At 42.6% G+C, this 72089-nt stretch overlaps 1 protein-coding gene across 1 annotated transcript; it reads right to left on the reverse strand.

Moving 5' to 3' along the window:
- Positions 1-1101: 1101 nt before the first annotated feature.
- On the reverse strand, positions 1102-52487 carry PRR5 (proline rich 5). The gene is made up of 8 exons (XM_070946744.1): positions 52357-52487; positions 32277-32357; positions 21882-21930; positions 19474-19531; positions 13721-13812; positions 10296-10436; positions 4891-5029; positions 1102-2294 (listed from the first exon to the last, which is right to left on the reverse strand). The coding sequence occupies exons 1-8, from the start codon at positions 52485-52487 to the stop codon at positions 1756-1758; spliced, it is 1230 nt and encodes a 409-aa protein (XP_070802845.1). The 3' UTR covers positions 1102-1755.
- Positions 52488-72089: the final 19602 nt, after the last annotated feature.

The following is a 72089-nucleotide window of genomic DNA, read 5'->3' on the forward strand; positions in this document are numbered from 1 at the left end:
AGAAAGAGCGTGTTTAAATGACACTTTTCCCCAACGTGAACGCTAGGGACTTTTTCACACATGCATGTATGCTGGCTGAAACACCGATTTGCAAATATGAATGATTGCTGATTAAGCACCACATAGACTATTTTCAAGTCCTCAAATACCCACTTTCAAGCTTAAAGTTGTACACTTTAAGTACAATGGAGATCCATAAATAACATTTCAACCAGCAAGACTCTAGTTTATCATGCTTCATTTATCTCATTGCTTTCACTGTGTCGTGAGGTAACTCATTTTATCTGCATCCTTCATGGTAGCTTGCTGTGAAGTCAGTTCATATGATCAACTGTCTGAGGCCTAGTAATATCCCAGAATTTGCTTTTCCAAGTGTTCAAGCCGAGATTCCCTCCGCCTTTGTAGTGGTTGGAGCCCAAAAGAAATTATTTACCTTAAAAGTGGCAGTATCTTGTGCTCCCAAATCCTGCTCTTTCTGAAATAGGTCAGATCCAACTTGCCAAGGTTCAGCTCTTTTTGTACATTCAATCTCTGGCTAGGATACCATGAGATAAGAGTAAAAACACCCTTACTTTATGTCCTTACTTAATTCCTGGAAAGGGGAACCATGTAAGACAACTGTCAATTAGTTCTTGAGTAAATGAAAGGAGAAGTTCAGAAGTTAACCCAGGAAGCTATGAAACCCCTCACGCTCTCTTGCAATACCATCCAAGCAAGAGGAGAATTGGGTTTCCTCTTATTTCTAGTCCGCTTGGTCCTCACGGATGTTTGACATCCTTTGCATTCCTGCTCAACCATTTCGATAAAGGTAAACTAGAATCTTCCAGCCACCGAGACATGACAGAGGGGACTCCATGACTACTGTGACTCTTCTACATGACCCAACAAGAACAGCTGCCTTCTCCTTTGAGAGAAGTGTAACATGGCAAGGGCGGCACAACAAGACAGCCATTCTGAAAAATGGCCAAGGCCAAGCACAGGCAAACGAGAGGACTTCAATTTCTTTTTCCAGCAAAGTTGATGATGCCACCCTTACTTGCACGTGAGTGACTAAGACACATACATGTGCGTACATATAGGTATGTACCATACCTGACCTAATCCAAATTCATCACTCACCAACACCTGTGCTGCACTTGAGTGCCAAAAGCTGCCTATTTCTGTCCTAAATTATCACACTGGGATTTTGGGGGGAGTTATCCACGTTCTACTCTACACGAAGAGAGCATCCTTTGAAAGAATAACTGACAACTGATCTCCTGCTCCTTCTACTTGGCTCTGGTTGGCTGACTCCTGCAGGAAAGGAGAATTCTGAGGAAGGAGATACTAGGCAGTGAGCCGAACGTACAAACTGGAAAAACACTGGGAAAGAAGATGACGATGGGGGGCAAATCACATTCCCTAGGAGGAGGAGGGGGACACCTATGAAGGACATTAAGGGAGGTTGAATGTCAAGACAGTATTTCAGACTTGTTATCCTTTGTGGTTCAGTTCAACCTGGATGCACAACCTAAGCTCCATCGTTACCCATAGCTCAGCCTGGTCATGGGTGGACCTCAGTGTGACTTTATGAACTTAGCCTAAACAGATGCAACCTGACCACAAAGATTCAGTGGCCACCACCACCATTTTCTCAAGCCAGGATTATCCACATTTCTCTGGGGTGAGGTCATCCCCTTTATCTGACTTGGAAGAGTAGGCAAAGCTCTTACTCCAACCCACACAAAGCTGGTGGACTTGCAAAGCACAACTCCTTCAGACCACGCTTTGTCTGCTCACATCCATATTGTATCCCGGGGAGCCGGAGCAGTTTTGGCCAAAATCAATGAAAATCCCCTCTGAATCGGAATCAATCGATTCTAAAATCTGGTCCACTATGTTCTCAGGGCTGGCTGTGGGAGCAATGGCGAGCAAGTCCGAATCCTGGCCTAACTCAAATCCCCTGGTCAGGTTCTCTGTGGGATAGAAGAGTCCTTTGGATTGATCAGACACGCATTGCATCGAACTGGCCGAAATCCTCTCCTGTTCTCCTGCCGGCGGGATCTTCATGGTGAGCATGGAGCTCTTGGATCCATTGTCTGTGATGGTTGTGAGATTGGAGTAGCCCGGCATCTCACCGCAGGAGGTCATTTCCGAAACCGAGTGTCGTCGGATGCTTGAGCTGTTGGCAGTGGCGCCTTCTGTCTCATACTCGGCTACGGGAGTCAACAAAGGATTGTTGTAACTTTTGGATCTCACCACCGGATTCTTAGCAAGAATATCCCCCGATTTAGAGCGCCGAAAGAAGCGTTTTTCTGTTAACAAACACAGAGAACAATTAAAATCTTCACACTGTCCCTACCGTGAGAACCAACCCACCGCAGAAGGTCTGTGCCCAGGTATCTTCATTCTTTTGTATATTTTATACAAAGTCAGCTTATTGCCCCCACAATCTGGGTCCTCATTTTACCTACCTTTGAAAGGATGGAAGGCTGAGTCAACCTTGAGCCTGGTGGGATTTGAACTTGCAGTAATTGCAAGCAGCAGATGTTAATAACAGTGCATTAGAGTCCACTGTGCTACCAAGGCTCAGTGCTACCAAGGCTAAGAAAACTTCCTTTTCTTACATTTGTCTCTTATTTTTTTTTCCTGATCATTCAACTCCCCTGTGTTTGTACGACTGTCTTCCTTGGACATGAATCAAAAGAGCCTAATTGAAAGGATGTGCCCTCTTATCTTTGCTTCCCAGAACCTCTGTAGATCAGTACTGTCTACATTCCAAACTTCATAAGTTTTGGCCTCTTCAAATAGAAGCTCGGTGTTGCTGTCTATTAGAGCAGGAATAATTGAATTCACTTTCTTACTGTGTTTCCTCGAAAATAAGACCGGGTCTTATATTAATTTTTGCTCCAAAAGATGCATTAGGGCTTATTTTCTGGTGAGGTCTTATTTTGGGGGAAATACGGTATTAAATGCATCCATCTAGCTGACAATCTTAACTGGGGCTTATTTTGGGGGTAGGGCTTATATTACGAGCATCCTGAAAAATCATGCTAGGACTTATTTTCCGGTTGGGTCTTATTTTCGGGGAAACAGGGTATTAGTTCACTTGTATATTTTATCCTATTCTTCCATGAAGGAACACATCGTTTTGGGTAACTTCCAATCTAGAAACTGGTGGTGTGCAACCACACCGTGTCAGGAATTCTTTCAGGTTGGCCACGAGATGGCACTAGCTTAATACTGTACTTTTCCTGGAACAAAGTTAGAGCTTTGGCAGCTGAGATGTTTGCAAAAGGATGTAACAACAGACCATGCAGCTAAAGATTTAATGGAGAGGCATTTTGGCTTTCTTCTCTTTTATGTTCTCCCTTGTAGCCGCCTTTTTCTCCCTACCTCATGCAAACTACATAAGAAGTTTATATAAATGTGTAGATTTGTATTTGTCTATTTGTCTATCTCCTTTGAGAATCCCTGAGAAAGAAGATAAAATTACCCCAGGAAAGAGATGGGTATTCATTTATTAATTTTTTTTGCCCCTTCTTTTATTCCATACTCTCTCTTCCTGTCTTTTTCTTAAACAACAGTTCTGTGAGACAGGTTGATCTAAAAGAGAGTGACTAACCGAAAATCGTACAGGGATTTTTTGTGGCTGCTGCTGCTGATTAGAATCTGAGTTTCCCTATTTCTAGTCCATACTTTCTCTGCCCCACTCTGATTCTTGGACTGAGAGGGAAAGATTAACCCAAAATCACCAGGGAGCAGGGGTGGGCTGCTAGGGGTTTGCATGGGTTCAGGAGAACCTCTAGCTAAGATTCTGTGCAGTTTGGAGAACCCCCAAATCCCACTCCTGGCTGGCCCCGCCCACCTCACCCCTCCCAGGAGTCCCCACACAGCCCGTTTTGGATGCAAGTAAGTGCAGGGTGTGCTTGGAGGCTTGGGGAGGGCAAAAAATGAGCCTACTGGGAGTTCGGGCCTCCAGAGGGCCTCTGGAGCCTGGGGAGGCCGTTTTCGCCTCCTGGAGCCTCAGGGAAAGCCTCTGGAGCCCGGGGAGGGCAAAAATGGCCCTTCCACCGAGGTGAGGAGGCCGACTAGGCCACGTCCACCATGGCCATGTCCACCCAGCAATTGGGCAGAGAATCCCTTGCTAAAATTTTTGAAGCCCACCCCTGCCAGGGAACAGTGCCTAAGTAGGAATGAGAACCTGGGTATTCCTGCTCCTAGTTCAGTAGCTTTACCACTGGATCTTGGGCTGGGAGAGAGAGAGAGAGACCCTGGATTAAAGCCACACAGAAATTTTACAGGGCTGAAAAGAGGATTGGAGCAAGGAGATCTAGGTTCAATCCTCCTTCAGCCATGTAAAATTTCTATGTGACTTTGATCTCCTTGCTCGTAATCCAACTTTCACCACTATGGAGTATCCCTCTTCCACTTGGAAAGCCTGCTTGGTCAATTCTACAGTCCACAGCCCTTCCTGGACAGAACTTCTACACTCCAGGCACTGCAGAGTGATTTTCACACGCTTCACAACTTTGAAATGTAAAGAAGAAGCAAGAGTATGGAATCAGGAAGTAGATTTCAGGATATTTTCTGATATATGTTAAATATATATGATTTCGTTTGGGGTGTTTCTTGGAACCCTGACAAAAGCTACTAACTCTAAAGCCAGTTGACCTATTAATTCCGTAACAAGCCTTGGGAGACGACCCTAGTTAAGAATTGGGTGTCATATATACAGGCTGTCAGATTACTATTACACAGAATTCATAAATTATTTTCTGTACGTTTATCACTGTGCTGTTTAATTTTGATGGTCCTTATTTTCAGCTGTAGAGGAATCTACCACTGGTGGCGAGGAGTCACACAGATAAAGAGGATATGCTACCATTGGCCAAGCTCTGGAAGTATTACCTAAAATGCAGGAAGAGTGAGTGAGAGCGCCATCACTGGAGTACAAACCGTATGTCCCCAAGTAAGGGGAAACAACCTTCTGTAAGAGAGTTTCCAACTTCAAGTAATCTTCAGTAACTCCTTTTGATTCATGAACACCCTGAAAAACCAAAAGGAGAACACGGCTTCAATTTTTTTTAAACCGCAATCAGTATAACCTGTTGGATTAACATGAATGAGAAGTGCAGGGTTGGAGTTAGATTAGATTAGATTAGATTGATTGATAGATACATAGATAGATAGATAGATGATAGATGATAGATAGATAGATAGATAAATAGATACATAGATAGATACATAGATAGATAGATAGATAGATAGATAGATAGATAGATAGATGATAGATAGATAGATAGATAGATAGATAGATAGATAGATAGATAGAATTCTTTATTGGCCAAGTGTGATTGGACACACAAGGAATTTGTCTTTGGTGCATATGCTTTCAGTGTACATAAAAAAACAAGATACATTTGTCAAGAATCATAAGGTACAACACTTAATGATAGTCATAGAGTACAAATAAATAATCAAATCATACTAGGAAACAATCAATATAAATCGTAAGGATACAGCAACAAGTTAGAGTCATACAGTCGTAAGTGGGAGGAGATGGGTGATAGGAATGATTAATAGTAATAGTTATGCAGCCTTAGTGAATAGCTTGACAATGTTGAGGGAATTATTTGTTTAGCAGAGTGATGGCGTTCGGGAAAAAACTGTCCTTGTGTCTAGTTGTTCTGGTGTACAGATTTGTGAGTGATTAACAAGCTGCAATGGGGACTAATTGAGCAGCAAATTAAAATAGCAACTTCACGAATGATACAACACATGTTTGGGGGAAAAAAGGGAGGGGGTTTCATGCTGCTGGCATCTTGATTTTTTTCTCCCCTACTAGGATGTCCCTGTTAGTAGAGAGTCTCCTGAACAGAAAAGCAGGAAATTGTCAAGCTGCTTGAAAAGGAGCCAAGAATTCCGAAAGCCAGAAATTTAACAGAATGGTGCTTTCATTTTCAGACTGTCCCCTTCTTCTGCCGTTTCCTTTTTTGTAACCTCTGATCAGAACAGGGGAGGACAAAATCATTAAAGAAGAAAAAGACAGGGGGGGCGGGCAGGAAGGGTGGGATTAAAGCAGCCCAAACTGAGCCAATTTGAAGAGGACTGAGATGGAAAGAGGTAACCCTGAAAAGAAGAAACAGGAGAAGGAAATGGCACCGGCCCAGTTAAAAAACAATCCAGTGAGGCGAATTCTTTGCTCATCTATCCAGAGGGACTGCTGTCAGAGAAAGCAATTTAAGTATAAGTACGACAAGTTACAGGTCAGAAATATTCCCTGCACGATGCTGCCCCAAGCTTAAGAGTTCATTACTATTTGTGAGCAGCACAAAGCAGAGAGGGGGGTCTGGCTCGGAATGACTCCCACGTTCTGCAGCGAGAGCTTTTTCCTTCTTGCATCTCAAGCAGAAACCAGCATGGGGACTCTTGTTCTCCTGCGTCCCCAGGACATGCCCTGCATCCCTCCCCACTCCCCAAATGGAGAGGCCCTCAAATCAACCTCCCCCGGGGGTGTGGATGCGGGTGTCCTCGGAGGGATTAAAAAAGGCCCAATGGCAGCTGTGATCATGTGATGGAAGCTCCCTTCCCCTTGTTGTGGCCCACCAGCGGCCAGCGGATCTGGCAGCAGATTTGGACAGTGATGAGGTTGGGGAGGAACATGGGCCAGTCCCGGAGACAGCTCTGACGAGGGCTCTGCGTCGGAGGCAGAGAGGGGGCCAGGGCCATCTGACAGTTATCAGCTGCCTTTGGAGTTGGACATCAGTGAGGCAGACGAACAGCTGGAGCCTGTTCCCAGTATGCGCATGTGCAGAGTTGCCAGATGAAGGGAACAGCTAAAGAACAAGGGTCGACTTGGGAGTAAGGCCACAGGTGGACCATGAAGGGCCCCTCCCAGAAGGAATAAAAGAGGAGCGAAAGGGGAGTGGAGTTTGCAGGAGACAATTAGTTCATTTCTGCATTCTTGACAAGTATTATGGTGTCTGAAAGATATTGGCCTGGCCACTCTCCAAGCCTGATAAAGGTCTTTAATTTTGAACTATCCTGAAAGACTGAGGGAGAGGAAAGGCTTTGCTGGAGAGGAATTCACTGTAAATTAATTAAAAGGGGTTTATTGGGACGAGGACTCGTCTTCGTTCTGCTGGGGAAGTCTAGGTCCAAACATCCATTTTTAACATACATTTTGACCTCTGAACTTCCCTCATGTGCTTTGGCCCTCTTTGCCTTAGGGAGCACAAAAGAGAGGAATTTTAAAAACCTTTTTTTCTAATTGTCCCATGACGCCCCGTGAATTTTTAAAAATATATATTTTTGGTGCTATGATTTGCTTTCTTCTAACTCTATATTGATCACTACTGGCAATTTTTATAGGATTGTGGAAAACTCAGGCTGAAGAGGCCAAATTTAAGCGACACTTTTAAAGAAACAATCTTGAAGGAGCGAGTTGAAAGACACACTATCAAAAAATAAAACCTCTCCACATACTTTGCTCTCTTATGTCAGATATTTTAGGTGAGTTTTTCAGCCTAAGCTTTCAATCTATTTCAATAATGAAAAGGAGGATTAGGGGAGACATGATAGCCGTGTTCCAATATCTCAGGGGCTGCCCCAAAGAAGAGGGAGTCAAGCTATTCACCAAAGCACCTGAGGGCAGGACAAGAAGCAATGGGTGGAAACAAAGCAAAGAGAGAAGCAACTTAGAACCAAGGAGAAATTTCCTGACAGAACAATTAATCAGTGGAATAACTTGCCTCCAGAAGTTGTGAATGCTCCAACACTGGAAGTTTTTAAGAAGATGTTGGATAACCATTTGTCTGAAGTGGTGTAGGGTTGGACTAGAAGACCTCCAAGGTCCCTTCCGATGCTGTTATTCTATTCATTCATCACTATATGGAGCCTTGGTGGAGCAGCAGACTAAAGTGCTGTTAAAATAGCACTTAACTGCCAGCTGCCTGCAATTACTGTGAGTTCAAATCTCACCAGGCTCAAGGTTGATTCAGCCTTCCATCCTTCCGAGGTAGGTAAAATGAGGACCCGGATTGTGGGGGCAATAAACTGACTTTGTATAAAAAAGAACACTGCTTGGGGGGGGGGGGGCGAAAGCCCTACTAAGCAGGTATATACAAAAGTATGAAGGCTATTGCTTAACGCATTGTAAACTGCCCTGAGTCTCCGGAGAGGGGCGGCATATAAATCGAACCAATAAATAAATAAATATATTCAGGAATTTGTCATAGTTTTGTTTCATCGGGAAAAGTTCTATCAAATATTCTGGGAATTTTTGACTGCTATAAAATGTGATACAAATTTTAAATTGCAATAAAGATAATAAATACCATACATTTATTTCTTTGCATACAAACAAATTTGTTTGGGCTTCCCAGCAATGTTTAACAGCCATGGCTTATAGAGAAGCATCATCTTACATCATGTTGTCTCAAATGCTGTGTAATCTACTTTGGATGCCTCACCCACTTCCTACAAGATAATTGAAAAGCTTCCCCAGCCAGGCTGGTGCCTGTAAATCTGAATTTATGAACAACTCAAAAGTTCTCCACCTGGGAATGCCATTCCTTGGGGTAGGCGTTAATAGGCAGATGGCGGAAGGACTGAAAACCATGAATCTGATCAGCTCTGCTATTTAAGAGGACAAAGACCAAGTGGAATGGAGGCCCACGTTCAGGTGCCTTTTGTGTCATCCGTGCAAAAAAAAAAAGAAAAGAAAAATGGTTTGGAAAGCAAGGCCCTTTTGATGTCTCTGCGGAGATTCTCAGTCATCCAGGTTATGGTTGTCCCAAAGGTGCTTTTTCAAAATGCAAATGAACTTTGATTTTCCTTAAAGATTTTTTGCTTCTCATCAGGGGTGAAATGTAAAATTCGTTACTACCAGTTCTGTGGGCGTGGCTTGGTGGTGGTGGGGTAATGTGACTGGGTGGGCGTGGCCAACTTTATTTTAAAAAAACTTTTCAAAGCATTTTTTTCTAATGCTTTGAAAAGCCTCTACTGATCAGGCAACTCAGCTGGGATCGTCAGAGACTTTTAGATTAGATTAGATTAGATTTATTAGATTTCTATACTGCCCTTCTCTCAAAGGACTCAGGGCGGTGTACAGCCATATTAAAACACATATAAATTTACAAAATTTAAAAACAATATAAAACCGAATATATAAAAATTTGGCCCACAAAATTAAAAAACTAACATACACCCCTTATAAAATTCATATTAGGCTAGCCCGGCTTGTTGGAACAAACAAGGGCGCGGCAAAAGGTACGCAAAGCATTTTCAAAGCATTTTTTTTAACCACCTCTTCGGCCAATAGGTTGCAGAAAAAATGCTTTGAAAAGCCACTGACGATCCCAGAGCCGCGCGATCATCAGAGGCTTTTTTTTACTTTTAAAAGAATTTTTTCGTCAGAAGAGGTTGTAGAAAAAATGCTTTTAAAAGTAAAAAAAAAAAAGCCTCTGATGATCGTGCAGCTCAGCTGGGCATGGTGGTGGTGGTGGTGGTGGGGCCGCAGGGATTTTTGCTACCGGTTGTCCGAACCACCCACCACCATCGCTACCAGATCGGTTGATCCGGTCTGAACCAGGAGCATTTCATCCCTGCTACTCATCCAAGAAGCTTCTTCAGTTCTGACTGAATGGTGGAGGATGGAAGGATTTATATGATTTATATTATTTGCGGTCATCTGGTCATTAGCATTCTTTCTTAGAGTCTTTGAGATTTATCTATGCCCCCAGGGTCACCTGAATAGTGCAAATGGATGTGGAACCATCTGTTGTGGCCCGCCAGCAGATCTGGCAGCAGATTCGGACAGTGAGGAGGTTGGGGAGGAACATGGGCCAGTCCTGGTGTCTGGGGAAAGCTCTGACGAAGGCTCTGCATTGGAGACAGAGAGGGGGCCAGGGCCGTCTGGCAGTTCTCAGCTGCCTTCGGCATCAGACATTAGTGAGGCAGAGCTGGATCCTGTTCCCAATGTGCACATGCGCAGAGCTGCCAGGAGAAGGGAACAGCTAAGGAAAGCGTCCAAAATGCTGTCACATGACTGCGGTGTGTGTGTGTAAATTCCCATCGGAACTTCAAATCTGGATCATAAGTACCATTTTTGGGATATGTTGTAGCTTCAAATGGTCACTAAGTGAACAATCATAAGTCAAGGATTTCCTGTACCCTGGATTGCATGTAAAAGAGAGGCCACAATTTGCATCCGTGGGGGCCATCTTAATTTTCCAGCCCGCCTAGTGCATCTACCACTCGAAAGCTTACAATTCAGTAAGTGCGCACTTAGGGTGCGCCAGAAAAATCCATACCTGTAGGATGAGTAACATTTGGACAATTGAAGGCGGAATCCTCGCGCGGGAACGGGACAAAGAGTCTTCTAGTTTTATATTGAGAGTTATAATATTTCTGAAGTGCAACAGGGCCAGCTGACGGACAGGGGGCTCCTTCCCCTGCAGGAAACAAAACATATGTTTTTAATTATTTGTAGACTCTTGTAGATTTGAAATTCAAGAAGCCTATTCCTTGATTGCCACGGAGTGAACTACAGCAGGGGTCTCCAACCTTGGCAACTTTAAGCCTAAAAGTAAAGGTACCCTCGCAAAGGTGTGCTAGTCGTTCCTGACTCTAGGGGGCGGTGCTCATCTCCGTTTCAAAGCCGAAGAGCCAGCGCTGTCCAAAGACGTCTCCGTGGTCATTTGGCTGGTATGACTTAACGCCAAAGGCGCATGGAATGCTGTTACCTTCCCACCAAAGGTGGTCCCTATTTTTGTACTTCATTTTTTACGTGCTTTCAAACTGCTAGGTTGGCAGAAGCTGGGACAAGTAATGGGAACTCACCCCATTATGCGGCACTTAGGGATTCGAACCACTGAACTGCCGACCTTTTGATTGACAAGTTCAGCGTCTTAGCCACTGAGCCACCACATCCTCTACAGCTTTGCTGGCTGGGGAATTCTGGGAGTTGAAGTCCACCAGGCTTAAAGTTGCCAAGGTTGGAGACCCCTGATCTAGAGGCTGTTCCGTGAACATTTAAATAAAAATACAGGTTAGCCTTCGCCTTGCAACAGTTCATTTAGTGACCGTTCAAAGTTACAACGGCACTGAAAACATTAGAAAAACCCGTATTAATATTAATTGATCTTTTTGAGAAGATCAACTTATGACCGTTTTTCACACTTACGACCTTCGTAGCAACCCCTGGTCACGTGATCAAAACTCAGACGCTTGGCAATTGGTTCATACTTATGACCATTGCTTGCAAGGTCATATCACCTTTTGCGACCTTCCGACAAACAAAAGCAATGGGGGGAAGCCAGATTCACTTAACCGTGTTGCTAATTTATCAGCTGCAAAGATTCACTTAACGACTGTGGCAAGAAAGGTCGTAAAATGGGGCAAAACTCACTTAACAAATGTCCCCACTTAGCAACAGAAATTTGGGGCTCAATTGTGGTCGTAAGTCGAGGACTACCTGTATTGGGATTCAGTCAGGGGTGAAATGTAAAATTTGTTACTACCGGTTCTGTGGGCGTGGCTTGGTGTGTGTGGGGGTTAATGTGACTGGGTGGGCGTGGCCAATTTTTTTTTTTAAAAAAAAACTTTTCAAAGCATTTTTTCTAATGCTTTGAAAAGCCTCTGCCAATCAGGCAACTCAGCTGGGATCGTCAGAGACTTTTCAAAGCATTTTTTTTACCACCTCTTTGGCCAAGAGGTTGCAGGAAAAAATGCTTTGAAAAGCCTCTGACGATCCCAGCTGAGCCATGCAATCATCAGAGGCTTTTTAAAATTATTTTTAAAAGCATTTTTTCATCGGAAGAGGTTGTAGAAAAAATGCTTTTAAAAGTAAAAAAAAAAAAGCCTCTGATGATCGTGCGGCTCAGCTGCGCATGGGGGGGGGCAGAGATTTTTGCTACCAGTTCTCCAAACCACCCGCCACCATCGCTACCGGATCGGGCGATCCGGTCCGGGAGCATTTCACCCCTGGATTCAGGACTGGTGAATTCTCTATGGCAGTGATGGCGAACCTTTTCGGCACAGAGTGCCCAAACCAGAATGCATGTTCCCGTGCCGGAGTGCTGGAAACCCAAAGGTGCTCCAAAAATGGCCTGAAAAAACAGCCTGAAAACGGCCCGGAATTTTTTTTTTATAGATTTGCTGCAAAGTTTTTGCTGAAAAGTTTTTATAGATTTGAAGTGTACGGATACTGTAATAAATTGTATTGGTTTATTATCGCCTCTTAAGGGAATTTCTTAGTATTCTATCTGCTGTCCTTGTTACCAATACATTGGATTCTTACAAAATGGACAGCCAAAAATCCTGAATATAATGTAAAAGCCTGAACAACACATTCTTGAACAAAAGTAACAGCGTTTAATCTGATGGGTGACTCGTGTCAGTGTTTCTAAACCTCAGCAATTTTAAGGGTATGGACTTCAACTCTCAGCATGCTGGCTGAGGAATTCTGGGAGTTGAAGTCCTCACAGCTTAAAAGTTGCTGAGTTTGAAAAACAATGTCCTTCATCATACATAGCACCTTAAAGTGAAACTAGCGTTTTTCAGAATATAGAGAGATTAACAGAGTTGGAATATGTTTCTGAAATAGGATCGGATGGGAAACCATTGAGAAATCCCAGCACTGGAGAATGACGGACTGGGAAGTTGAAAAAAAAACAACATACTAGGCAATGTGTATTGTTGCCAAAAAAATGCACAAATGCGTCCACGAAGTTAATAAGTCAGACTCAACTCAAGATTGTCCTTTGCACCTTCTAATAGCAGTTCTAATTATGAATTCCATGACAAGGGCAGGGTGAAATTGGAGGTTAATGTTATGGAAGTACAAAGTTCTATGAAATTTAAGTCAAAATCAAGAGTTTCAGGTTGGGGTGGGGGTGGGGAATCAGAATTTACTTTGAGAATACACATTACAGAAGAGCTTATTCTGTAGAGAAATAGGAAAAAGAGTTAGTTAAGAACTCTAGTAATTTTAATTTATTTTTCCAAGAGCCTTGGTAGTACAGTGGTCTAAAGCACCCTATTATTAAGACCAGCTGCCTGCAATTACTGCAGGTTCGAATCTCGCCAGGCTCAAGGTTGACTCAGCCTTCCATCCTTTCTAAGGTAGGTAAATTGAGGACCCAGATTGTGGGGGCAATAAGCTGACTTTGTATAAAAATATACAAAAGGATGAAGGCTATTGCTTAGCGCATTGTAAACCGCCCTGAGTCTCCGGAGAAGGGCGGCATATAAATCAAAATTATATATATATATATATATATATATATATATATATATATATATATATATATATATATATATGTTTTTAACTCTTCTGTCTCTACCTTGGATCTATTTCCACAAGGAGCAGAGAGATTCCAAATGGACGAAACACCAAATAAGCCTTTCTTGAAATACACTGGAGCTGCAAAAGCCAGCTGTGGGGCACTGGAAAAAGATTGGGCTCTTTAAAAAAAAAAAAAAATTCAGACAGAGAGTATGTTTGCACCAAAGGCTTTTTTGCCTTCCTATCTGAAATGCTGTTCAACTTAAGGGGCAGCCGAGGGAAATAACCCGAATAGTACAGCAGAGAAAAAAACAAGTTTTATTTTAAATGTTTTTCCTGCATGGTGTTTTGCTAGACTGACAAGCGAATGACCTGCAGCTCTCTTCATCAATCACTGGAATTCCATTTACTGGTTTATCCGGATTCTAAAGCACCACAATTGCATTTTACCTGCACAGGATAGAATATGGCCTGAAGCATGGGCAGGACATCGCTGAAAAAGAAATCCCAGGTTTCAGCCAACGTATCCAAAAGCTTCTGTCCTGTAAGTTAAAAACAACAAGTGAAATTAAAACGATGAACGTCTACAATGTAATTGTGTGGAAGGACAGGAAATTCTCGACCTAGGACCGTAATGGAGGCTGTCCATTATGGCCGTCAAGCAGTCACCATGTGACTAGAATTGTATTTGCACAGAATTGGAAAGGTGAAGAGATTCCTGCAGATGAATATGTGATTTAAGAAACTATTGGAATGTGCAGAAATGCCTTGGTGGCGCAGCAGACTAAAGCACTGTTAAGTAACACCAGCTGCCTGCAATTATTGCAAGTTCAAATCTCACCAGACTCAAGGTTGACTCAGCCTTCCATCCTTCCGAGGTAGGTAAAATGAGGACCCGGTTTGTGGGGGCAATAAGCTGACTTTGTATAAAAAAGAACACCGCTTAGGGCCCCCCCCGAAAACCCTACTAAGCAGGTATATACAAAAGTATGAAGGCTATTGCTTAACGCATTGTAAGCCGCCCCGAGTCTCCGGAAAAGGGCAGCATATAAATTGAACCAATAAATAAATAAATAAAATAAATAAATAAAATAGATTAACATTTGCAATTAGAGAGAAGGAAGAATCTGATTATTATAATATATGGGATTTATTTTATAAAGGGTTAGAGAATAAATATGAAAGTAATGTATAGTAAAGTAAAATAAGTTGACAGAAATGTTATGATAATAGATATGTTAAATATTAATATTAATAATGAATATGGTGGTAAGCTTTAACTGTTTTGATACAAAAAATTTGTACCCAGACGATACACTGTGTAACGAATGACGGAATGTTTTGTATTAAAAGAAAATAAAAAAATTATTTAAAGAAAAACCATGTAACCAGATCCGCTTTAATGAACATTTTCGTGGCGGTCGTTAAATGATAACTGTGGTTGTTAAGCAAAGTCGAATCCATTGTGCACTATGGTCCGTTTTTGCTGAAAATTAGAAGTAAACACCGGTTTTCGGCAAAAACAATATAAATCATAGTCACATGACTGTGGGTTGCTGCAAATGGTTATATATGGTTGCTGAGTGCTTGAAAGTCATGTGACCATGCTGGGGGGGGAGGGCTGTTGGATCATAAGTACCGTTGGGGCGGGGGGGGAGTACTGAAAGCCCCCTACAGATATTCCTTGATTTAAGACCACAATTGAGCCCCAAATTCCTGTTGCTAAATGAGACATTTGCCAAGTGAATTTTGCTCTGTTTTATGACCTTTCTTGCCACAGTTGTTAAGTGAATCACACTGCAGTTGTTAAATTAGCAACACGGTGGTCAAGAGAATCTGGCTTCTCCATTGACTTGGATTGTCAGAAGGTCGCAAAAGGAGATCACGTGACCCTCCCCGGGACATTGCGGCAGTCATAAATATGGGTCAGTTGCCAAATGCCTGAATTTTGATCACATGAACATGGGGACGTTGCAGTGGTCATAAGTGTGAAAAACGATCATAAGTCACATGACAAAGTTACAGTTGCTGTAACTTTGAATCAGAGGTTGTATTCAGCAGGTTCTGACCAGTTCCGGAGAACAGGTAGCGGAAATTTTGAGTAGTTCGGAGAACCGGTAAATGCCACCTCTGACTGGCCCCACCCCCATCTATTCTCTGCCTCCCGAGTCCCAGTTGATTGGGAGGAAATGGGGATTTTGCAGTAACCTTCCCCTGGACTGGGGAAGGAATGGAGATTTTACAGTATCCTTCCTCTGCCACGCCCACCAAGCCACGCCCACCAAGCCACACCACGCCCACCAAGCCATGACACGCCCACCAAGCCACACCCACAGAACCGGTAATAAATTTTTTTGAAACCCACCACTGCTTTGAATGGTTACTTAAGCGAACTGTTGCAAGTCAAGGACTACCTGTATTTCATAAAATCCAGGAAGGAAAGGAAATTCTTTATTTTGTTCCCTTTCAAAAGATAGATGGAAGGTAGAAGTTCTCTTCCACAGATCTCTAGAACTGCATTTTCTACTTGAGACCCATAAGTGGTTCCTAAACAATTATAGGGTAGATAATAAGCCACACAGTGTCTTCAGGTGTGAGCCTGACATTTTCTTGCTATCTGTTAAAGCAGCCTGTGTTTTTTTTTTTTTCCAGGCATCTGTTATCTTGTCTTTAACGAGTAGCTTCCTTAAACCTGCTCTAAGGATTCCTCAGAATTTTACAGAAGCTCAGAAAACAAGTTTAATGAATAATTGACAAATGAATAACTTTAGTGAATAACAGAAAAAAATGCCAGATTCACATTTGGGCAAAGTCCAAAGTAATTACTTTCTAAGCCTGCACAGCTTAATGCATAAACAACGACTTAATGTGTAGAATTAGAAACGTGTATTTTTCAGATAATAGCTTATTGCATGCTTTCACAGAGCTGCAAACTGAAGCATGCAAAACATTTTCGGATCAAACATCCCATTCCCAACTTCTTGGGAATAACATTGCTTGGAAACGGAAGCCAGAACAAACTGTTTTAGAAGTGTTGGGAGTTACACAGTGGTGCTATTCAGCTGGTTCTATCCAGTTTGGGTGAAACGGCAGTAGGAGGCTCCACCCACCTGCCCAGATGTCATCACGTCCCATTTTTGATGCTCTGCACATGCACGAAGGTGGTGCGTGTGGTCCCGTTTGCGAACTGGTAGTGATGGTACCGTATTTTTCGGAGTATAAGATGCACCTTTTTCCCCCAAAAAAGAGGGTGAAAATCTAGATGTGTCTTATACTCTGAATGTAGCTCCGCCCAGCCTGTTAAACGGAGGTTTCAGCGGCTGAAAAAAGCCTCAGAAATGAAGCTTCAGAAAAAAAGCCTCCAAACAGAGCTTCAGAAAAAAAGCCTCCAAACAGAGCTTCAGAAAAAAAAGCCTCAGAAATGAAGCTTCAGAAAAAAAGCCTCAGAAACGAAGCTTCAGAAAAAAAGCCTCCAAACAGAGCTTCAGGAAAAGAGCCTCAGAAATGAAGCTTCAGAAAAAAAGCCTCTGAAGCTCTGTTTCGGAGGCTTTCAGAGGCAGAAAAAAAGAGTTTTTTCTGAAATGGAGTTTCAGAAGTTTCAGAGGCTGAAAAAAAAGCAAGGCACAGAGCTCACAACCAACCTGTTGCTAAAATTCACCTCTGGGAACAGCTGATTGGGGGTATTCCGGGAGGTCGATCCACCCACCAATCAGCTTTTTTCTTATTTTTTCTCCCCAAAAACTAAGGTGCGTCTTATACTCCGAAAAAGTGAATACCACCCCTGGAGTTACAGCTTTTGCCTACCTCTCGAGAACAGTGTTTTTCAACCATGGCAACTTTAAGATGGGTGGACTGCCATGCTGACTGAGGAATCCTGGGAGTTGAAGTCCACCCAAAGTTGCCATGGTTGAGGAACGGTGCTCTAGAATGTTTTTGTCAAACGTTTCTGGATGTCGGGCTTCAGGTTTAACCCCTTTTCATATGTGTATACATGACGCAACCAACTTTTTCATCGTCTTGAGTCCTGCCAGGGTCTGGGCTGTGTGTGACATTGTGTGTTTTTAATTGCTTTACTTGTTTTTTGCATTGATAAGTCACTTACGTCTACAGGAATAGGAAGCTGTAATGAATCCATCCTCTTCCTCATCATAGCAATAACACAATAAAGGTGGCAATGCTGTGTTGCACAGCCCATAGAAAAATGGACACTCCAACCAGGGTGCAAAGTTTACAGTCAAGTAAAATCAAGGCCTTGAAGAAGCAGCATGCTTCTCCTGCCAACTGGGGGGGGGGGCTTCTTTAAAGAGCCAGAAAATAGTCTCACCTGCTCCTAAGGGGGAACCAAATCTCATCCAGACCCTATTTTCAGCAATTTAGCTGGGGACTCTTCAACAGGGCTCTTTAGAATAGAATAACAGAGTTGGAAGGGACCTTGGAGGTCTTCTAGTCCAACCCCCTGCTTAGGCAGGAAACCTTACACCACTTCAGACAGATCGTTATCCAACATCTTCTTAAAAACTTCCAGTATTGGAGCATTCACAACTTCTGGTGGCAAGTTGTTCCACCGGTTAATTGTTCTAACTGTCAGGAAATTTCTCCTTAGTTCTAGGTTGCTTCTCTCCCTGATTAGTTTCTACCCATTGTTTCTTGTCCTGCCCTCAGGGGCTTTGGAGAATAGCTTGACTCCCTCTTCTTTGGGGCAGCCCCTGAGATAGCGGAACACTGCTATCATGTCACCCCTAGTCCTTCTTTTCATTTATGTTTCAAGAGGCTGATAATTTGAAAGAAAAAAAAAGAAAAGGAAAGATAAAGTGCCTTTCTGAGGCTACTGTTTGCTAAGCCGATTTGTTAGGCAAATTTCATTTCCTTGTTGGCCAGGCAAATCACTGGTTTGTGGTCGGGCTGGAAGGAAAGGCAGGAGGGTTGACGTGTGAAGGAGACCAACAGGATGTTTAGTGAGGGCTGTTCAAGCATGAAAAGGAGTTGGAAAGGGGTGCTTCAGAGGACATATGCAGGAGCACCAATTGTGGTGTGGGAGGGCGAGTATGAATAGGAGTGAAGCCCCTGCCTTGCCTCCCTAGCACAGAGCTATCGGGTGAATGCAAGGCAGTTTTAGATACAAGCTTAATTGCAAAGCATATTATAATATTTCAACGATAGATGTTTATGTTTGGGTAGAGGGACCAAGCATATTAGCAAGTACGCAGACTAATAAAACCTGCAAGTATACTTAGAAACAGGGGTGAAATGCTCCCGGTTCGGACCGGACGGTCCGATCCAGTAGCGATAGCGGCGGGTGGTTAAGAGAACCGGTAGCAAAAATCCCTGCGCCTGCGCCCCCCATGCCCAACTGAACCGCACGATCATCAGAGGCTTTTTTTTTTTTTACTTTTAAAAGCATTTTTTCTACAACCTTTTCCGACGAAAAAATGCTTTTAAAAGTAAAAAAAAAAAAGCCTCTGATGATCACGCGGCTCAGCTGGGATCCTCAGAGGCTTTTCAAAGCATTTTTTTTCTGCAACCTCTTGGCCGAAGAGGTGGTAAAAAAATTGCTTTGAAAAGTCTCTGACAATCCCAGCTGAGTTGCCTGATTGGCAGAGGCTTTTCAAAGCATTAGAAAAAATGCTTTGAAAAGTTAAAAAAAAAAAAGTTGGCCATGCCTACCCAGTCACATTAACCCCCACACACACCAAGCCACGCCCACAGAACCGGTAGTAACAGATTTTACATTTCACTCCTGCCTGAATCCCAATACAGGTAGTCCTCGACTTACGACAACAATTGAGCCCCAATTACAGGAGTACAGGAGTCTGAAAAAAAATGATACTGCTGCTTTAAAGAAATATAGTGCTTGCATTCCTATGTCTTCTTAGCACCTCTCTGGAATCATTTTTTTTTTAATTTTTGATTTATATGCCGCCCTTCTCTGGAGACTAAGGGCGGCTTACAATGTGCTCAGCAATAGCATTCATCCTTTTGTGTATTTATACAAAGTCAGCTTATTGCCCCCACAACTGGGTCCTCAATTTACCTACCTTAGAAAGGATGGAAAGCTGAGTCAACCTTGAGCCTTGGCGAGATTCGAACCTGCAGTAATTGCAGGCAGCTGGTCTTAATAACCAGCTTAATAACAGGGTGCCTTAGACCACTGTACTACCAAGGCTCTTGGTAGTATTTTGAAACATACACAGCCCTTTAATCACCTTCGTAAAATCGGATCTTATCCCTCAGGATCACCATGCCTTTTGTGAGCAGCTGATTCTGAAAAAAGAACACAAAATAGTGTCAATTTTCATTACACACTGTATTTTAACTACAGAGGGTTTTTTTTTAATGACAGCTCACTAGAAAAAGAATTGTTCACAGCCTTTAATTGTTTGGCCCCATACATAATATTACACTGTGTGGGATTTCCCATCTTATCATATCATGGCAGAAAAATGATAAAACCTTCAAAAGGTCTTCATCAGAAGTGGTATTCAGCAGGTTCTGACCAGTTCTGGAGAACCGGTAGCGGAAATTTTGAGTAGTTCGGAGAACCGGTAAATGCCACCTCTGACTGGCCCCGCCCCCATCTATTCTCTGCCTCCCGAGTCCCAGCTGATCGGGAGGAAATGGGAATTTTGCAGTAACCTTCCCCTGGAGTGGGGTGGGAATGGAGATTTTACAGTATCCTTCCCCTGTCATGCCCACCAAGCCATGCCATGCCAAGCCACGCCCACAGAACCGGTAGTAAAAATTTTTGAATCCTACCACTAGTCTTCATCCCTTTGAAATGGGACAGAGAGGGTAGAATTATACAGCCTAACAGTGTTTGCATGTAGTTTTTAGATGAGGCCAAGGAAAGGCAGGGATTTAATATGTCCTTTAAATCTTGGTATTTAAAACTTGGCATTTGTCTTTCAATTATTTTGCATTCTAGGAAGACCTACCAGCTTGTAATTCTTGCTGAAAATATGGACTGCTTTCTTTAGTCCAGCTATCAAGATGTGCTAAATAACCCATTCAAAAGATGTCCTATTATCAGAAGTATTTATTATTGGTTAATCTTTAGTGAGATTCACAGCCTTTTGAGGCTGGTTAATAGCTCAGCAGCTCGAGTCCTAACCAAGGACCTAGGAACTGTTAAGGTGTCGTCGGAGGATGTAAACTGTTCCGAGTAAGGTGGTTTTTTGTAGAGTCAAAATGTTCAAGTCCGGTAAATTTAGAATTTCTAAATAGCGGGGTAGCCCTTTGGGTATTGCTCCAAGGGCTCCAATTACAATCGGGACAACACACCATTTCTTTTTCCACAGTTCCTCAACTTCAATTTGCAAGTCCCGGTACTTTGTGATTTTTTCTTGCTGCTTATCTTCAATCTGTGCATCACCAGGTATTGCAATGTCAATGAACCATACTTTTTTCTTTTCAACTATTGTTATGTCAGGGGTGTTGTTGTTGTTGTTGTTGTTATTATCATTATCATCATCATCATTATCATCATCTGATATTTTGGGAATTTTAGCACCTACATTAGCCCTATGCCCTGTATGCACTTCCTTGGGGGTTGTGTTTGACCCCACTCTCTCAGCTTTTAGAAAATCAATAAGGATGCATCTGTGCCAACAATTGCATTAACTTTAGGATTTAAGTATCTGTAGATTTTGTTAACTCCTTTTCGTTCTCATCTGAGTAGGGGGGGGGGAAGAGTAGAAATCTATTAAACAAGCAAATAATTTGGAGGTTGCTTTAGAGCAAAGGTTCTAATTGGCCAGACGTACTTCATACCAAACATAGTACTTATCAAGGAGAACAAATTTATATCCAGTGCACCATATCAAGATTGTGATTAAAACCATACAATCAAAGCTGTACCATCCCTTATATGTGTTTCAATGCACATGAAAAGAGGCAGGGCTTTGATCCCACAGTTACAGCTGCCATCTTGATTTTTACTCTCGGACAGTTGATATTTTACCTCAGGTGTGTCAAACTGGCGGCTCGCGGGCTGGATGCGTCACACGCAGGCCATGGCCACCCCAAGTCCGTGAAGGGAAAAAACGTCGCGATATGTCACGTGACAGCAACGTGACGAGGCGAGTTTAACACCCGTGTCTTACATGAACCACTTGCACTGATTATGTTAACAGTATTTTGGAAAGCTAGCATCTTTAAAAGATCCTTCTTGAAAGTATATATACTCTTTTCAAATATGATATACAAGTTTTATATGCTAATCCATACATGCCAATTTTTTGTACCCACATAGGACCGTTTTGCAAATTACCATGACACCAAATCACCTTCTTACTGGACTAACTGGCTTACAATGGAAGGAATCTTTGCTGCCTGAGAACACTTATATGCACTTCTAGTGGGATCCAGACACGAAGCAAGCATTGTGTTTTTGGTCCAAGTTACAGTACTCTTTCTGGATATGGTTCTTTGAACCTGAAGCATCTTAAGATGAAGCACAGTGCAAATAACTAAACAGAAAATTTTGGTGTTTAAATTTCTTAGAAGGGCAAAAGCAGCTATCAGTAATTTATTTGGTAACTTGCTTCAGCTAATAATAAAACTTTCACTAAAACAGTGAAAGAGAAATCACAACAAAACAGAAGATTATACAAACCTGTAAATATTCAGTAAAAAAAGATCCCAACTCAGTTTTCAGAAGCTGCCTGTTCCAAAAAGAAAAAAAAAATCATAATAAATGAAAAAGGTCATCGTATTTTAGTATACATTTATTGAATTTGATGTTACTCATGGTTGTTGCAGTACAAATGCACAGATTGTCAGAAAACATGATGAGAGAAGACTATGCTTTACTGGAATTCTCTAATTTGAGTCCTGACAACTACACAAATAAGCCACATTCTTTGTATGTACTTTTGTTTCCTACCTAAATAGCAATCAAACCTAATTCTACTAATAGGTGCTGAGCAGAGGTGGTATTCAGCAGGTTCTGACCAGTTCTGGAGAACTGGTAGCTGGTAGTTCCACGAGCTGCACTGGTTGCCAGTTTGCTTCCGGATCCAATTCAAGGTATCAGTCCTTACCTTTAATGCCCTGCATGCCATGGGTCCTGGTTATCTGAAGAATCACCTCACCTCATTGGGATTGGCCCACCCCACTCACGCCGGCAGAAGGGGCATGCTGCAGACCCCATCTTTTAAGGAAATTCAGCTGGTGGAGCCCCTTTTCTCCCGTGGCTCCCATCCTTGGGCACATCATGCCCTCCAAATTGAAATCCACACCCACATTTTTGGCCTTCCAAAAGGGTGTGAAGGTCTTGGGGGTTCGCAGGGGTTTGGGAGAACCTCTAGCTAAAATTCTGTGTAGTTCGGAGAACCCCCAAATCCCACTCCTGGCTGGCCCCGCCCCTCCCAGAAGTCCCCACGTGGCCCGTTTTGGATGTGGGTAATTGCAGGGCATGCACGGAGGCTCACAAGGGATAAAAACAGGCCTACTGGAAGTTCAGAAAGGGCCTCTGGAGCCTGAGGAGGCTGTTTTCGCCCTCCCAGAGGCTCAAGGGATGGCTCCGGAGCCTGGGGAGGGCAAACCCTCCTGGCCGTGGTGCAAGAGGCCGACTAGGCCACAACCACCCAGCAACCAGGCAGAGAACCCCTTGCTAAAATTGCTACCAACCTGCCTTCCATTTGAGGACCTGTATACTGCACGAGTCAAAAAGAGGGCTGTGAAAATATTTATAGACCCCTCACATAAACTGTTTCAACTCCTACCCTCAAAACGACGCTATAGAGCACTGCACACCAGAACAACTAGACACAAGAACAGTTTTTTCCCTGAACAGCATCACTCTCCTAAACAAATAATTCTCTCAACACTGTCAAACTAAATCTGCACTACTATTAATCTTCTCATTGTTCCCATCACCCATCTCCACCCACTTATGACTGTATGGCTGTAACTTTGTTGCTTGGATCCTTACGATTTATATTGATATTGTTTCCTAGTAGGATTCAATTGCTTATTTGTACCCTATGACTGTCATTAAGTGTTGTACCTTATGATTCTTGATGAACGTATCTTTTCCTTTATGTACACTGAGAGCTTATGCACCAAGACAAATTTCTTGTGTGTCCAATCACACTTGGCCAATAAAAAATTCTATTCTATTCTAAAATTTTTGAAGCCCACCTGTGGTCAAGGCCACAATGGGATCTTATTCTGAGGGTGGATAATAGAATTATGCATGCATCCTGTTCTTGAAACACATTAACTTTAAACCAGAGATATTTTTATTAGGGATTTTACCAGAAATGTATAATAAAGAACTGAGATATTTAATTGTGAATGTTTTAACAGCGGCTAGAATTGTATTTGCTAAAAATTGGAAAAAAGAGAAAATACCCACTGATGATGAAGTTATTAAGAAAGTTATGGAATGTGCTGAAATGAGTAAATTGACATTTGAAATTAGAGAACAGGAAGACAAACAATACTATTTGATATGGGATATGTTTTATCAATGGCTAGATAATAAAGCATGGAGATGAAGTATGAATTATGAAATTAACGTAATGACGAAATATATGAAGTGTTTTTTTTTAATGGGAGATAAGCCTTTGTCAAATAATTGTTAAATGAGAATAATAATATAAAGGGATATATAAAATTTCAAATAAGAGAAATTAAATTATTTGTAATCTTGGATGTGGGATTAAGCACAAAAGAATTTTAACCGATCAACACGCCTTCTGTGATTGTATTGAATGATGGTTGTTTTTATGTTTTGTTATGTTTAAAAAAAAAATATTCAAAAAACAAAACAAAACGAAGAGATGGCGGGTGCTGGTGGAGCCTATGGAGAAGTTGCCAAAAGCCTACAGTTCCCCCCTTTACTCCAACAGGCAGCGGCGATGGATGTCGAGCGCCACTTGGGCGTGTGGTGCAAAGCTAACGCCAAGTGGCTGGCTACCCAGGAGCTCTACCAGGTGGAGGAGGACTTCAGCTACCAATCTGCGCTCCAGGAGCCGATGAGAGAACACCCGGTCACCTCGACAAGGGAGCAGAGGACCATGATCCTCGAGTGGAGGAGGACCCCGGACCTCAGCGAGTCGGTTTTCACTAGGTCGTGCCAATATGACATGTCCAATAAATCTATTCTTTGAGGAATCTACCTGCCTCGATAGTTTTGATTGCTACGAGTATGTTACTTGAAACCCTGACAGCCAGTTTGGTGTAGTGGTGAAGGCATTAAGCTAGAAACCGGGAGATTGTGAGTTCTAGTCCCACTTTAGCCACAAAGGTGGGACTGGGTGACCTTAGGCCAGTCATGTTCTGTCAGCCCTACGAAGGGGGCATTGGCAACCCACATCTGAGAAACCTTGCCAAGAAAGCTACAGGGGCTTATCCAGACAGTCTCCAAGAATCGGACATGACTGAATAGAAGAAAAATAACTTGTGAGCGATAGGCAAAGGTTGATTTCTCAACACTCTTTTCATAGCAAAATTAATGATTACACAATAGTGGTGGACCAAAGTATATTAAAGTTTCCTGGATTGAACTTGGCTCTCCCTGGTCCTGCTATAAGACTCTCAAACTAGCTTCTCCCAAGTTTGAGAATAGAATTAAGGCTGACATTGGCTGGTGGTTCACTAAGCTGAGAAAATGGCCATGTTATAATCTATCACCGTGATGGCGAACCTATGGCACGCGTGCAGAGGTGGCACACAGTGCCCTCTCTGTGGGCACACAAGCCGTTGCCCCAGCTCAGTGCTGTGCATGCACGCACGCCTCCCACTGGCCAGCTGGTCTTCGGGTCTCTGCTGCACATGCATGGGTGGCCACATGTGGGGAGGGGCGCATGTGCAGGGGATGTGTAAGGGGCCCTGTGCGTGCGTGCATGCATGTGGGGGTGTGCATGCATGTGCAGGGAGGCGGGGTGCATGTGGGGGGCTGTGTGCACATTGCATTTTGGGGGTTCGGGCACGCACGCACATTCATGCACACACACGCTTTGGGCAGGTGGTAATGGGAGAGACATGGCGTTCCCATGTAACACCCCTCCTGCGCGAGCTGCACTAGCTCCCGGTGGTCTTCCGGGTGCGCTTCAAGGTTTTGGTTACCACCTTTAAAGCACTCCATGGCTCAGGACCTGGGTACTTGCGGGACCGCCTACTATCACCAATAACCTCCCACCAGCCGGTATGCTCTCATAGAGAGGGGCTCCTCCAGATGCTGTCGGCCAAACAATGTCGACTGGCAGTCCCCAGGGGGAGAGCCTTCTCTAAGGGGGCACCTACTATCTGGAACGAGCTCCCCCCGGAGATACGGAGGATCCCGGATCTGCGCACCTTCCGCCGCGCTCTAAAGACCTTTTTATTTCACCAGGCGGGCCTGGCCTAACTTTCTCCCTCTTTTTAAACAATTTTAATATTTTAATTTTTAATATTTTAATATTCAAAGTTTAAATTTGTTTTAAATTCATTGGGTTTTTAAATTGTCTGGGCCAAACTATTTAATTCGATTTTATTTCTGCTTTTTAAATTTTGCATGTATGTATTTTATTGTTGGCTGTTCACCGCCCTGAGTCCTTCGGGAGTAGGGCGGTATATAAATCAAATAAAAGTAAAAGTAAAGTAAAGGGCACTCAGTCCGGAAAAGGTTACCCATCTCTGATCTATCATGATCTAATGCAATTTCATCAGTTGTGCTCCTTTGCTACTTGTCTTCAGGCAGCCATACATTTCCTTATTTCTTACAGCCAAATGGGAAGGAAGAATCAGGGGATCAGGAAACACAGCAGTTAAGACTTTGGTCTTAGAACTTGGTGTTATCATTTTCTTGGCCTTTTAAAATTTAAGCCAGGATGAGGTAGTAACAAATGTAGTCTCAAATCAGCCTCAGGAAATGGGTGGTGTCACCGACTTCCTTGGTTTTAGAACAGGAAATGCATCTTTCTAGGGGCAGAAATTCTACCCAGTTCCCCAAATTGAAGATTCTACTTTCTTGCAAATTTGTATACGTTAAGCATGGGGGTTCTAACTAAGGATAATCAGGATTTTCTCTTCATAGCTCAATGTATTTTTAAGGGTATACTCAAAGATCAATGAAGACGCTCAAAAATGAAAGCTGTTAATTCGAATGAGTTTTTTAAAAAAAGATATAAGGAAATATTTTTTTTTATTAGAAATAAGCAAAAAAACATTAATCGTAAGCTTTTCTCTGGGTCAATGACTTTCATCTGAGGAAGAAGAACAGGGCCAAAACAAAAAACAGGACAACTCCATTTTACTCCCGATATTCTGATAAATATCTGGCCACCAAATCAGATACTGTTTAGTGAAGAGGTGTCAAACTCAAGTCTGGGGGCCGGATCTGGCCCGCGGGGTACTTAGATCTGACCCGTGGGGCAGCTCTGGAAACAGCGAAGGATCGGCCTGCGGTGCCCCCGCCAGCAAAAACAGAGTTCGGAAGGACCTCCGTTTTCGCTGGCAGAAGGTTGCAGGAGGCCGTCGCAGCCAAAAACAGAGCTCAGGAGCCTGTTTTCATTGGCAGAGCTCTTGGGCCACCACAGGCACCCCAACACGAGCTCCCCCAAGGTCGAACACAACCCTGATGTGGCCCTCAATGAAATCGAGTTTGCACCGCTGGCTTAGTGTAACTGCTGAGGTTCAGAGATCAAAGCCAGAGGGGTACAGGAATCCTACCTCTCATGGTAGGAGTGATCTATTCACAGGTACAGCTACAGGTAGTCCTTGACTTACAACAGTTCATTTAGTAACCGTTCAAAGTTACAATGGCATTTTAAAAAGTGACCTATGACCATTTTTCACACTTACAACTTTTGCAGCATCCTCATCCTCATGCGATCAAAATTCAGATGCTTGGCAACTGGTTCACACTTATGACGTTGCTGTGTCCCAAGGTCATGTGATTCCCCTCTTGTAAAGCAAAATCAATGGGGAAACCAGATTCCCTTAACTACGGTGTTACTAACTCATCAACTGCAGTGATTTGTTTAACAACTATGGCAAGAAGGTCGTAAAACTGGGGGAAAAGTCACTTAACAAATGTCTCACTTAACAACAGAACTTTGGGGCTCAATTGTGGTCGTTAAGTCAAGGACTACCTGGCTTACAGTCTTAACTAGTTATGATCAATACTCACTACCCTCTGAGTGCAAGCCAGGACTTTCCAAGAATTGTGCTCCTCCTTGATAGTCTGCAGATACTTGTGACAACGACCAAGGAAGCACCTCTTAGCTTCAAAACTTGTCTGATCAGGGAACCTGCTTTCTTGTTGACCTTAGTCTCTCTTAAAAATGTAAAGGTTCCCCTTGCAATATGTGCTAGTCGTTCCTGACTCTAGGGGGCAGTGCTCATCTCCGTTTCAAAGCCGAAGAGCCAGCGCTGTCCAAAGACGTCTCCGTGGTCATGTGGCCGGCATGACTCAACGCCAAAGGGGCACAGAACGCTGTTACCTTCCCACCAAAGGTGGTCCCTATTTTTCTACTTGCATTTTTTACATGCTTTCAAACTGCTAGGTTGGCAGAAGCTGGGACAAGTCACGGGAGCTCACCCCGTTATGCGGCACTAGGGATTTGAACCTAGTCTCTCTTAACTGCTGGTTAACATTGAGTACTTTATATCCTGAAACTACAAGTAGTCCTTGACTTATAACAGTTTCTTTAGTGACCGTTCGAAGTTACAATGGCACTGAAAAAAGTGACTTGTGACCGTTTTTCACGCTTATGACCTTTGCAGCATCCCCATGGTCACGTGATTTACATTCGGATGCTTGACAATGATTCACATTTATGACGGTTGCATTGTCCCGGGGTCATGTGATCACCTTTTGCGATCTTCGGACAAGCAAAGTCAATGGGGGAGCCAGATTCATTTGACAAACGTGTTACTGATTTAACAACTGCAGTGATTCACTTAACAAACGTGGCAGGAAAAGTCGCAAAATGGGACAAAACCCACTTAACAAATCCCTCACTCAGCAGCATAAATTCTGGGCTCAACTATGGTCGTAAGTCAAGGACTATCGGCACTTAGCAATTCTGCCCAGACTGCTTTTTCAACTATTCACCTTAACTTTTTACTACACTGTGTGACTCCTTCAAAGAACAGCACTATGAGTCAGTGCCATGTGAAAAAGCATCTTGAAGTTTCTTGGAAGCCCAATACCACCACCTCCAAATTCCATTCTGATCAGCTAAGTTCTTTTAAGCAAAAGGGAGCTTGCATTTCAAAGGAGAAAAAAGTGGGTGGGAAGCTCCGAAAACTGGTTCAGACTTGTTGGTGGGACTTCCTAAGCACTTGCACAGGCTTAAGAGGGGACAGCAGCTGCTTGCTCAGTTTCCTGTTCATTTTCCTGAAGGCATGGAGTTCACTCTTAGGTTGGAGCAGGGCAGGGGTGAAATGTAAAATTTGTTACTACTGGTTCTGTGGGCATGGCTTGGTGGGGGGGGGGTGTAATGCAGGGGTGGGTTCTAATTTTTTTTACTACCGGTTCTGTGGGCATGGCTTATTTTGTGGGTGTGGCTTGGAGATCATGTGACTAGGTGGGCGTGGCTAGCTGGTCAGAGTCATTTCTGGAAGGTCCTCGCACTTACGACCAGTCCTCGCACTTACGACCCAACTCATTTGTTTGCTTTTAACACTGATCAGCTGTAGGACGGCCCTTTGAAACCCCGGGGCAAGAGTTTAAACAGTTTTTTTCCCTCTAGTCATCAGCTGGGACTCAGGAGGCAGCAATAGATTGGGGGTGGGACCAAATAAAAGGTAAGAATAAAGTGGGTGGGGGGGGAGGGCCGAACCGGACCGAACCAGGAGGAACCCGCCACTGGTGTAATGTGACTGGGTGGGCGTGGCCAACTTTTTTTTTTTTTTAACTTTTCAAAGCATTTTTTCTAATGCTTTCAAAAGCCTCTGCCGATCAGGCAACTCAGCTGGGATCATCAGAGACTTTTCAAAGCATTTTTTTACCACCTCTTCGGCCAAGAGGTTGCAGAAAAAAATGCTTTGAAAAGCCTCTGATGATCCCAGCTGAGCAGCGCGATCATCAGAGGCTTTTTTTTTTTTTTACTTTTAAAAGCATTTTTTCGTCGGAAGAAAAAATGCTTTTAAAAGTAAAAAAAAAAAAGCCTCTGATGATCGTGCGGCTCAGCTGGGCAGGTGGGGGGCAGGGATTTTTGCTACCGGTTCTCCGAACCACCCGCCGCCATCACTACCGGATCGGGCGATCCGGTCTGAACCGGGAGCATTTCACCCCTGGAGCAGGGGTCTCCAACTTGGCAACTTTAAGACTTGTGGACTTCAACTCCCAGAACTCTTACCCCCACAGTATTTGTTTCCAGAGAGTAAGGCATTTGTGTACAAAGTTTGGTTGAAATTGCTCGTGGCATTCCAAAGTTATGCTGGAACACACACACACAGAGCCATTTATATATATATAGATTGGTAATTTTACTACCCTTATTCTCAACCATCCTTTAGTTGCCTTATATAAACCGCATCATACTTTTTTACCCTATTAATTTTATTCTTAAACTTTCAATTAGAATTTCACTTGCATTTGTTATATGATTTTAGAGCTTGTTTTACACTAATTCAATGTGAACTCTTTTGTTTTGTTGGTCAATGACTGAAATGAAATGATGGACTGATTGGTTCTCCAAGCAAATTTAAAGCCCAAATGTTTGACGACTGGCTATGAGGATTCTCTCCGTGGGAAATTAAATCCGTACTGGCAGCAAGACCTGGTTGGGTGCAGCACAGAACATTCTGCATTTCTGCCTCTGTACTTGGCCTTACACATTTGCAATAACTGACTCTACCCATCACTGGGTCCGTGCATGGATTTTACTGATATTAGAGCAGGCAGAAAAGTACATTGTCCCCATCTCATTGCACAAATGGCATGAATTCTGTAATCTGTGCAAAGTTGCCATATAGACATCAGATCATATGGCTCCTATCGACCCCTATGGGAACAACACTTTACAAGCGAGGGCCAAAAACCAAGCAAGAGCCTTGGTAGTACAGTGGTTTAATGCATCCTGTTATTAACACAGCTGCCTGCAATTTCTGCAGGTTCGAATCTTACCAGGCTCAAGGTTGACTCAGCCTTCCATCCTTTCTAAGGCAGGTTAAATGAGGACCCAGATTGTGGGGGCAATAAGCTGACTTTGTATAAATATACAAAAGTATGAAGGCTATTGCTTAACGCCTTGTAAGCCGCCCTGAGTCTCCGGAGAAGGGCGGCATATAAATCAAATTAAAAAAAAAAAACCAAGATGGCACTCGCCACCCTGTTACTGAAGCGGCCATCTTGACTTTTTGACCCGATCTGCAGATGGCAAGCCTGCATCTATAAGCCACGGCGGCACAGTGGTTAGAGTGCAGTACTGCAGGCTACTTCTGTTGCCTGCCGGCTGCCTGTAATTTGGCAGTTCAAATCTCACCAGGCTCAAGGTTGACTCAGCCTTCCATCCTTCCGAGGTGGGTGAAATGAGGACCCAGATTGTTGGGGGCAATATGCTGACTCTGTAAACCGCTTAGAGAGGGCTGTAAAAGCACCGTGAAGCGGTATATGAGTGCTATTGCTAACTAACACAACTCATCAAAGGCAAATCACTTGTGCTGATTTACCACCAGCCGATCAAATACTTAGAAGTGAAGGCTGGGCAGCACAAGCAAACTGCAGCCAACGACTTAAAAGCCAGACACCATCACACCCCAACCAGCATCTAAAAAGCCATATACAACAGGCACTGTAAATACCACATAGAGTATTTACTCTAGCTTTAGAGCTAGAGAGAAGTTCCCTGAAGATGGGCTCCAGCGCGAGTCCAAAAGCTCAGAAGACAAAACCTCTGGTTCCAGTGACTGACCCAGATTGGAGCCTGCAGCATTATCCTGGGACATGTTATATTCATCTTCATTCTCAATGATTTAATTAGGGCATCAGTCAGAACCCTTTGTTGTTTGAATGATTGGATATAGATCTTTTCTTTCCTGACCTATTCTTTTTCACCCCAGTGACTTTCAGGTACATTGGACTGTGACACGTGCATCGTCTTGCATAAATTACCGTATTTTTTGGAGTATAAGACACACTTCCCCCCCCCCCCAAAGAGTGTGAAAATTTGGGTACGTCTTATACACCAAATGTATAAGATGAGGCACAGAGGAGGCGATGGTCTAAGGCAATCCCTGCAGCCTGGAACAGCTGATTGGGGGTATTCCGGGAGGCCGATCCACCCACCAATCAGCTGCTCATGCTGAATCAGGCTGCAATAATGTACTGAAGCTGACCTGGTTGTTCACTATTTGCTGCAAAGACGTGTCAGAGTTTGCAGCAGCAAGCAAAAGGAGAGGAGCAGAGGAGAGGAGTTTCAGTTTCAGAGATCAGCACAGCATGCAGCTTTAGAACAATTGACCTAAGCCACGCCCAGGCTCCTTTTTTTTTTTTTTTTTTAAATTTGATTTATATGCCGCCCTTCTCCGGAGACTCAGGGCGGCTTACAATGCGTTAACAATAGCACTTCATACTTTTGTATATTTATAAAAAGTCAGCTTATTGCCCCCACAAACTGGGTCCTCATTTCACCTATCTTAGAAAGGATGGAAGGCTGAGTCGACCTTGAGCCTTGGAGAGATTCGAACCAGCAGTAAATTGCAGGCAGCTGTGTTAATAACAGGGTGCTTAGACCACTGTACTATCAAGGCTCCTTGCTGTCTCCTTTCTTGTTGCTCACACAGCAAATACTGTTTCAGTTTCCAAACAGTCTCAAACACTGACAGGACGCTAGCCAGATGGATACTGATGGATGCTGGTAGGCAGAGGCAGAATTTATTTTTTTCTTATTTTCCCACCCCCAAAACTAAGGTGCGTTTTATACTCTGGAACGTCTTATACTTCAAAAAATACGGTATTTAAAACTACTGCTGAGTATTAATCCATTCGGTCCAATTAGTTGTTGAAAATGCTTAGAAAGCAGTGAGAAATTTATCTAGCAGCAGGGATAGAAAATGTTGACTTACTCACCTGACTCCTTCATTGAGATTGTAAAGATCGTGGTCCGCAAGGCCCTTTCTCTGAAACACAGCTATGACTCCATTTTGGATACTGCAAGAGAAAGGTGAAGAAATATAGACTGAATTCCTAATAATAATACTCCAGTAAGCACGGTTTATTTTGGGAGGCAAGAATCCCCAGCTCAGAGGTGGGTTTCAGCAGGTTTTGACCAGTTCTGGAGAACCGGTAGTGGAAATTTTGAGTAGTTAGGAGAACCGGTAAATACCACCTCTGACTGGCCCCATCCCTATCTATTCTCTGCCTCCCGAGTCCCAGCTGATCAGGAGGAAATGGGGATTTTGCAGTAATCTTCCCCTGGAGTGGGGTGGGAATGGAGATTTTAAAGTATCTTTCCCCTGCCATGCCCACCAAACCATACCACACCCACCAAGCCACAGCCACAGAACCGGTAGTAAAAAAAATTGAATCCCACCACTGCCCCAGCTGCTGCAGATGTTAAATTAGACTGTCAAAAGAAAAGATAAAAGACTCTGGAGTAGAATCTTCAGGCCAGCTTCAAATTTCCCACTAAGCTAAAACCAAACTCAGTTTCCTTTAAGTTCCTGGTAACTACATTAACTACCATCTTTCAGTCATCTGTTAAGTTGTCTGACTCAAATGGGGGTGACATGATTGCAGTGTTCCAATATCTCAGGGGCTGCCACAAAGAAGAGGGAGTCAAGCTATTCTCCAAAGCACCTGAAGGCAGGACATGAAGTAATGGGTGGAAACTAATCAAGGAGAGAAGCAATCTAGAACAGGGGTCTCCAACCTTGGTAACTTTGGTCAAAGCTGGCTGAGGAACTCTGGAAGTTGAAGTCCACAAGTCCTAAAGTTGCCAAGGTTGGAGACCCCTGATCTAGAACTAAGGAGAAATTTCCTGACAGTTAGAACAATTAATCAGTGGAACAACTTGCCTCCAGAAGTTGTGGGTGCTCCAACACTGGAAGTTTTAAAGAAGAGATTGGACAACTATTTGTCTGAAATGCTATAGGGTTTCTTGCCTGAGAAAGAGGTTGGACTGGACTAGAAGATCTCCAAAGTCCCTTCCAACTCTGTTATTCTGTTAAATAATAGCATGGGGAAATCACATTGGTCCTCCATTCTGCCCACTTTCAAAGGGCATGAAGAAGTAGTATCAACCTCATAACACCGCCTCTAGTTTGCCACTGGTGTTAACTCTAGTCTTCCTTAAGGTACTTTAGGAGCAAGCTTAACACAGGTTGTCCTTGACTTATGACCATGATGGAGCCCAACATTTCTGAAGAAAATGTCCTGGAGGAACATTGTCCATGGGGTCGTGATGGGTCGGACATAACTTCGCAACTAACAACAAAAAACCAACACAGGTACTTTTTGGGTAATATGTCTATGGAGATTCTCAGTCATTTAGGTCATAGTTGTCCCAAAGATGCTTTTTTCAAGAGGCAACTGGACTGTAACAGTAACAGAGTTCGAAGGGACCTTGGAGGTCATCTAGTCCCACCCCCTGCTCATGAAGTAGATCTATACTAGGGATTCGAACTGCTGACTTTTCTGATCGACAAGGTCAGCGTCTTAGACACTGAGCCACCTAGCCAGGCTGTCTTGTTTTTCTTTGAAGACTTTTCGCGTCTCATCTAAGAAGCTTCTTCAGCTCTGAAGAGCTGGATAAGAAGCAAAAACGTCTTCAAAGAAAAACCAGACAGTCCAGGTGCCTCTTGAAAAAGCACCTTCGGGACAACTATTTGGGTAATAAATACCAGGATGTTGGAGGAGGCAAAAAAGTCAATATGGCAACCACAATTGTGTGATTGTGTGTCTTTTTTACATGTATCAGCTAAGATTTGATTGTTTATTTAAGCTTTGATTACATAAAAAAAATTGTCCTTTACTTGCTGATGGACTTTTATCTATTCCAGGTTTATGCTAATTTTGCTGACTGCATTCAACCCTATGAGTTTTTGATATGGCATGGGCTACTATTTTAATCTTCTATATATAAATGACTGTGTGTGTTTGTGTGTCTGTGTCTGTATATAACCCTGGACTGCCTTGAGCAATTTCAACCAAACTTGGTACACAGATGCCTTACTCTCTGGAAAAAAATACTGTGGTGGTAAAACACACCTAACACCCCTCAGGGTGTTTGTGTTCTGTTACGATACAGCCTGTTGTGCCTTAAAATGGCTTCTACTGGACTGCCTTAAAATGGCTTCTACTGTACAGCACAGTGGAGTTGCCATGGTAATGGCTTCACAGTACTCCACAAGGGGACTCCTTCTGGTAAGGGGGAAAATCCAACATTAGAAATTATGTTTGGTCCGGACATTTTCAACAAGGCTTTGATTATTCTTGAGGACAAATGTATGGCCATGGTCAATAAAACATTACTACAACTCGGCCTGCCTGCCTGCACCACTATGAGACCGACATGACGTACTTCACGCAGATTACATATGAGAAAAGAACTACAACACTGAACAGCTTAGTGCATATATCGCGGACAAGAAGCCACTTCTAAATCAAGATCAGAAAAAAGCATGCCAAATGATCATGGATTAGCTAGCAAAACAACAAGGTGGTATCATTTTATTTGACGCTTCTGGGGGCCACAGGGAAAACATTTTTAACTAATTTAATTCTCGCCGAAATCAGGGCTCAGGGTGAAGTTGCTCTTCCTGTCTAATACAGGATTGGGATGAATAAATACCCGGGCAACGCCAGGTTATCAGCTATCGTGTTTCCCCAAAAATAAGACCCTGTCTTATATTTTTTTGAACCCTGAAATAAGCGCTTGGTCTTATTGCCACGCGCTCAAAAGCCTGATTGGGCTTATTATCAGGGGATGTCTTATTTTGGGGACAACAAGGTAGTAAATAAATAAAATTAAAAGTCTCTGATTTAAGTCACTACTGAATACCAACAACAACCAAGTTACCCTGAAGCAATCAAGCATCTGCTTCAAAGAGGATGTGCAATTACCGTACCGTAGCAAATGAAGCAATAAAATAGCATTTCTCAACTTTAGCCACTCTTAAGAAGTGTGGACTTCAATTCCCAGACTTCCCCATCCAGCATTCAGCTTCCATTTATTCTTCATGATTAAGCAGGGCATTAAATAATTTCATAAACCCTGGAGTTATACATAGTCACCAGGCCAACTTTCTTTCTCTGATGAAGACTGATTCAATCAACCATAACCTCACTGACCCAGCCTTCTGGAATTGACTTTGAATACTCCAGCACAGATTCAATGCCCAGGGAGTGGGAAATTTTATGTACCTGTTCTTTCCATGCAACAGCTACCCTGCAGTGGTGAATTTTGACACTCAGAAAATGTGTCATTGAAGTTTGTGGGCTTCTGCCTAGCTTTAGTTAGGGCTTCCCAATCTTGGCAACTTGAAGACACATGGTTGGCTGGGGAATTTCGGGAGACAAACTCCATGTGTCTTAAAATTGCCAAGATTGGGAAACGCTGATTTAGGTGATCTGCGTATGCAAATATATATATAGAGAGAGAAAGCGTATTTTTCGGAGTATAAGACGCACCAGACTATAAGACGCACCTACCTTTTTTGGTGAGGAAAAGAAGAAAAAGAAATCTGCCTCTGCTTCTACCTGTGAGCAATTTTGCCTCGTTGCAGCAAACAGCAGCCTGCTTTACTTTCATTTTCGTTTTCAGCATAGCTTGATTAGCACAAGGAGAAAAAAAAAAATCTGCTCCAGCAATTTACCTCCTTGCAGCAAACAGCAGTGCCCTGCACAAAAGAGCTGAGAGCAAAACACCTGAGAGTCGGGAGGCCGATCCAATCAACTTGTGCTAATTAGGCTGTGCTGAAGCTGAAAGGAGTTGTTTTTTCTTGCTGTTTGCTGCAAGGAGGTAACTGCTGTGAGGAAGAGGCCAAAAAGGCCAGTAGGTGGGCGGGGCTACATTCGGTGTATAAGACGCACCCAAATTTTCACCCCCTTTTAGGGGGGGAAAAATGTGCATCTTATACTCTGAAAATTACGATATATCCATTCCATTCCAGAATGTTTCATTTTTCTTCTCCATCAGGTCATTCCAGAATGGCTTTTTGTTGACAGAAAGAGACTGAGAGCGCTCCAATCATAGCACAAACTGGGAAAACCCAAAACTGGCTGGTTTGAGTCAAAACATGTGAAAAACACCATTAACCCTTTCCTGTTCTGGAAGGTTCATTCTTGTGCCACCTCCCAAATGGTTAGATTGGCATTGTCCACATGAGCTACTGAACTGAGACGATGGCTCGCGTGCCCACAGAGAGGGCCATAGGTTCACCATCATGGGTATACCGTCTTCTGCTTGGGCAGGGATTGGACTAGAGAACTCCAAAGTATGTAACTCCGGTTATTTACTTTTTTACTTTTACTTTGATTTGATTTGTATACCGCCCTACTCCCGAAGGACTCAGGGCGGTGAACAGCCAACAATAAAATACATACATACAAAATTTAAAAAGCAGAAATAAAATCGAATTAAATAGTTTGGCCCAGACAGATTAAAACCCCAATCAATTTAAAACAAATTTAAACTTTGAGGATTAAAAATATTAAAAATATTAAAATTGTTTAAAAAGAGGGAGAAAGTTAGGCCAGGCCCACCTGGTGAAATAAAAAGGTCTTTAGAGCCCGGCGGAAGGTGCGCAGATCCGGGATCCTCTGTATCTCCGGGGGAGAGATAGTAGGTGCCCCCACAGAGAAGGCTCTCCCCCTGGGGACCGCCAGTCGACATTGTTTGGCCGATGGCACCCGGAAGACCACCGGGTGGTCTTTAAAGCGCTTTAAAGGTGGTAACCAAAACCTTGAAGCGCACCCGGAAGACCACCGGGAGCCAGTGCAGCTCATGCAGGAGGGGTGTTACATGGGAACGCCATGTCGCTCCCATAACCACCCACGCGGCCGCACTCTGCGCCAGTTGGCGCCTCCGGGTGCTCCTCAAGGGGAGCCCCATGTAGAGAGCGTTACAATAGTCCAGGTGGGAGGTGACAAGGGCATGAGTGACTGTGTGTAAGGAGTCCCGATCCAGAAAGGGACGCAACTGACGAATTAGGCGTTATCTGCTATCTGTTAAATATGATTTGAATAAATTCTGTGTAAACGAATTGCCACAATGCAGTTTCTAATATTTTGCAGCTTCTGGCCCGGCAAAGTGTGAACCAGTGGCTACCAGGTCTATAAAGGATTTACTGTTAAGTTTGGGAAAGGCTGCCTTCGCAACCCATCTTCACATTAACGTCTGTTTGTCCAGCTTCAACTATTATAACGCCACCACTAAGACAAAAGCATATCCCTAGATCTATTTGGCAGCTGGGCTGAAGGAGAAAAAAAAAAAAAAAAAGAGGAGGTATGTCGGAGTCCAAGTGGTGCTGCAATTTATTCTGGACAACTAAATCATTCAGCCAGACGTCATCTCAAGTCAGCCAAGGATTGTGCAGCCAAGGGGGGGAAAAAAAACCTGCTGTATTTCATGTCTGCATAACAGGACATTCTTGGAAGAATAGAGGTGGTATCAAGGTTAAAAATGTGCAATAAATAACTCCAATAAATAAAACCCTTCTTACTTGACTACTGAAAATCTGTCAAAAAAAGAGAAGCTTTTGGCTGCTACTTCAGGAAAGGCTGGAGATAGAGGCTGAATTCATTTGAAGGGTTGTGCCCAAGGAAAGTCGGTGCATATTTAAAAACATCTGATGGGCTTGCACGAAGCAAACGTAACTTAGGAAACAATGAGTAGGCGATGCTTTGGCAAAGAGATGCATCTCTGGGCCATTCTTATGTTAGTGCATAGTTCCAAACCTGACAAAGCTTTCTAACCAGTTAGGGATGATTTCCACTGTGCATTTCAGTGGTTTCCCAGAAATGTCACCGCCAAAACAGTAATTTTCCTGGAATCCCTAACCTTCTATTTCCTGATAAATCAATCTCGGCCATAGAGTACATTTTGTTTATAACCAAGAAATCTTTTCCAGTTTTTGAAACCATTGAGCATTGTAGCTTGCTGGACCAACTGCAAGAGTTACAGGTCGGGAGAACCCGTTGTGATGATTCCACTCCTACCTGAATGGGAGGAGTGGGAGTGATGCTTTCTCCTATGGTTTTAACTTTTATGTAGACGTTTGGGACGAGCACCTCACAAACGCACAATGATACTTGACTTTGGTGTCAATGTCATCCCAAGTGGAGACACAAACATGCTGCGAAAATCCTGTACTTACGTCTGTCATCTCTCCTATCCAAGCTTCATAAGCGGACAGCCTGACATTAGCAACGGGGCAGGGAAGGGAAGGAATGGACTGTAAGGAAGGAGGAGGAGGGATGGAAGCCCAGCTGAGCCTTGTGAGGAGCCTCAGCCAGCCAACGTCAACTATCCATGTGCAGAGCTGGGTAGGGAGAACCTGTTTCCTAAACAATATACAAGCACCTAATCGGACATTTACAAATAACCGAAGGATGGCTGGAAGAGGTTGGGGGGGGGGGGAAGGGAAAGAGGAGAATTTACTTTGTATTGTTTGCGTGGGAAAACCTCAAATTCAGGTTATGCTACTTTGGTAACCACCTAAACTTCAGTAAAATTTACTCTTGGCAAAAACAAATAGCCAGGAGTCTTTCTTTGCTAGATGACTGAGTGAGACAGTTGACAATATTTGGGGCTGTGTGGGTCTTGTAGGGAGAACTAAACCCTAACAAGGTGGAGGTACCAAATACGTAGGAAGTCCTGAAGCATTGGAACCAATGTTGGCTCTAGATGGTCACTATCTAGAGTGGGTCTGTGTTACAAAGATTCCTACGGACCCAAGAGTCCTTGCAGATTACCTGGTAGTAGCTCTGGCCACTATAGCCTGTGACCAGTGATGGACCTCCTTGGTCCATGAAGCTTTGGGATTATATACTCATACCATTTGTCACCTTGAATGTTGTTGACGGCTGCAACAGGATCTACCGCAGAAGCTTCGACTGGTATAGACTCTAGCATGTCAAACCTGCCATTGTGTGAGAACATTTATTTTGCAACTGGTTACCAACAGGTTCCGGGCTCAATTGAAAGTGCTAGTACCTATGTACTATATACTGTACCCAGTGGGGGGATTCAAATAATTTAACAACTGGTTCTCTGCCCTAATGACTGGCTGGGTGGGGGTGGCCATGGTGGGCGTGGCCAGGATATGTGACAGGCAACACTCGGCCTCCTGCACATCCCTAGGAGCAAAAATGGGCCGCGGGGACATGACACGCCGCCCCCGACGCCCTATTTTGGGTCTAGTAGGCCTCCCTGCAGCCTCCTGGGAGCGAAAACGGGCCGCAGGGGCAGGATACATCTCTTTTCACGCCCCATTTTGGGCCTAGTAGGTCTCCCTGCACTTATGTGGGAACCAAAATGAGGCGCATGGGGACTCCTGGAAGGGGTGGGGACGGGAGCGGCCAGTCAGCAATTTAATTACTGGTTTGCCCGAACCGGCTGAATCCCACCACTGACTGTACCTATGAAACCATATATGGCACAGTACCAGATTACACTCAAGGATATACCTTACTGAAAATTTTTCAGCCTGCTCTGCAGGAACATCAAAAGAAATTTTGCAGAAGGTCCTGTTGTGTGAGAAATGAATAGCCTCTAGTGTTGTTGCTGCACTGAAATATGTGCTCTCAGAGATAAAGTATGGCTAGTCTAGAGAAAAGAAGGACTAGGGCAATGATGGCTAACCTTTTTGCCATCGCGTGCCAGGGGGTGCAGGGGAGGTTCGTGCACGTGCCCACACCCGTAATTCTATGCGGCCCGCCCCACGCATGCACGCATGACCCCCCCCCCATCCCGCTCCTGGCACATGATGGCCCAGTAGGCCCGTTTTTCTCTCTCACCTGGCTCCAGATCCTCTCTATCCGTCTGGGAAGGGTGAAAACAGCCTTCCCCGCCTCTTCGGAGGCCAAAGGCTGTTTTCACCCTCCCCAGACGCATAGAGAGGATCTGGAGCCAGGTAAGATAGAAAAATGGGCCTTCCCCACCCACCCCCAGGCCCTCCGGAGGCAGGAAACATCCTGTTTCCCTACTTCTGGTGGGCCCAGAGGGCCCGAAAATCAGCTGGCCGGCACTCACATGAGCACCAGAGCTGAGCTGGCGGGCCCACTGATATGGCTACATGTGCCACCTGTGGCACGCATGCCATAGGTTCGCCATCACGGGACTAGGGGGTGACATGATAGCAGTATTCCAGTATTTGTGGGGCTGCCACAAAGAAGAGGGCGTCAATTTATTTTCCAAAGCACCCAAAGGCAAGGCAAGGAACAACGGATGGAAACCAATCAAGGAGAGAAGCAACCTGGAATCAAGGAGAAACTTCCTAACAGTGAGGACAATCAACCAGTGGAACAGCTTGCCACCAGAAGTTGTGGGTGCACCTTCACTGGAGGTTTTTAAGAAAATACTGGACAGCTATCTGTCTGAAATGGTATAGGGCAGTGATGGCAAACCTTTTTGCCAAAGCGTGCCAAAAGCAGGAGGAGTGCAGGGAGGGATCGCGCGCGTGGCCACTGCCATATTTCTATGAGCACGTGACACCCCCAGCGCTACCCCAGCTTTTGGCCCGGTGGACCCGGTAGGCCTGTTTTCTTGCTCTCACCAGGCTTCAGAGCCTTTCTAGGAGCCCGAGGGGGCGAAAATAGCCTTCCCCACCCCCCCGAGGCCCTCCAGAGGCCGAAAATGGCCCGTTTGCCAATTTGGGATTGACCGGAAATTGGCAAATGAACCGTTTTCGGCCTTTGGAGGGCCTCCCGGGGGGGGAGGCCGTTTTGCCCCCCCAGAGCCTTTCTAGAGGCTCCTAGAAAGGCTCTGGAGCATGAGGAGAGCAAAAAATAGGCCTTCCCCACCCCCACCAAGCCCTCCAGAGGTAGGAAACAGCCTGTTTCCCTATTGCAGGTAGGCCCAGAAGGCCCACGCGGCGGAGCTGAGCTCGTGTGCCCACCAATATGGCTACGCGTGCCACCACCATGGGTATAGGGTCTCCTGCTTGAGCAGGGGGTTGGACTAGAAGACCTCCAAGGTTCCTTCCAGCTCTATTCAGATTGAAGACTAACCAGGATAGAGATCTTTTTTTTTTTTTTTTTTAATTTGATTTATATGCCGCCCTTCTCCGGAGACTCAGGGCGGCTTACAATGTGCTCAGCAATAACCTTCATCCTTTTGTATATTTATACAAAGTCAGCTTATTGCCCCCACAACTGGGTCCTCAGTTTAGATTTAGATTTAATCTAAACTTTAGATTTAATCCAGCCAGTTTGATAATCATAGGCCTTAAATAGGGGGGAGGGGGGGCAACTTGGTTCAGCGCAGTCTTCCAGTTTTTTAGCTTGTTGCTCAGTGACAAAATGGCTACTTTTCAGGAGCACATTTTTATTTTGTTTTCCTGCAAAATAAGGAGGAATTGAGAGCAGGAGGCATCTGGGAAGCGAACTATTGCTTTCTACTCCACGGGCTCGACACAGCAAACTGAAATTTGGCGATTGGGGAAAAGGGCTGCCTGGGGAGCATTAGTTTTATTAGAGATGGGAACGGTTGCATCCAAGATGCTTTGCTTCCCAAGATAAAACCGCTTTTTCCCCAAACGGCAAAACAACCAGCTCCGTGCTTTCTCTTTCTTGTAATCTCCCGTATGATACCTTAACTGAACAAGCTGTGGCCCCCAATTCTCAAAAAAATCCCCTTTCCTGCCTTTAAAACTAGTGTGTTTTCAACAGCTTCCAATTTTCCTATGGTCGTGCAAAGGTTTTTACTTGAAACAGTCCTGGTGACCATCTTCCCTTCACAATACAATTTTCTAGCTGCAATTCCTCCATTTCCTATTACACTTAGTCCTTGACTTACGACCGTAATTGGGACTGGAATGTCCATCACTAGGTGATGCAGTCATTAAGTGAGTCACTCTGATTTTGCTACCTTTTTCGTTGTGGTTGTTAAGTGAATCACACAGTCGTTAAGAAAATCCAGGTTTCGCCATTGACTTTGCTTGTCATAGAGCCAGAAGATAAAAAAAGCTGGAAGAGGAGAAATCCTTCTAGGATTGCTGTGGTGGAGCAGTATTGCAGGCGAATTCTGCCGACTGCCAGCAGTTTGATTATCACCGGCTCAAGGTTGACTCTATCCTTCTGAGGTCGGTAAAAATGAGGACCCAGATTGTTGGGGGCAATATGCCGACTCTGTAAACCGCTTAGAGATGTCTATAAAGCACTGTGAAGCAGTATTTAAGTCTAAATGCTATTGCTATTGTAAGAAAAGTTGGGATTGCACTTAGGAATTTGTTAGTTGAGAAGTTGTGTCCGACCCATCGTGACCCCATGGAGAACGTTCCTCCAGGCCTTCCTGTCCTCTACCATCCTCTGGAGTCCATTTAAGCTCACACCAACTGCTTCAGTGACTCCATCCAGCCACCTCGTTCTCTGCCATCCCGTTCTTCTTTTGCCCTCAATCTTTCCCAGCATTAGGCTCTTCTCCAGTGAGATCTTCCTTCTCATTAGGTGGCCAAAGTATTTGAGTTTCATCTTCAGGATCTGGCCTTTTAAAGAGCAGTCAGGGTTGATATCCTCTAGGACTGACCGGTCTGAACGCCTTGCAGTCCAAGGGACTCGCAGGAGTCTTCTCCAGCACCATCGTTCAAAGGCCTCAATTCTTTGGCGCTCAGCCTTTCTTATGGTCCAACTTTCACAGCCATACATTGCAACTGGGAAAACCATAGCCTTGACTATATGCACTTTTGTTGGCAGGGCAATGTCTCTGCTTTTTAGTATGCAGGCCTGAAATTTTACCAGTAACCCAGCCAGTGAGTGGAAGCAAAGATAAGTTTTGTTTTTTAGGTGAGCAGTGAAAGGCCTGGAAAACAGTGACAAATTAGCAAGCAGACCCAGAGGTTCAATACTTGCAAGTCCTCCTAACAACTTGGCTACTCAACAAAAGACTTAATAATGGAGGGAAACAGGCAAAGCAAGTTTGTAATCTCCGGGTCTCTGATGAGGAAATGAATTCTCTGTTCCTTTCCTAATATTTAAATGTTGAATCCCTAACACGCAGCTCTTGCTCTCTCTTACTAGGAGGTTCTCCTTATCTTCCAAAACTAAGAGAAAATTGTCAGGTCTCACCAAATTTCTGTCACCAAATAGTCTGTCACCAAATTTCTCCCCCTTAACGATTTACATCAGCCAATGCAGGAAAACCAAACTAACTGCACGATTGAGCCAAACTCAGATTTTAACCTTCCAGTTTCATTAGAATAAATTATACCCCTTTTCTTCCTTGGCATTGTCTTTGGTGGCTAATGGAGCTTGGTTGCTTCAGTTTCAAAGCACTGAAATGAGAGTTTGTGGTAAGACAGGGATGGGACATACTTCTGGCTTTATTCCCATCCACCCACCCAGTGGTGAAATTCAAATTTTTTTACTACCGGTTCTGTGGGTGTGGCTTGGTGGGCATGGCGCAGCTTGGTGGGCGTGGCTTAGTGGGCATGGCAAGGGAAGGATACTGCAAAATCTCCATTCCCAACCCTCTCCAGGGGGAAGGATATTGCCAAATCTCCATTCCCACCCTACTCTGGGGACAGCCAGAGGTGGCATTTGCCGGTTCTCCAAACTACTCAAAATGTCCGCTACCGGTTCTCTAGAACCTGTCAGAACCCGTTGGATTTCACCCCTGCACCCATCCCCCACCCCGGTTTGGAATTCTGCTGGCTGTTGGGTAGGATTACTTTTGCAAAACTGAGCAGCAAAGAAGCAGGGAAATAGAGAGATGGAGAAAAGCACATTCCAATGATAAAAATGGAACCACAGATCCGAGGGCCTTTACATGTCAATCCCCAACACTTCCCATAATTGGGGAGTTCCAACACATCGGGAAGACACCAGGCTGGGGTCTGGGTTGAAAAAGCTCTTTGGGGCTCCAAACTATCTCCCCATCTGGTTTCTTGGATGTCATCAACTTTCCCTTCAACTATGTAGCCTTCAAGTCTCTTGGTGACTTTGAGAAGTGACCAAGATCTTTTAGGTATTCATGTACCTATGAGCAGAGGGTAATCTGTGCATATTTATCCTGGAGAAAAGTGGACTTGATAAGATTTGGATACGAGTTCCATATTGTCACAACTAAAGATTAAGGTAAAGGTAAAGGTTCCCCTCACACATATGTGCTCATCTCCGTTTCAAAGCCGAAGAGCCAGCGCTGTCCGAAGACGTGTCCATGGTCATGTGGATGGCATGACTCAACGCCAAAGGCGCACGGAACGCTGTTACCTTCCCACCAAAGATGATCCCTATTTTTCTACTTGCATTTTTTACGTGCTTTCGAACTGCTAGGTTGGCAGAAGCTGGGACAAGTCACGGAAGTTTACCATTTAATCCATCCTCATTTAAACCGCCTCCCCATTTAACTCAGATCAGATTAAGCAATAGCACTTAGATTTATATACTGCTTTACAGTGCTTTACCACCCTCTCTAAGTGGTTTACAGAATCAGCATATTGCTGTAACAGGAACTCACCCCGTTATGCGGCACTAGGGATTTGAACCACTGAACTGCCAACCTTTCGATCGACAAGCTCAGAGTCTTAGCCACTGAGCCACCGCATCCCTTATAAAGGTTAGTTAGGTCAAAATAAAAAGCCAATTATGACAACCCCCTCACAACCATGGAAAAGGCAGGGCTTTAGAATAACCATAAGTGTAAAATATATTATAGATGTACAGTATATCGGTTTAGTCTTGCTTCAATATAATAGCTTCTATGGTCTCTTACTCCCAATCTCAAAGATTGCAATTTGGTGAAGTAATGAAAATTCAGGTAAGTACTATCCTTTTTCAGGCCACCTGAGAACAATGGTTTAAATGTCTTCCTGGTAACCGGAAACCATGGCCAAACCATTTAGACTGCAGATGCCTTTTTCAGTGCACAATGGTTGTGAAAGTAATCCAAAGAAATCTAATTTGGAGCGCAAAATGTTTTTCTCTCCGGGATGTTAAACCCGCATCTGGGTACCTTTCACATGATTCGGTGGAACACATATCTTTAAAGAAGATTTGTTACACATTAATTTGTGTTCACAGATAATCTTATGGGTCACAATACAGTTATTGTGCCTCACCTGTGCTGCTTTCTCACAAACGTAAAGGAAATTTTAAGTGAAACTGAATACTGAATCTATCTATAAAAAAGCCAAATACCACTCACTCATCACGAAATCTCCAGAACGGTAAAGCCTACAAACTTGGAATTTGGCACGTATGTTCCTCTTGGCTTCTAGGTGCTCGCTAAGAAAGGATTTTTCAAAATGACCATCAGATCATTAGTATTTCATATGCAGTATTATATTCACATGTTCTGATGCTAAGGAGTTAGATGTTCTACTCCCCCTCCCCACCTGAAAAAACCCTGTTCCAACTGCCAGTTGCCTTATATTAACATGCTCTGATGCTACCCCTTTGCTAAATTGGGCTTGGGCGTGGCCAGTGCATGACTTATCCAGCTTGCGGGCTGGGACATTCTACTCCCCCTCCCCCTCTGTTCCAACTGCCAGTTGCCTTATATTAACACACTCTGATGCTACGGAGTTACACATTCTACATTAAGTTTCAGGCCTTAAGTGTCAATTTATCATGCCCAATCACATAGTTTTGTAGTGAAGTACGGGCGTCCAACTAGTACAGTATATTCTTCTTGAAAATGGCAGAAAATGGAAGGAGTCTCTGGAATTAGAAAAAGCTAAAGACACCCTTAACTGAGCTCAGCTGCATGGACATATTTTCTTGGCAACATGAAAGAGATGGTTTGCTACCATCTGCTTTTGGGAATTTTCTGGTGGTCTCCTATTCAACCATTAGCCAGGTCCAATCCCAAGTCGAATATGGACAGAGATATTAAGAAACCATGCTGAAGTCTAATCCTTCCATGAAGAGCTGTTTTGACAGATGTGGAAGGAGGTAAAGACAAACATCCAGACTTGTGGTTCTTAAATGATACAAGCTCCAGGTGCAATTTTAGGCCATCAACAAGAACAAGGCTTATGTTTTTGGAAATGTGTAATTCTGGCTACCTGTTTTTCAAAAGGCCTTCTGTGATCAGCCTCACCCAGAATGACTTTCGATTCACTTTCTAATGCTTCAGAGGCATGTTAACTCACTCTCTCCCACACAACTGGCAGAGGCATGTCCACCACACCCATGCATAAGCACTAAAATTAGCCAGGAAAGCATTTGTACAGAACTCAAATCTCAATACGGTCACATGCAATTTAAAAGTTCAAATCAGCCAAGGATTCCTTGTTTGCCTTCATTGAAACCAAGAACAAATGTCACCGGAGGTGACAAAGGATCAGGCGTTTGTCGGGACCTTGTTCAACTAACACAGGGGTGTCAAACTGGATTTCTTCGAAGGCCGAATCAGCATTGTACTTCTCCACGGACCGGACCGGGGGAGGGGGGGGAAATGGGATGGGCCCGCCCCCCGGTGCCCCATTTTGGCTACCAGGAGCACCGTGGGCTGGTCCTTTGCTATTTTCAGGCCAGCCCCATGGGCCGGATTTAAGCACCTTGTAGGCCAAATCCAGCCCACGGGCCTTAAGTTTAACACTCCTGATCTAACACATTTTATTAAAAGTCATAGCCAGAAAGGGTGTTACCAAACTCCTTCTGAGGTAAAAAGAAAAAGTCTTAAATTGTGTAATTTACGTAAATGCAAGTTCTCATTCGTGGTTGGCTTAATCATAATTTCATCATCTTCCCAGCAAATACTGTAGCCTAACTCTTTATAGGAAGCAGGGCTACATCTCCCTAAATGGACAATTCACCATATTAAAGAAAAGGTAAAGGTTTCCCCTTGCACATAAGTGCTAGTCATTCCCAACTCTAGGGGGCAGTGGTCATCTCTCTTTCAAAGCCAAAGAGTCAGCGCTGTCCAAAGACGTCTCCGTGATCATGTGGCTGGCATGACACAACGCCAAAGGGGCACGGAACACTGTTACCTTCCCACCAAAGGTGGTCCCTATTTTTCTACTTGCATTTTTTATGTGCTTTCGAACTGCTAGGTTGGCAGAAGCTGGGACGAGTAACGGGAGCTCACCCCATTATGCGGCACTAGGGATTCGAACTGCTGAACTGCCGACCTTTCGATCGACAAGTTCAACGTCTTAGCCACCAAGCCACCAGGTCACCATATTAAGGAGGGCTATAAAAGAAACTATAAAGTTTATTGGTTTAATGTTAATGAGAATAATAATTTATGGAGGATTATAGGTTTCCTAATCACATTAATATTTAATAATAAGCTTTCTATTATTCAGCATCACATACAACCTTTGTGAGGCCATCATAAGCGCATTACAAAATAACCAATATTACTACAGAAGTACAATGTTTGGAAGAGCTAACTAGCAATGATATATTACTTCACTGAGTGATGTGGCACCTTGAATATGAACAGATTTATTATGCTATGACTTATGCTATGGTGAACCTGGACATGATGAAATGAAACATCACTGTACTGCACCAATGAAACTTCAGAGAAGGACAAATATTCAAAAAAAGAATTTGGCCACAATTCATAGAATTGTGAAGGGAAAAAAAAGCTATCTGTTTTGTGATGACAAGATTAAAATATGTTTGCTTTAAGTACTGAGTGGCGAAGGACTTTCACATTTATAAATCTAACATTAAAAGCCAATAAAGTTTATAGTTACTTTTATAACCCTCCAATGTATGATGAACTCATAGGCTGAGTGGTTTACTCTCTCAAAATTATGGGGAAGATTTGAAGCTACACCTTTGGGTGTGGCGATTACACAACAATTGTCATAACATGGAGAGAATTATCACTACTTATGAATGCCGTCAAAAACAAAGGATAAATGGCACAGGATAAAGGTTAAGATTTCCTTAACATCTATGTTCACTTAGATACCGATTAAGATCTTGCATCATGCAAGTAAGTTCTGAGTTTGCTGGAAGAAATGCACAATGTTTACAATGAAAGAGAAACTTGACTTATGTGGTTCAACCTCATAAAAGGACTAATAGTTCTAAATGCACATAGTTTTGTTGCATTCAAATATTCGTAATGTTTATTGAAAAAATGATGTAACTTGATTTTTTTTTTTTTTTGATGATCCTGGGAAAGTGGAATTTCTAGGCTGACATGGTTGGTCCTTCCTTCCTTCCTTCCTTCCTTCCTTCCTTCCTTCCTTCCTTCCTTCCTTTCTTCCTAAATAACTCAAGGTGGCAAACATATCCAGGACATTTTCTTCCTCCTATTTTCACCACTACCACCACCAGAACAACCCTGAAAACTGAGTTGGGCTGAGAGTAAGTGAGTGTCTCAAAGTCACCAGCTGACTTTCAAGACTAACATGGGACTTGAATTCACATTCTCCCGCTTGGTGCCTTAACCACTAGGCCAAACTGACTCTCCATTTTTTCATAAAATGGTGGGAAGAAGCATTCAGAACTGCAAATAATAATAATAATAATAATAATAATAATAATAATAATAATAATAATAATAATAATCCTGCAGAACACTGGCAACAGACTGTGAGAAAGTCAACTGAGCATTGAATAAAATTCCTCAGCCATCATCATTTCTATACAATTCAATGGAGCTTTTCAATGGATTTTACTTAGCTCTTGAAAGCCCACTGTGATCCTGAACCACAAAATGCTTAGTTTTAAAAACTTAGTTCAAAAGTAACATTCCAAGGCAGTGTCTCTGAATCTCAACAGCCTCCAGATGTGTGGACTTCAACTCCCAGAATTCCCAGGCAGCATGGCCATTGGCCAAGAGCTCTGTGGATTCCTTAAAAGGAATTTCAGTTCTTTCAGTCAAGAGGATGAAAAGAAAGTGATTTACCCTTAATCTTGGTGAATCATAAAATCTAATTCACCTTCCTTTAAGAGAGCCTCCTTCAGAATTATTCCATGAACCCTTATAGCTTAGCTTGCAGCCAACAATTTGCAAATTTCATTTTCTGGAGGAAATTTAGGATCTTTGATTAGATCCTGGATTGGCCTGATTTTCAGAGTCCTTTTCAATCTGGCTATAGGAGAATTGTAACTTCTCTGTAGATGCTCTCAGTAATGCTTAATGTTGCAAAGAAACTTGTCTAGGCTTTTAAAACACTACAGGTAGTCCTCAAGATATGACAGGTCCCTTAATGAAGGTTCAAAGTTACGACAGACGATCCAAAATTATATACAACTGTTTCAAAATTACAATGTTGCAGTGCCCCTGTGGTCACTTGCCCTTATGACCAACCAAAGACATGGATATGTTAGGGTGCCCCACAGACATAAAAATAAATGCCTCGAAGAGCAACTACCTTTAGCCTTACTTCATTTAGTCACATTTCACAGAATACTTCAACATTGCAGTAAAGTCTGTGGCAATAATCCCAATTTTCAAACCACAGGTTCTGGTTCACAGAACATGCTACACGCAGATTAATCAAATCAAAACATGGCTTGGTGAAACGTATAAATTAGGTAATATTGAAAAGAACAACAAAACATTAAAATGTCAACTGTTTCAAAATTTATTTATGATACAAGACCAAACCCAGTAAAAGGCCAGCATGCAATACACTAAATATACCAAGAAATTTTAAACTTGTGAGAAAATCCTACAGCCATGAGCAGCTAACATGCTAATTCACAGCATGAAGGGAAGCCTTGGTGGCGCAGCGGACTAAAATGCTGTTAAGTAGCACTTAGCTGCCAGCTGCCTGCAAGTACTACAAGTTCAAATCTCACCAGGCTCAAGGTTGACTCAGCCTTCCATTCTTCCGAGGTAGGTAAAATGAGGACCCTGATTTTGGGGGCAATAAGCTGACTTTGTATAAAAAAGAACACCACTAAGGGGGCCCCAAAAGCCCTACTAAGCAGGTATATACAAAAGTATGAAGGTTATTGCTTAACCTTACAAAAAATTGTAAGCCGCCCTGAGTCTCCGGAGAAGGGCGGCATATAAATCGAACCAATACATAAATAAATAAATAAATAAAAAAGAACCAGACAATTCCTAATAGCTATTGATAAAAATTCTGCAACCTTCTTTGGCTTCTGAAGAATGATCAATGATCATTAGAGTTATCAAAAATTGGAAGTATTAAACTTGATCCCGATTGGGTATACAATGGACATTCTAATAGTACATGCAAGACAGATTCTACCTCCGATTCAGAAATAATAAAATAAAAAGTCAAAACGCAACAATCAATAAAGGGAGAACCAGAGACATTCTTTCTAGGGATCTTCTTGGAAAACTATACAAAGGAAATAAAATATTTAATACTATACATTTTAACAGCTGCCCATATAGCCTATGCCCAAACTTGGAAAAAAGAAAACGCACCAACAGAGGAGGAGTTGATTAAAAAAAATTTAGAATGCGCAGAGATGGACAAACTGACAAAAGAACTTAAGGAAAAAGAGGATACAGAATACTATAAAATTTGGTATAGATGGTATGAGTGGTTGGAGGAAAGGAAAAATGAAGAAGAATAAAGGGGAGAGAAAGAAATGTTAAAAATAATGGGAAAACTTGGTAAAATACGACATAGCAAATGAAATGTAAAGGAGAATTAGACTGCAAATGAAATGATGGGGACAGAGAGCAATATGGAACAAGATAAAATAAAATTTGTACAAATAGTAAATAATAAGGAAGGACCACTATGAAAGAGCTGTAAAAAGAGTATTTGTATATAAATGTTGTATGTCTTGTATCGTTTTATTGTGTTACAATAAAAAATAAATAAATAAAAAGTCATAAACTAAGTGTTGAGTAAACAAAACGAGAAAGGATAATAAGATAAGAAAGAGACAAAGCAGGCGTCGATGTCTCGGAAATAACCAAGGGTGTCTATTGTTTGTGTATCAAAATAAGATAATAGTCAGGTTCTACCCCTTTTCAACATGTGCCACGTGCAATGCATATACAAAGAGGCAAGGCTTTGGCTGCACAGCCATGCCATTTTCTTCAGTGTTTTGACCTCCCACCCCATAGATGTCCCTATGCAATAAGCAAGTCTTAATTACAGCATGAGGAAAGAAAAGGGGGATGGGAAGGGAAGCACAACTCCTTCCATACAATTTCTTTCCAGCTACTACTTTTGCTTTCTAGCTACCCCGTGTCCTTAATAGTGCCGTGCAACACTTCGATCCGATCTCCAAAAAAAGAGCTTCAAAGGGTCAGCAAACAGAGCACCTGCCTGTAATTCCTTAAAGCCACACGACATGCCTCTTCTCGGTATCTCACCACCACAAAGCAATTCTGGAAAAAGTCTCGCAGGCAGATGCTACTTCTGCGCTTCAAAACACTTGGGAGAGATCACAAAATGTTGAATTTGTTCACCCTGGCAGTATTTATTACCGATAGTCCCCAAGACTCCGGCAATGTTCCTCATTCCAAAATGCAAGCTATTTTCCTACTCATGTCCACCAAGATCAATGGAATGCAGAAAGGAGTACATAGGAGTCTGAGTGGCGCAGCAGACTAATGCTACTGTTAAACGTAGTATTTAGGTTCCAGCTGCCTGCAATTACTGCAGATTCGAATCTCGCCAAGGCTCAAGGTCGACTCAGCCTTCCATCCTTTCTAAGGTAGGTAAAATGAGGACCCTGTTTGTGGGGGCAATAAGCTGACTTTGTATAAAATATACAAAAAGTATGAAGGCTATTGCTTAACGCATTGTAAGCAGCCCTGAGTCTCCGGAGAAGGGCGGCATATAAATCAAAAAAATAAATAAATAAATAAATAAATAAATAAATAAATAAATAAATAAATAAATATATATATATATATTTATATATATATAAATATATATATATATATATATCCTGGCAGGCATCTTTTTTTTAAAAAAAAAATGGGCAAACTCGGCTGAAGCTTTGGGGGAAAGAAAAGGAATCAATCAACCAGAAGCAAAAGGAGGTGGCAATACGTTTCTTGAGAGGGCTCTGCTGGGAAAATTCCTGGAGAGGGGAAGGGGAAAGGGTGAAGACAAGGGAAAAAGCCAAGCCCTACCTGTTCCAGGTGGCATTGGAGCAGGCCCGCTGGTGCTGAGTCCCCCGCTCGTCCAAGGCAGCGGTCTCTCTCTTGCCCAGATCGCTGAGGCTGGGCGAACTCATGAACTTCAACCTGCGAAGAGTCCTCATGGTCAATGGTGGTAATTGTGCGCGGCGGCTAAAGAAACACCATCCTTTTTACCACACACAGACACACGCAGCTGAGCCAATGGGGGCAAGTTCTCCGTCGGCTGTTCAAAAGCGAAACTTAAAAGAAAAAAAAAAAAAAAGGAAAACCAACAGGAAAGAAAAACAAAACAAAGAAAAGAGAACCAGTCTCTACGGAACAGTCCTCTGCCAGCAAGAAAGCAAATCCTTTAATCAGAGCAATTCTGACATTCCACAGCCCGGTTAATCATTGCAATTGGTTGCTGTTGCTTTCTTCATCTTCTTCTTCTTTCAGGCCTTTCTTGTCCCAGCCAAGGAACCTCTCACCACGTTTCTCTCTCTCTCTCCTGGCCCTCAACAGATGGAGATTCATTCAGCCCAAATGTTCCACCTGCCATAGTAAACATTTCTTTCACTGAATGCGCAGATGGGCTCCTCCTCCTCCTTCTCCTTTTGTAACAGGAGACGGAGCTGCTCTGGGGAGGAGGAGGGAAGCTACCCACAAAATATGACGTATGGAAATTTCATAGCAAAGTTTCACAACGGCTGAAACTTTGCCACATTACAACACACCATTCTTTTCCATTGGGGGGGGGGGGGGCAAAGAACAACTCAGCTGTTAGATCCCTGAGCTGAAAGGGTGAACAAGCCTCATCTTCACTCACCTGTTTAAAGAGACAGAGACCTCATTTTTTTGCAAAGCTATTCAGAAGCTGTCCTACGGGCACAGGGGCTCACATTCCTCCAGGCTTCCTAAGATGGGATGCAGATTTACAGTAAGGGTCCTATCTAAGAATGTCAAGGGACACACTTGCAAGCCGGAGCATTTAAATCACAATGGGTGCTCTGCGCATGATTATCGTCTGATTTGGAACTCCAGGTATTTTCTAGGTCCGTGATGGTAAACCTATTGCATGTGTGCCAGAGGTGGCATCCAGAGCCCTCTCTGTGGGGACGCACGCTGTCGCCAGCTGCTCTGGTTATTGGCGTGCACATGTGCACTGGCCAGCTGGTCCTCACGGGTGCTGGAGTGCCAGAAAATGGCCTGAAAAGTGGCCAAAAAAAAAGGCCATTTTTCAGGGCGTTTTTGGGGCGTTTTCAGGATGTTTTTTGGAGCGTTTTCAGGGCATTTTGGGGGGCGTTTTCAGGGCATTTTGCCCATAAAATGGCCCAAAAAACAGTCTGAAAATGGCTTGAAAAAAGGCCAGAAAATGGCCTGAAAAACAGCCCCAAAACAGGCATGCGTGCAGCGGCCTGCTGGTCTTCAGGTTTCTGGTGCTCTGGCACACAAGAAGACCAGCTGGCTGATGCACATGCGTGTGCCAAAAACCGGAAAACCATTTGGCTGGTGCACACGTGTGCCCGCCAGCTGATCTTTGGGTTTCCAGCACTCCGGCGCTCACACATTCATGTGCATGCACACGCATTCTGGTTTGGGCACTTGGTGCCGAAAAGGTTCGCCATCATTGTTCTAGGTAATTCACTTTCTTCGTTATGCAAAGCTGGAAATAAAGGATGCAGCAGGAATTCCAGTTTCTGAAACTTTCCACGTTCATGTAAACAGGAAGGTGGAGGAGCAAGAAACATACAGGGCCTCCTCTCTAATGTTTCTATAGAATGGACCTAAAGTTCTTAATCAGCAGCATTATCGAATATGAGCTAGTCATTTGATAAGGCACCACAAGGAAGCAACCGGAGTTTCAGGATCAAACAAAATGTGCACGCTGAAAAAGAACAGCCGACATGCACAACATGCATATACACAGCTCCAGGTGCAGCCCTAACGTTGGCACAATTTCAAAGGCAGCCCTGGTTCTTTGCAGGTCATAACAGAAACTGCCCGCTTTCCAGAAAATCCGAAGGATATTCCATATCTTTTCTAGCTTCAGGTGCTACCATTACTTCACTGCAGAAGGACTGAATTCCTTCAGGAATTACTGCTTTGTTCAGTGGGAAGACCAGCACACAAACGTCTTTTGTGGGTCGACATGTTAGTAAGAGAGGGCAGCCAGTCGTTGGGGACTCTAGTCACTATTTGACTCTAGTCAAATACCATTACTAGCCTAATGGTATTTTGTTAAATGGCTGGGAATGGCCCTTTGCCCTCTGTTCGTTTTTTACACAATCTGAGCTGTGACTTTTTGGTTGGAAGAGCTGTCCGATAACAGAAGAGGCTCCTTCCGGAAGCAGAATATTGGAGAGGCCAGATGGCCGTTTGTCAAAACTGCTGTGGTTATAAACCAGGACTGTCAAACTCGCGGCCTGGATACGTCACGCACTGGCCACACCCATGCCCGGTTTAGCAAAGGGGGGAAAAGGTCACAATACGTCATGTGACAATGCCGTGGCAATGCGAGTTTGACACCCCTGTTATAGACTATCATAGACTAGACAGCTAACCTTTTCAGCACCAAATGCCGAAACTGGAGGGTGTGCACCGGAGCACCAGAATCTGGAAGAGAGCAGCTGGCCGGTGTGCATGCACATGGCGGCCAGCTGCTCTTCTGGGTTCCATCACACGTATGCGCACCAGTCAGCTGCTCTTTTCCAGATTCTGGTGCATTCATGCGTGTCGGACAGCTGGTCTTTGCACAAAGACCAACTGGCTGGCGCACATACGCGCGACGAAACCCGGAAGAGAAGCTGGTGATGGCGCACATGCCCACAGAGAAGGCTCTGTGTGTCACAGCTGTTCCTACTGGGTATCCTCCCAGAAAAAAATAGTAAAAGAAAATATTTATTTGATTATACATGTAATAACAGCTGCAAGGATTGTTTATGCACAAAACTGGAAAGCAGAGAAAATACCTTTGGAAGGAGAAGTAATTACAAAAATTTTTTAGACTGTGCAGAAATGAATAGATTGAATTTGATGACTAAAGAAAGAGAAGATTCAGAATACTTTAAGATATGAAATCAATTTTTTCCACTAGTTAGAAAAGAGATACAAATAACTAAATTAATAGTTAATGTATAAAAAGTGCTATGATTAGAATATTGTGTTAGTGATGAATTGTTGTAATGGATTTGGCGAAAATGGAGATAGAAGAAACAACAAAAAGAAGAATTTTTGGAGACGACACCGAGATGTCACATGGAAGGAATGACTGATGTATTAAAAGTTTGTTTGTTTAAAGAAATAAAAACATATTTTTTTTTTTTTTAAAAAGAGAGGGTTCTGTGTGTCACCTCTGGCACGCGTGCCAAAGGTTCGTCATCCCAGGACTAGATGATCTCAGGCAGCCCTTTGGCTAGGGAAAATGAAGCCCCTTTGCTTTGTTTCTATCCAGTTTGTTGTTTTTACCATCATTTGTTACTTGCATTTAATATATTAAATATTGTAATATATATTATAAGCATGTAATGCAATGTAGTTATATTTTGTCTTGTTTCAATTGCTGCGAGCCACCCAGAATCATTGGGAATCAGGTGGCATAACAAACAAACAAAGAACAAACAATAAATCTCAGTGGTTCCTTCTAACTATTATGATCCATGAGTTTATGAGAAGTGAGGCTTTGGAGAAATGGCAAAGAAACACCATCTTCTTGGTTCCTAAGGCAGGGGTCAGCAACCTGTGGCTCTGGAGCCGCATGTGGCTTTCACCCCTCTGCTGCGGCTCCCTGTCACGCAAAATATGCATCACAATCGCCAATGTGCGACACTTGCCGACACGAGATTTATTGAGCTTTTCAACCCCCAGTAGGCCAACTATGGATAAATCCAAGAAAAGAAAAGTTTCAGAAGAAAACAGAATGTTTAATTCAACTACATATGCTAGTTTTGTGGCCGCTCAAGAAATAGTCAGGCACGGGAAGGATTTTGTGGCTCCTGGTGTTTTCTTTTCTGTGGGAAATGGGTCCAAATGGCTCTTTGAGTGTTTAAGGTTGCAGACCCCTGTCCTAAGGCAACTCCTTCTCCTCCACTATCAAAACTTTCCTAAAGTGAAGGGCCAATTCAAATGCCTTATATTAAAACAGTCGTAACATGACTCTCCTCCTACCCAAACCAGGAAATTCCTCTTTGATGCTATCCTTCACTTTGACCCACTGATGCAGGAAATGATTGGATAATGTAATTTGCCCAATGGAAAGAAAGCAAAGTGGCGAGTACAGTAAGCGTGATGATTGGGTGGACAAACACTTCTCCTAGCCTACAGTCTGGAGGTTTCCTGGTCTCCTATCTCCTGCTTGGCTTTTCAAAACCATCCACCACATGGAGAAAACCAGATGGAGAGAGACCCAGTTATGGGTCATCCTAGAGCACCATTAAAGGGAATTGTTTCACATTTGCATTGGTTACTTCCTTTCTGGCATTTCCAAGGAGTTTCTCTCTCCTTTTATTCTCCCTTGTCTGCTCGAGTCCCTTGTCTGCTCGAAGAGTTTGCTGAAGACACATCCCAGCCAGTGCTGGGTTTCAAATTTTTTTCTACCAGTTCTGTGGATGTGCCTTGGTGGACGTGGCATGGCTTGGTGGGCGTGGCAGGGGAAGGATACTGCAAAATCCCCATTTCTTCCCAATCAGCTGGGACTCGGGAGGCAGAGAATAGATGGGGGCAGGGCCAGTCAGAATTTTTACTACCGGTTCTCTGAACTACTCAGAATTTCTGCTACCGGTTCTCCAGAACTAGTCAGAACCTGCTGAAACCCACCTCTGATCCCAGCCACTGAAAATTTCATTCAAAAAAAAAATGTTCTTCTCTACATTCAGTACTGAGATTCAACATTCATTTATCTCGCAATAAATACTTTCTCATTTCAAGTCCAGCAAGTCAGATTTTCCTCCAGGAATGTGTCAGCGTTTTATCTCAAGTTCATTTTTGCATCTTTAAAAAAGGCAGAGACCATTGCGGTGGCGATGTTGAACTTGGACGAAAGAAGAGAGGCCATGCTCTTCCTCTTGGTTTTCTGTCTTTTGCTGGGTTCTTGGCAAGCAGATAACAAAAGTTTCTGTATCTTAAGACCAAAGGTGACATATAATTGCAACAATAAAGAGGTGCCTGATAATAAAGCCAGCTTCCTTTATAGAATAAGGACCTTGAGCCCTAACAAAATTACTATTAAGAAAATGTAAATGAAAGAAAACACAAAATAATAAGAGTGACATAAAAATGGTCTGTAACTGTTGATAAATGGATTAATTGGTAATTAATAAATTTAAATCCCACCCTTCAAATTTCTTATCTTACCAAAGATTTGAATCTATTTGTTGTTGTCTATATAATTTTAAAGAGCCTACGAGCCAGGATTCTCGTGCTTAACCAAAGACACAACTAAGTTCTTGAGAAAAAGCGAGCAGAAATATTCAGTTGAGGGGGAAGAAGCTGAGTGATATCTGCTGTAGTTATTAAAAGCAGCAACAATAGATTTAACGCAATTAGATTGAAACAAGATTTACTCTATTTTTTAAAAATCAAATCTGCATGAACAAGAAAGCACGAAGACAAATTAGTCATCTAATTGGAGATAGCAAACATTTTGGGGAAGAGGCATGGGCATTGTTTTTAGCTTCTACAATGAGATCATCGGGAAGAGGCAGGATTGATATTTTAAGAGTGTTCTTCCTCACTTTTAAAAAAGAAATAGAGGCATTAATGCCCTGGATGTGCCTCATCACTTCACATTTCTGCCTAAAACCTACACCGAGTATTTTTGCTACCAAAATCATAGAATCCTAGATCAGAAGGGATTCTGAAGGTCATCTAGCCCAATCCGCTGTGGGACATAAATCCTCAGATCATTTAATTTTTTTATTTTGTCGAGAACGTATTAGGTAATATATATAAGTATAAGCATGAACTGAATACATAAAATAGATACGAATAGAGGAAACATTAGGACAGGGACGGTAGGCACGCTGGTGCTCTTATGCACGCCCCTTACAGACCTCTTAGGAATGGGGTGAGGTCAACAGTAGACAGTCTTAGGTTAAAATTTGGGGGGTTTTGGGATGAAACCACAGTCAGGTAGTGCATTCCAGGAATTGACCACTCTGTTGCTGAAGTCGTATTTTCTGCAATCGAGTTTGGAGCGGTTCACTTTAAGTTTGTATCTCTTGTGTGCTCGTGTATTGTTGTGGTTGAAGCTGAAGTAGTCATTGACAGGTAGGACATTGTAGCAGATGATTTTATGAGCTATGCTTAGGTTAGCTATGCTTCATCTTGGCTTGAAAAGGGCTGGTGATATGAACTTGAATGGCATGAAATGTCATTTCATCTGTTGAATGGAGATTGCCCAATCTTGCGTAAACAAAACTTAGGCTCCCAATCTGGCAGATTTTTGCTTAGGTCATTTTGACCTACTGCCATACAGTCTTCTAAACAATCTAATGCTGTCTATGAGGATGCAGAATCAATGAGATAGTTTTCACGGTCATGTCCTTATCTCAGCCAAGACACCAAGATTGCCTTCTTTCTGTCATTAAAGATTCTGTAAAATTCATCGCTCTCTGGATTTTTCCACAGTTGCCCTTAATTTTAATTCAGAGCTCTTTTAAATGTTGTAAAGCACCGAATTTCTCCAAAAAGACGACCCACCTTGAAAAGAAGCCCTATCACGCTTTTGAGCTCATGCGATCAAATTAAGCCCCACCCATAAAATTAGCCCTAATTAAGACCACGCCCACTCCAGGGTGCAGGGGGTGGGGCGAGGCACACAAATAAAAAATAAGCTAGAGGGGGATGGGGGGGCAGAGCTGCCCTACTTACCAGGCCTAGCACACCCCGACACTTGCCTCGCCTTCTTCTGCGGCCGCTTGACACCACTCGCATGCAGGCATCTGAAAGCGAAACGGAGGCCGGGATGATGTGTGCGCGTGGTGGCAAGTGGCCACAGAAAAAGTGCGCCAGCAGCGGACTCCTGCTGGGTGGGGCTCTCAGTGCCACTGCCACTGCCACGAGGTGAGTCAACAATTAGAACCCTCCAAAAAGAAGGCCTAGCCATTTTTGGGGGGGGGTCAAAAGAAAATAAGACCCGGCCTTCTTTTTGGAGAAACATGGTATAACAGATCCTCCAGGCCAAGGCTCTGGAGAGCTGCTAAGTGAAGATCGAATGTGTAGTAACTTTGGAGTAAATGTCCTCAGCCCAGATCTAATCCCATCTTCCTGAATCACACAGGGCTTCTTATTCCAGTTCAGCCTCATGTGAGGAACAAAATCCCTGAACATGGAGGGGCTCCTTCCTATCTTAAGCTGTCCTTTGATGTCATTTAAACTTCTTTTCTTTCCTCTGGTTCTGACTTCTTCTTGCTGCTGACTCTCTCCCACAATATGGCTTCCAAAGGGAATATGTGCAGGCTTATTTCTCTCCATCACAGTTGGTGCTCTGGACTTCCTCCAGTTTGCTTTTTTAAAAAAAAAAATAAAATAAAAAGCAAAGTATTTCTACATCGTTCATAATTTATTCCAGGTCACAGATACTGATTTAGCAGAAGCTAAGCAGGATGTACTGTGGTTCCTACTTGGATGGGCAACCATCAGGAATTATAGGTCTGAAAATTAGATTGGGAAGTTAATGGAACAACCAGGAAGAAGGCAAGAGCAAACTGCTTCTATATGGTTGCCAAGAAAACAGCATAGATGTGGACAGGAAGTCAACAAAACAGTATTTCTCAACCTTGGCAACTTTAAGATGTGTGGACTTCAAATCCCAGAATTCCCAAACTAGCATGCTGGGCAGAATTATATTGTCTTTCAGCTAACTTTTCCAACACAGCTTCTTTCCCTTAATTTCCTCTTATTTTTTCAAAACAAAAATAATGAATGCATCAAAGCCAGGCTCAATTTTTAAATGGAATTAAAGGTAAATTAAAGGTTCCCCTCGCACATATGTGCTAGTCGTTCCTGACTCTAGGGGGCGATGCTCATCTCCATTTCAAAGCTGAAGAGCCAGCACTGTCCGAAGACATCTCCGTGGTCATGTGGCCGGCATGACTAAACGCCAAAGGCGCATGGAGCGCTGTTACCTTCCCACCAAAGGTGGTCCCTATTTTTCTACTTGCATTTTTTACGTGCTTTCGAACTGCTAGGTTGGCAGAAGCTGGGACAAGTAACGGGAGCTCACCCTGTTACGTGGCACTAGGGATTCGAACCGCTGAACTGCTGACCTTTCGATCGACAAGCTCAGCGTCTTAGCCATTGAGCCATCATGTCCCTTCTTAAATGGAATTAGGGGATATTATTATGCTTGTTCATGCAAATAAGAATAGTGAAAATACTGATTGTTTTGGGAAAAAAAGGCTTGAAATATTTGCATAGGAAAAATTAGCATTGTCCTTAGACAAGGAATCCTTATAAGTATTTTTAGAACTTCTTTTAGAAGCCCAACAGCAGCGCTGAATTGCAGTACATATGGGCAAAACCTAATCGCTTAAGAACTGGTCAGGTTTGCAATTATTTATTTATATGACCTGAGTAGGACATATAATTAGCACTCGGTCCAAACTGAGCATTCCATGTATTGAATGGTGTTATGCGTGTATACGTATAACAACATTTTTTAAAAAAATAATTCTATTTATTTTTCTTAATTATGAGAAGCCTGGGCATCTACAGGGGGAATTCACTGACAGTGTAGTATTGAGACCAGGGTGGATAAAAATCAATGATTTTTTTTAAAAAATAAAAAAAATCAGATTTTTTTTTATTTAAATCGGATTTTTTTGATTTTTATCGAATTTATTTTAATAAAAAACTTTTGGGGTAAAAATCTATCGTAAGATAGTTTTCTATTTAAGATACAGAAATAATTTAGTTTACTCAGCATGAAATGGAGCTTAGTTATGTTGCATGAGGCTGTATATTCTGCAACACTGGGACTATCGGTGAGTCAACAGTGGGTCAAAGGAGTAGCAGAGATGACAGTTGCTCTTTAAAAATGATGATTTAAATCAAGTTGATTTAAATCAAGCCTTTTTACTAGTGATTTAAATCGTGATTTAAATCGTGATTTAAATCAACTCGATTTAAATCAAATCCACCCTGACTGAGACAATGTAAGTTTTGCATTAATTGTACATACTCAAGGATTTATGTGCATGTATGAAAGAAGTGATTGGGTAGAGTTACAGTGCAAAGCCATGAATCCTGCAGAGATTATGAACTTGGAAATTGAAAAAGAGCATGAGGAACACGCACAGGAATAGGCCTAAATTCATGAAAATGTATCCACCATCTCGCAAATTTTGATCACCTTATCCTGAGGGATGGCATGGCACGCAATGGTGCTGTGCTGTAGATATTTGTTAATATTTCTTTCCAAAGATCCTGCTTAGCTTACCAGACAAGCCAAGGGTACTTGCTACAGAACTCAGTTATAAACTTATAGCGATGCCCAATGTCATATTTACACCTATCTAAATATTCAGCTTTTGTCCCCAATTATCTTTCTTTTTCCTTCAGGCTATGAAGCCAAAATATGCAAAGGATGACTAGCACCAACTAAATGGAGGGAAAATCCCTCACATACCTACTTGGAAACCTAAAGCAAAGGTTACTCCAATGTAGCAATAGCACTTAGACTTATATACCGCTTCACAGTGCTTTATAGCCCGCTCTATGCGGTTTACAGAATCAGCATATTGCCCCCAACAATTTGGGTCCTCATTTTACCCACCTCGGAAGGATGGAAGGCTGAGTCAACCTTGAGCCTGTTGAGATTCGAACTGCCAAATTTCAGGTAGTCAGAAGAAGTAGCCTGCAATACTGCACACTAACCACTGTGCCATTGTGGCTCAGTGTAATGTAATGTAATGCAATGCAATGCCTAATTATGTCCCTAGTCTCAACTAAAATGCAGGAAGATTGTCAGACCTCCCGTCAAAATCTACATCATCATTAGAGGGCAGCAAAGGGAATTTCAACCTGAGATGAGTAAGTTGTTACTGCCCTCTGGTGTTCTCCTGTGGTTTTATGGCTCAGATCTGATGCCTACCAACAGCTTTATTGAAATACAAAGCGAAACAAAAACTTGCAAATCAGTTTGAAAAGGACATTCCCTTCCTGAATCATCCTATTCCTTTTCCTTCCAAAACCCATGTAATTTGTTACCTAAACTCAGTCCACTGAGTATTATACCCTAGGTTATTAGTAACACCAATAGTAATCAGATATCCATCTTAACTCCTTGAAAATGGCTCCCTCTACTGGCTGGTAGCCAAAGATGCCATCATAGGCCACTGAGAAAGGTTTATCTGAAAAATATGTCACACATATCTCATATTTTCAGTATGGGGATACAGTGATTTAGCACATGTTCTTAACATGCTAAATACTTTATCACCATATGACTGCAATATATCTATATCTATCTATCTATCTATCTATCTATCTATCTATCTATCTATATCATATGTCTGTCTGTCTGTCTGTCTATCTATCTATCATCTATCTATCATCTATCTATCTATCTATCTATCTATCTATCTATCTATCTATCTATCTATCTATTGTTGTGGTCTTTTTTGCTGATACACAATAGCAGTTAAAATTTCACAAGATAAACAATATGTTATGTAGGACCTTAATACAAAAAAGGTAGGATTTTGATGGCAATGTCATGCCCACTTTCTTGCTTTTTTTGATCTTCTGTGGCCATTGAAATAAAAATTCTGAATTACAAAATTCATTTCTGAAATCTTAAAGCCTAGTCAAACGTACAAGTCAAATGATGAAGCAGAAAGCTATTAATCCTTCCTGTGGCTATGAAGCCTGCAAAATCCCAACTTCAGTTGCACTCAAATATCTTCTGAGGTCATATCAATTCTCATGACCGAGGAGAAGATGATTCCTCCATGAAAAATATAGCTTCAAGTACAATTTGAGCTCTAAGTATCCAAAGCTTCTAAAGTAATAAAGGTAAAGGTTTCCCTCGCACATATGTGCTAGTCGTTCCTGACTCTAGGGGGTGGTGCTCATCTCCGTTTCAAAGCCTAAGAGCCAGCACTGTCCGAAGACGTCTCCATGGTCATGTGGCCGGCATGACTAAATGCCAAAGGTGCACGGAATGCTGTTACCTTCCCACCAAAGGTGGTCCCATTTTTCTACTTGCATTTTTTACGTGCTTTCAAATTGCTACGTTGGCAGAAGCTGGGACAAGTAACGGGAGCTCACCCCATTATGCGGCACTACGGATTCGAACCGCTGCACTGCCAACCTTTTGATCGACAAGCTCAGCGTCTTAGCCACTGAGCGTCCCTCCATTTCTAAAATGGAATGCTCAACAATTATGAAGAGATCATTTAATAATTTAACCTCAACCACAGAAGGTCAAAGGGGGACTTTGGGCCACCACTATTAAACCAACGTGCCCCACAAGGTCATGGTAGGGATAACATGCAGGAAGATCTCCACATAAACCATTTTAGGATTCTAAAGAAAATAGATGATGCTGCTAATGATATCCATAATGGAAATATGGATACTTGGGGATTATCACTGATAGGAAGAACCTGACTGCATGACGGGACAGCAAACTGTCCCCTGCCAGTGAATATCACTAGAAAAACACCAAACGATTAAGCTTGACATTGGGGGGGAGGAGTAGAGAGATAAAATTGAGGAACTACTACAGTGTTTCCCTGAAAATAAGACCTCCCCAGATAATAAGCCCAATCGGGCTTTTGAGCGCATGCACTAAAACAAGGTGGATAAAAATCAATGATTTTAAAAAAAAAAATCAGATTTTTTTTTATTTAAATCGGATTTTTTTTTATTTAAATCGAATTTATTTTAATAAAAAACTTTTGGAGTAAAAATCTATCCTAAGATATTTTTCTATTTAAGATACAGAAATAATTTAGTTTATTCAGCATGGAATGGAGCTTAGTTATGTGGCATGAGGCTGTATGTTCTGCAACACTGGGACTATCGGTGAGTCAACAGTGGGTCAAAGGAGTAGCAGAGATGACAGTTGCTCTTTAAAAATGATGATTTAAATCGAGTTGATTTAAATCAAGCCTTTTTACTAGTGATTTAAATCATGATTTAAATTGTGATTTAAATCAACTCGATTTAAATCAAATCGACCCTGCACTAAAATAACCCCTCCCCCCAAAATAAGCCCCCCAAATATTTAAACGTATGCACAGCCGGTAGCCGCCATTTCCTCTGGTTAGGGTTAGGGAGACAGAGCTGGAAATTAGGTAAGACGGCAAGAGGAGCCCCGTCTTGCTCCACGCATCCCAAAATAATACCTCCTCGAAAATAAGGCCAAATGCTTATTTTGGCATTCAAAAAAATATAAGACAGGGTCTTATTTTCAGGAAAACATGGTATGTGCAAGCAACTAAATAGCTTTATTCTCCAGCAAAGGGTTTAGAAGCAGAGAAGGTGAAGAATTCCTGTCTCCTCTCTAGCAAATCTCTTGAACAACTGCAGGAGTGGAAAAAAAAAATAATCCAAGTGGTGTCCACAATTGTTCCGTTTCCTCTTGTGTCAATGCACTAAAAAGGAAGTGAGACTTTGATGGTGAAATCACAGCTGCCATCATGTCATTTTACTTACCACCTCTGTGGGAGATGGCAGCTGAGGTTCCTAGTAGGATAAGAACCTCATGGGAATCCACTCCTGAGGTTACAAAGAAAGAGAAGGCAGAAAAGAAAAAAAAAGTCTTGATTTCTTGTCAGCCCTTCCAGGTAGCCCAGAGCAGAAAACCAAAGTTATGAATAGTAAAACTACTTTTATTATAGGGTTAGACTAACAAAATCTTGAAAGCCTTTCCTCCCCGCTTCTGCCTTTATCTTCAAGAGAACTTGGAAGTGTCAAGACTGAGATGCTTTCTCAAACTACATTTCTGCTCTGGGCTCAGGTTTCTTTTACTGGACCATTGTCTTGGTTGTTGCTCTTCTTCCCATTCCTCAAGGTTATTCTCACAACCCACTACATGGCCTGAGAGCTTTTGTTCTCTATCAGCCCAAGCAGAAATGGCCATGGTGGTTCCGAGTTTATGGCCAGTTTCTTCCTGTTCCTCAAGGTTATTCTCACAACCCACTACATTAGAGAGGGTCCAGAGATATTTTATTTTATTTATTTTATTAAATTTCTATACCGCCCTTCTCCCGAAGGACTCAGGGCGGTGAACAGCCAGAGGATAAAACACAGAGATACAAAATTTAAAATAGATTAAAACAAATTAAATAATTTAGGCTGAATTTTAAAATACCCCATAATTAAATAGACTAAAATTTATGTTTAAAATTTAAATTTAAAAAAGGAGAAGATTTAGGCCAGGCCAGCTTGATGAAATAAAAACGTTTTAAGCGCGCGACGGAAGGTGCGAAGATCCGGGATCCTCCGTATCTCCGGGGGGAGCTCGTTCCAGATCGTAGGTGCCCCCACAGAGAAGGCTCTCCCCCTAGGGGCCGCCAGTCAACATTGTTTGGCCGACGGCACCCGGAGGAGCCCCTCTCTATGGGAGCGTACTGGCCCATAAGAGAGTACTCAAATCTGCTCGAAATAAAATTCCCTATACCACCAGGCCTGAAATTTTAGGCCTGGATAGCCTTGAACTACGCTGTCTACGTTCTGACCTAAGCTTAGTACACAAGATTATTTACTATACCATAATGCCCTACCTGTTAATGCGTACTTTAACTTCAACCGTAATAACACAAGGGCTATCATTGGATTCAAACTCAATGTAATTAGCTCTAATCTTGATTGTAGGGAATATGACTTCTGCAATAGAGTAGTAAATGTCTGGAACACTCTACCTGAACCTGTTGTTAGTTTCTCTAATCCCCCCATACCTTTTACCTTAAACTGTCTATGGTGGACCTTCCCTGCCTACCGTCCCTGTCCTCCTGTTCCCATTTATATGTACTCATTTTATGTGTTTATGGCTATGTTTCCTTATTTAAATCCTTTTATTTGTGCCAATTTTTTTTCATCTGTCCATGTCTATGTCTATACTGATACTTGTTTTCTTGTACTTGTTGAGATGGCCTGAGAGCTTCTGTTCTCTATCAGCCCCAGCAGAAATGGCCATGGTGGCTCAGAGCTTGTGGCCAGATGAATGGGAAGTGGTCCTACAGCAGGCCAGTGGGACCTCCTTCAGACTCCGCCTCCATGCAAATCAATATTGCAGATTCCTATGGAAAACTGCACTTTCCCTCACTTTCTGAACCATTTGAATCTGGCTTTAACTGCTGTCAAGATGGAGGCTCCATTTCAAGGACGTGTTCCTTCAGAAACGGTCAGCAGACTATCTGATCATCAGAACACAGATGGTGTGTGAATCACACTTGTGAATTTCCTCCTAGTTGATGTTCCAGCCGAACCTTAGCTTTACTGCTCATATGCAAAGATATGTTTTACATATATGCTCATATGTAAAGATATGTAAGGATATGCTCATATGTCTTCCTTAAAAACATGGAAGGAAAAATAGAGGATTATTCCCCTCACATCCTTGTCTCCTACCAGGGAAAAGAGCATAGATGATGCAAATAGGTATTATCGGCCAAATAATCATAATTTCATGACAGAAGGGAAGGAGGCCAATTTCTTCACCCGCACAAGCCTCCCGCAAAGAATGAGACCCTAATCAAAGTCAGATTCTGGCCACAACAATGCCATATAACTATGGAAACCAAAATAGGACATTTAAAAAAAAATCTCCTGTATTTGTCAAATCAACAAGGAATCATGCAATTGCTTCAAGCAGAGTCTGTCTCTAAGATTATAATATATTTCTTATTCTGAAGAACTATCTTCTACTAGGAGCTGCTTTCAGTCAAACTGAAGATTTGGAAAAATAAAAAAGGGAAGGTTACAGCTAGAACAGGTAGTCCTCAACTTACAGCAATTCATTTAGTGACTGTTTGAAGTTACAGCGGTACTGGAAAAAAGTGATTTATGACCATTGTCCACACTTAACAACCTTTGCAGCATCCCCATGGTCACGTGATTTACATTTAGATGCTGGAGAGCTGGTTCGTATTTATGACAATTTCAGTGCCCTGACAAGCGAAGTCGATGAGGAAGCCAGATTCACTTAACAACTGGGATACTAAATTAACAGCTGCAGTGGTTCACTTAACAAATGCGGCAAGAACATTTGTAAAATGGGGCAAAATTCACGTAACAAATTTCCTCATTGAACAACAGAAATTTGGGGCTCAATTGTGATCGTAAATTGAAGATTATCTGTAGCACGTCGAAGTTCATTTTCTGAAGGATGCGGAAGAGACATGGAATTGTGTTTCTTCTCCAATGGCTGCACAAACAGTCCTAGTTTCTCGAGGGTGGGGGCAGGGATGGGCCCTGGAAAAGCATCCACCAAAAAAGTATCACTATGTACAGTAGTGGCCAAAATTGTGCAAACCTTTTGGGAAAAGTGTATTTTCTAAAACTAGCTAATAACACCACTTTTTTTTTGGAGTACTACCATAAAATTATATATCAGTGGAAAGTTAATTTAATCAATAATGTAATGCAATAATTTTATGAAGGATTTGGTATTAGAATAGCAGTTACAGTAGAAAGAACAAAAGTGAAACACGTAGAAAAAATAAGATATACAAAAATGATCACCATAGAAAAAACGAGATACGCAAAAATTATCAGTTAATGTCAGTTAATACTTAGTTGGGTATCCTTTAGCATAAATTACGGCATTATAACGTCTTCCCATGGAGTGAACCAAGTCTTTTAGTTCTGCAGCTGTTATAATGTGAAACCAAGGTTGAATGATTGCTTCTATTAACTGAGTTTTATTGCTGGGTCGCTTCTGATTAACAAGTTTCTTTAGTCGGCTCCATAGATTTTCAATTGGGTTAAGGTCTGGGCTATTCCCAGGCCATTCCAGCAGTGGAATAGGATTATCTTGAAACTCAAAAAAAAAAAAAAAAGTGGTGTTATTAGCCATCAAACCTCAAAAATACTCTTTTCCCAAAAGGTTTCCACAATTTTGGCCACTACTGTATGCTTAATAATATTATTGGCATTAAAATGGAACATTGAAATATTGAATAACTACTCTAGAAAACAATCATGTATATCAATACTAGGATTACATAAGCTTGATTAATGCAACAACTATTACTATTATTGCTGTTTCTATCAAAATGAATTATACCCAGAGGACACACTGTTCATATATTCATATTGATGTATATTTTTTTAAAAATCCAATAAAAATTTTAAAAAAACACAAAGAAAAGAAAAGCATCCACCAAAATTATACGATACAGCAAACAGCCTCCGAAGACTGAGAAGGAACATACCTGCTGAGGGTTGCGGTAGAAGTGGAGTAGAAGTGGGGGAAATAATGTGGGTTTTTCTCTCATGTGCCTGCTCTCTTTCCTTTTCTGTGGGTCAGAAATGGAGGGTCCTGGCCGTTGATGAAAACCGCACAAGTGATGTTGGAGAAAGAGCTCTGCAGATTAAAAAAAAAAAATTACATAAAATTATGAAGTCTCCTTTCAGCTGAGCTTGATTCAAATGCTAGCCCAACCCAACCCTACTTAGCTTCTGAGACTAGAGAAATCACTTAAGTGTATTTCACACAAAGCAGGGGTGAAATGCTCCCAGTTCGGACCGGATCGGGTGATCCAGTAGCGATTGTGGCAGGTGGTTCGGAGAACCAGTAGCGATGGCGGTGCAAGGCTCCGCCCACCCACGCGGGTGTCGTCACTTCCTGCATTTAAAAGATAAAAAAAAAAGTCTCTGACGATCACACGCCACAGCTGTGATCATCAGAGCCTTTTTTTTTACCTTTTAAAAGCATTTTTTTTACAACCTATTCGCCCGAATAGGTTGTAAAAAAAGTGCTTTCAAAAAGTTTTTTTTAAAAAAGTTGGCCATGCCCACCCAGTCACATTACCACCCTACCAAGCCACGCCCACAGAACCAGTAGTAACAAATTTTACATTTCACCACTGACACAAAATAAGAGTTTGTATTTGCACTGACGCACAATTTTTTAGAGCCCAGCATTAACCACAGCATAATTAACGAAACAGAATTCAATGATCTCGAGGGATGCCTTAGCTTCTAAGAATTCTGGAAGGGAAGGGAAGGGAGATGGGGAAGGATCCTATCCTGTATTTTATCCCAAAACTTCTTAAAACTTTTTTTCTCCATATTAATCTCTCCTTGGGAAAGGTTAGGATTAGATTAACAGAGTTGGAAGGGACCTCATAGGTCATCTAGTCCAACCTCCTGCCCAAGCAGGAGATCCTACACCATTTCTGACAAATGGCAGTCCAATCTTTTCCTGAAAGCCTCCAGTGATGAAGTTCCCACAACTTCCGAAGGCAAGCTGTTCCATTGGTTGATTGTTCTCACTGTCAGAAAAATTATCCTTATTTTTAGGTTGAATCTCTCCTTGATCAGTTTCCATCCATTATTCCTTGTCTGGTCTTCAGGTGCCTTGGAAAATAGCTTGACTCCTTCCTCTCTGTGGCAGCCACTCAAATATTGGAAGACTGCTATCATGTCTCCCCTGGTCCTTCTCTTTACTAGACTAGCCATACCCAATTCCTGTAACCGTTCTTCATGTTTTAGTGTTAATCATACTGGTTGCTCTTCTCTGCACTTTTTCTAGAGTCTCAACATCTTTTTTATAGTGTGGTGACCAAAACTGGATGCAGTATTCTAGGTGTGGTCTTACTAAGGCTTTATAGAGTGGTGTTAGTACCTCCCTTGATCTTGATTGTATCCCTCTGTTAATGCAGTTTAGGATTGCCACCTCACACTGCTGGCTCCTATTTAGCTGATTGTCCACTAAGAGTCCAAGATCCCTCTCACAGTTACTGCTATTAAGCCTAGTTTCACCCAGCTAAGGAAGATGCAAAATTCTAAAACAGTTACCTTATACACTTCAACGAATCCTGAAGCTTTCTCCGTAAGATCATTTGCAATGGTCCTGGTACCCACGTTTTTGTACACTCTCTCATGCAAAACATGCTTCTATAAGCCTGATCGCCAAGCTTGATGATGCCCAACCTTTGAAGATCACCAAAGGACGGAAATGGCATTATGGAAATATTTTCTACTGTTTCATTTCTTCTTCCTAACTGGCCCCTTCTCTGAGCAAGAGATATTGACTTTGATCTTCCAGAGCTTCTTCTCAAGTCTATAATTAACGGAACAGTTGCTTGGTTCTATTTGGAAGCAAATGGTCCTATCGTCTTTCTCCCCTCCATATTTTACAATCCTTGGGATTCAATGGGTGCAAAAGAGTTAATGAAATTCTTCCTAAGACCCTTGTGCATTAACAGCGACAACTGGGCTCAAACAGGGCAGACGGAAGTTTTCAACACACAGCCCTTTTCATGGTGGCAGGCTGCTAGATTTGAAACCAACCAGCAAAGGTTGGTCCATTATGGATGACTAGCAATAGCGCTAATGCTTAGACTTACATACCGCTTCACAGTGCTTTACAGCCCTCTCTAAGCGGTTTACAGAATCAGCCTATTGACCCCAACAATCTGGGTCCTCATTTTACCCACCTTGGAAGGACGGAAGGCTGAGTCAACCTTGAGCTGCTCAGAATCGAACTCCTGGAGTAAGCAGTGAGTCAGCCCTGCAGTATTGCATTCTAACCACTGTGCCACCACGGCTCCCTTCAGCTAACTGAAAAGTCAGAAAAACATTCAGGAGAAAAACAGTACTTGATCCTGAATTACAGGGAGGCCCTTTAGGGAAGACAGTCCCCAATATTACATCATATTCAGTATGACCCAAATCAGAACAAATACATCTACTAACTAGGACATCTATGCCTACAGTAGTGGCCAAAATTGTGGAAACCTTTTTTTATTTTCTAAAACTAGTTAATAACACCACTTTTTTTTGGGGGGGGGGGTAGTACCATAAAATTATATATCAATGGAAAGATAATTTAATCAAGAATGTAATGCAATACCTTTTATGAAGGATTTGCTATTAGAATAGCAGTTACAGTAGAAAGAAGAAAAGTGAAACACGTAGAAAAGACGAGATAGACAAAAATTATCACCATAGAAAAAAATGTATTAGTTCAATTTATTAGTTCAATTTATATGCCGCCTTTCTCCGGAGACTCAGGGCAACTAATGTGATATACAAAAATTATCACCATGTCAGTTAATACTTCGTTGGGTAACCTTTAAGCATGAATTATGGCCTTACAACGTCTTCCCATGGAGTGAACCAAGTCTTTTAGTTCTGCAGCTGTTATAATGTGAAACCGAGGTTGAAGGATGGCTTCTATTAACTGGGTTTTATTGCTGGGTCGCTTCTGACTAACAAGTTTCTTTAGTCGGCTCCATAGATTTTCAATTGGGTGAAGTTCTGGGCTATTCCCAGGGCCATTCCAGCAGTGGAATAGGATTATCTTGAAACTCCAAAAAAAAAAAAAAAAGAGGTGTTATTAGCCATCAAACCTCAAAAATACACTTTTCCCCAAAGGTTTCCACAATTTTGGCCACTACTGTACTAAGAAATGGTACTTCTCAAAGAACTTGAGGGCAAAAGAAGAAGTAACGGATGGAAGCTTAACGAAGAGAAATCCAACCTAGAATTAAGGAGAAATTTCCCGTCAGTGAGAACAGTGGACAAGAGGGCACCCCAGTGAGACGGCTTGCCTTCAGAAGTTGAAGATG

Source organism: Pituophis catenifer, unplaced genomic scaffold, assembly GCF_029215685.1.
Source record: "Pituophis catenifer annectens isolate HBS135680 unplaced genomic scaffold, rPitCat1.0.hap2 SCAF_7, whole genome shotgun sequence".
In the NCBI taxonomy this organism is placed as follows: domain Eukaryota; kingdom Metazoa; phylum Chordata; class Lepidosauria; order Squamata; family Colubridae; genus Pituophis; species Pituophis catenifer.

Coding starts and splice junctions, on each gene's coding strand:
- PRR5 (XM_070946744.1), bottom strand. CDS start 52,487: ATGAGGACTCTTCGCAGGTTGAAGTTCATGAGTTCGCCCAGCCTCAGC. Junction 32,358..52,356: donor TCCAATGCCACCTGGAACAG/GTAGGGCTTGGC, acceptor TTTCTCTTGCAG/TATCCAAAATGGAGTCATAG. Junction 5,030..10,295: donor AAATGTTACTCATCCTACAG/GTATGGATTTTT, acceptor TTGGTTTTTCAG/GGTGTTCATGAATCAAAAGG.